The 72,089-nt window shown below is 41.5% G+C and overlaps 3 protein-coding genes across 4 annotated transcripts; 2 read left to right on the plus strand and 1 right to left on the minus strand.

Annotated features, from left to right (window-relative positions):
* Nucleotides 1-238: 238 nt before the first annotated feature.
* Nucleotides 239-36,872, minus strand: LOC128733978 (putative uncharacterized protein DDB_G0282129). 2 transcript variants are annotated; one of them, XM_053827912.1, is made up of 4 exons: nt 36,583-36,872; nt 11,254-11,403; nt 10,030-10,640; nt 239-1,793 (listed from the first exon to the last, which is right to left on the minus strand). In XM_053827912.1, exons 1-4 carry the CDS (start codon nt 36,681-36,683, stop codon nt 1,453-1,455), a joined length of 1,203 nt encoding a protein of 400 aa, XP_053683887.1. In that variant the 5' UTR covers nt 36,684-36,872; the 3' UTR covers nt 239-1,452. The 2 variants fall into 2 exon arrangements, with proteins under 2 accessions (XP_053683887.1, XP_053683888.1); XM_053827913.1 differs by lacking the exon at nt 36,583-36,872 and adding an exon at nt 21,635-22,516.
* Nucleotides 36,873-41,841: 4,969 nt separating this feature from the next.
* On the plus strand, nt 41,842-54,387 carry LOC128733773 (cytoplasmic aconitate hydratase-like). Its single transcript, XM_053827557.1, has 4 exons — nt 41,842-41,914; nt 42,089-42,160; nt 51,522-51,611; nt 51,682-54,387. The coding sequence occupies exons 2-4, from the start codon at nt 42,154-42,156 to the stop codon at nt 54,288-54,290; spliced, it is 2,706 nt and encodes a 901-aa protein (XP_053683532.1). The 5' UTR covers nt 41,842-41,914; nt 42,089-42,153; the 3' UTR covers nt 54,291-54,387.
* Nucleotides 54,388-68,623: 14,236 nt separating this feature from the next.
* LOC128737322 (uncharacterized protein CG1161) lies at nt 68,624-70,115 on the plus strand. Its single transcript, XM_053831939.1, has 4 exons — nt 68,624-68,809; nt 68,903-69,139; nt 69,224-69,349; nt 69,844-70,115. Exons 1-4 carry the CDS (start codon nt 68,747-68,749, stop codon nt 69,997-69,999), a joined length of 582 nt encoding a protein of 193 aa, XP_053687914.1. The 5' UTR covers nt 68,624-68,746; the 3' UTR covers nt 70,000-70,115.
* Nucleotides 70,116-72,089: the final 1,974 nt, after the last annotated feature.

A 72,089-nucleotide genomic window follows, 5' to 3' on the forward strand; every position in this document is an offset into this window, starting at 1 on the left:
TGCAATTTTCAACCGCGAAAACTATTTCTATTAACTAAATACAGTTTTTCCCGAAAAATAAACTGGAAAAAATTGAACGTGAAAATTTCGGACGTCCATTCACAGTCATGGGTTGCTTCGATTTCGCTTGACAATAACCTCATTTTTTTTATTTTCCTCAGCAAAATAACTTCCTGGGAACAGAATAAACAGTCGTCAAACATTGAAAAGGAATATTTAAAAGGCTTTTTTTTTCAAATCGTTTTATTTGGTTTTGTTTCGCACTTTATATATAGACTATGATTTTTAAATCAACACCACATTTTCTGCTTAGCCTAACTCAATCTTAAATAATGCTGGCATTTGTTTTGGTTTCCTTCTTCTGCTTTTCCAACTAGAGATAATAAACCTTTGAAGATATACGCACTTTTAAGGTTGTAACTACTAGTTACGTTTCGTTTATTTTGTGTTGTTTGTAAGGACGTCCACATCCACTCGGTCCGACACGACGTTATGTACAGACTACCTTAAATCTACTAACTTTACCAACTATTATACAAGTTTACCACCTATCAGAAGAGCTTATCAAAGTTTTGTTTTCATCTTTGTTTTTTTTTGTCGTGGCGAAACCTCCGTTTTCCCGTTTTTTGTTACATGTAAATGTTTTGCTAAGCTTTTTACTTTTACACTAAATTTACTGGTTCAAGGCGCATTCATCTCCTGTTTTATGTTTTCGTATAACTGTTTTTTTGTTTGTTTTCGAAATCGGATTGAGTTCCGGTATAAATCGGCGTCCGGCAGCTTATGGGTTTTTAGTAAATATATGTTGTGTCTAGCCCACACACCCAATCGCCCAGCGGGCGTGTTGTTGGCGTTCTATCTCTAACATACAAGATCCAAAACTATATTTTTAAAAGCAAGCACTCTTGTAACTTACAAAAAGCCCTAAGATAAATATTTCTCAAGAGATTGCATTGCTAAACACAATTTACTCACAATCGGAATGTATTTTCATGCGAAACCATACAGCAGCGACTATGTATGGTGAGGGACTTCTTCAACTGCTGCGCTCTTTTCGGTATGTGAATGATTTTATGTTTAGATTTTCCAAAAAAAAAAACATGTTATTTGTGCTGGCTTTAAAACAGTGCTAAAATGGTAACTAGACGGTCCCAGTGACGAACGTCACTGACCGGGAAGTACAATCTAAAAAGAAAAATAACCGCTTTACTGGCACTAAAAGAGGAAGGGACGTAAAATAATGGTTTTGTTTAAAAACCTAATACTAAAACTAAAACTATATCTGAACTGTGGCTACCACACGCAATCCATATAATACAAAGTAGAAACGAAGTTTCTTCCGCGCCACACTCGAGATACGACCTAGACCTAAAAAACCATTGGCACCCGGCTGTTGCTGCTGCTGCTGCTGCTGCTGCCCCTATTGCTACTGGCCCCGCCTAGTAAAGGGCATCATTTCTCCTTCAGCAGTTGGTTGAGGAAATCTATCTCGCCCTGCAGCTGCTTGATGGCGTTGTTCTGGTTCTTGACGATCTTACGGCAGGCGAACAGTTCCTTCAGCGTTTGCTCGTACTTTTCCTTGTAGTTGATCGCCCCGTTCAGCGCCGCCGCCGCCGAGTGGTGACCGTTGCTGTGGCTGTGGTTGACCGCCGGTGTCACGGTAAGTTCGGCTTTCAGCGATGCGGGAATAACCGCGGCCGCCGCCTTGACGGCCTTCATCTGCTGCAGCTGCTTGTAGGCGGCCAGTTCCTTTTCCACCGCACTCTGCAGGCCCGACTCGTACTCGGAGGAATCTGTGCGAGGAGAGAGGAGGAAAAACCGAAAGGGAAAAAGATTAGTTAGTTAGGGTGTGTAATCTAAACTGCTGGTTGAATACATAATATCTCAACATAAACTAAAACGATAACGTTCTACACACTGATTCATTGAGAATAATTAACTCTTATTATCTTCAGTTTTGTTTTGATTCCAATATTTTACTCTCTTCAGCTGTTTAAATGCCACTTTTTGCTCTTTCTCTGTGCAGCAACAACAGGAAAACATTAAAACGGCAGCATTTTAAAACGGTTTTGCTTTTGTGTAGGTACCTATACGGTGTGTGTTTGGTTTTTACTTTACTCTAAGAAATTTTTTTTTTTGCTTTGCCATTAGATCAAAAGCCCCTGACCTCGAGAGGACGGGCTGCCTGCAGCCGTGCGCCACGAGTTTTAAAGAGAGAAAATGTGTGTGTTTGTTTGTGTGACTACGAGGCGGCGAGGAGAGAATAGAAGAATCTAACCCAAACTCGTACATCGACGACCGTGGCAATACAGCCAACCAACAATCATTTGAATAAGCGCCTGTTCGAATCGAATCGAACCGACGGGGAGCATGTATTTGACCAGTGTGAAAGAAAATCGCACGAAAAACAAGACGGACGGATTCACGTTTACACCGTAATTTCTACGTTCGGAGCAGTGTGCGAGGCGAGCAATCAAATCACCTAACGAGACGACCACCTGATGAATGTATGTAGGGTTGGTGGATAGATCGAATGAACAAAGTCGAAGTCGCAGCAACCGCGAGCAAGAGACAAACAAAAAGCATAAATAAATACATAGCTATGTATGACAGACAAAACCAGACCGATCAGGAAAATACTTGGCTGGTTGCTTGGGTTGCTTAGATGACGGTCGCCCTCGCAACATGTGGATGGATAATCACGATACGCACCAACCATCATCATATGTGCCTGACAACCACGTGTATTAGAAGAAGCCGACGACGACGTGAGTGTGTTTTGCTTTTGCTCCTACTGACACATAAACATGTTTTCATTGTTGCTGCTCGCCGATGCTGCTGCTCTACGAGAGGTTTTGCCGCATATTTATTATTATATTTTTCTATTCCTTTTACACAAAGTTGCTGCTCTCCATCCGGCCACCCGTCGAGCAAGTTCAATTCGAATTCGCGGTCTTGCAATGCATTGTTTGGTCCGACCTTGAATGGCACAGCATAACACGACACTGAGCGAGAGCGAGCAGCAGCAACGGCACAAGCGGCGGCTTGTTCCTCCTATTCATGAATGAAAGTGAATTTTAAAGCACGAAGAAAATCAGCATAGAGAGCAGCGCCGGATTCACGTGCCGCGCTATAGTTGTTCCGGCCGTTCCGGGTTGAGAAATTATGCGACTAGTTAGGTCTAGGACACAAAATAGGTGGATGACGTTGCATGCAGAACTTCTACATCGCTTTGAGCACGTGCCAGTTAGTGGTTCCGTCAGTAAAACGAGCTAGATTAACGTTCTAATTCGGTAGTTTGGCTACAAAAGGACGAGGGAAGAGGTCTAATTTGTGTCTAAAAAAGTATGAAGGTCTGTGCCTAGGGGAACGAACGAGTGGTTCCAAATGCGGGTACGATTCGACAATGCTTGGCAATTGGAAATTGTTCAGCAGTTTGTTACGCAAATTTAAAATTTACTGTATTGTAATAAATTCCCGAAAACATTTATGTAGTGTTCGGGTATCAACTCTTGAGTATTGCTTGAAGTAATATCATTATTTATTTTCATTCTCATGGTAACCATACCATATTCCTGGCCTACTCACATGCTTTGCCTACTACACTACAGTTAAATGAAGTTCAGTTTATATATCCTAAGAACTGTATCGAAAAGTAATTAGCAACTTTTAAAATGATTTTACTCAAAAATGGGTGAAGTAATTATGTGCGTGAAAGCAAAAGTTTGTTTAAATATCCAAAAAAAAAGTTGTGCAATCGATTTGTTTCGATTATTATTTTACTTTTCGCTATGCCTCGGACTGATCTTGAAATCAGAAAGAAATACTTAAAAAAAAGCACTGCGATAATTCAGTGAATCAATGTCAGGAACTCCGTAAAGACATACAAGAATCATAAGGTACCTAAGAAATCCGGAGAGTAACAATCTTGAGCCTAAATAAGGGCACGGTAACTATAAACGGATAATAGACAACGGCACCCAGTGCATCTATACGGACGACGAAACTTACGTCAAACAGGATTCAAAAACGCTTCCAGGGACGAAATTCTACATGAAATCGGCGGACGAGGTGGTGGACTATACCGACAGTACGATTACTTGTGGTCTGCGATGCGTATTTTCTTCACAAAGTGTGCAATAAATGCTCAAATTTACAAAGATGAATAATTGTAAAAAAAAATTGTGGCCCCTCTACAAACAGTATCAGTCTCCCCCTCTCTTTTGGCCGAATTTGGCATCTGTACATTGCGCTAAGCCTGTAGTACAGTGCCTTTCAAACAATAATATCTAATTTGTCGAGAAAAACATCAATCCACCAAAGCTCTGACCAATTTAACGTTACTGGTCGATTGTGAAGAGGACCTTCAGGAAGGAAGGAACGATTGTGAATAATGTAAGCCACGTTATTGTTTCAAGTCGAACTGATCTTCAATAACCCGAAAACAAAAATTGAAATAATAATCGTATTTCATTTTATTCACGAATAGATGTTGCTAAAGACTTTTCGATACACTCCTTATTCCCGCATAAGACAGTCGCTAATTTTCCTCGCTTTGAGAATTGCTACGTCACGCCGCATGCACAAATATCCATGCAGCCCTGTTTCCGTGCAAGACAACCGTTCCGAACAAATTCTTGCAGTATGGATATGGATGCAATCTGGCAAAAGGAATGGATGAACGCTCACTTTTCTATGACGTTTCACTTTCAGGACGTTAAATTGGACTAAATTCAATGTTTAAAGGTAAAATCGGTTGAAGAAAAGGGATGGTTTTGCACTCTGGCGTACTTCCCACAGCACAGATATCAAATTGATATAGGCTAAACGTCGTCAAGAATCTACGACCTATTGGGACGGGGAGGTTTAAGGTGAAGGTCGTCAGAGTCACGCATCTGTTTTTGCTGTTGAACGAGATCCGACAGTAATTCTACCACATAAAATGCTGTTTACGGTGAATATTATTATCAGTGAATTTTATAAGTATATTTTCGACACTACGACCGTTAATTTAATAGCGAAAATTATTGGTCAATTTCAAGCTCAACGTAAATATGGCATCACTCCACATATACTCCCGTTTCCTTGGTAACGTATCAACAACGACGGTCGCGGATTCGAAATTGCAATCGAAACGAAGTGAAGTTTTTCATATCAGTTCAAGTGAACAGTTTGGGCAAAATCATTATAATATCTTACCAACTAACTGTTCGGGTGGTTAAATTAAAGTTTTCTGTGTCTCAAGTTAAGTTTCGCGAGTGATGTGACGACTGGAACGGCCGAAAAAATTAATGAAAAATCATCGGCGAAAAAGTGAAAATATAGTGATGAATTTTAATTGGGCAGAAATCTCAGTACTTAATACAGTAGTGTAATTTATGTCCCAAAATGTAGTAGAACCTGTAGAAAGCAACGTTTAGTGCTTCGAGTTGCAAGATCTTATTTCGGCTAGCAGGTTAGATGAACTAAGTTTATTTTTGAGTGATCGTTTCCCGAGTCTATGGGAGCATATTGGTACACTAAAGAAGATAAGGGAAGGGTGATATTCGGTGCCATACTGACTGCCATAAATGGACTCTGACGACCTTGTTGTTAACTGTCGTCCCTGCCTGTGAAGGAAAGTAATCACGAAGAAAATGTACGGAAAAATTTGACATTGAGCACACCTGGAAATACCCTAGTGCTTCTGGTTGATGGCCGGCACTTTTCTGATGTCGCAGACGTGCGATCCTTCTGGGGACCAAACGTTGACTCGGACCACTAGCTCGTAGTAAGCAAGATCCGCGCCCGGTTGTCCAACGTATTCAAAGCGAAGCCAACGAGGAAGATACGACTGAACTTTCGGCGGTTATCAGCGGAAGGAGTTGCTGCAGAGTACTCTCGGAAGACTGATGAGCGGATTGGTGAACATCTCGGAGAAAACCTGAACGAACAGTGGAGGCACATCCACGACGCAATCAGTACTGCTGCAGCCACTTCCAGTGAGTGGTTTGACGCACAGTACCAGCGAGTGACTGACGAGAAGAATCGATCCAGAAGTCACTTTTTGGCTGCAACTGAGCAGAGCAGAGAGAGATACCGAGATGCTAGAGCTGCCGAAAAGATACTTCACCGTCGTAAGAAACGTCAGCACTGGGGATCGCGTTCTTGCGGAGGCGGAGAATTGTCAACTCCTGTTATGCGCAACGACAAGGAGGGGAACTTGATTACAATTTACCAAAAGGGCCATCGTCTCGAATGCAACAATTATCGAGGTATTACTCTCCTCAATTCTGCATACAAAATTCTCTCTCGCATCCTGTTTCTCAGACTGAGACCGTTGCAGGAAACCTTTGTTGGCGAATACCAGTGCGGTTTTCGAGAGGGACGCTCCACGACGCGACGGACCAAATGTTCACCTTGCGATAGATCCTCGATAAATTCCGGGAATTCAACTTCAGACAGACTAATCATTTGTTTATAGACTTCAAGGCGGCGTACGGTTCAGTTAAACGAAACGAGCTGTGGCAGATTATGCTTGAACATGGTTTTCCAACAAAACTGATTAGGCTGATGCGTGTTACCCTTGATGGTTCAAAATCAAGCGTCAGGATAGCGGGTGAGACCTCAGCTGCTTTCGTGGCGTTGGATGAACTGAAGCAAGGTGACGGACTATCGAACTTGCTGTTCAAAATTGCATTGGAGGGTGCTATTCGAAGGGCCGGCGTGTAGAGAAGCGGTACCATCGTCACGAAATCTCATATGCTCCTAGGGTTCGCGGACGACATCGATATCATCGGTGTTAAACGTAGAGCTGTGTAAGAAGCGTACACGAATCTTAAGGAGGAAGCTGCGAGGATAGGGCTTATCATAAATTCTACCAAAACAAAGTATATGGTGGCTGGTAGAGAGCGTGGCAGTCCTTCGGGTGTTGGAACTGCGGTGGTGATAGATGGAGATACTTTTGAAGTGGTCGACGAATTTGTTTACCTTGGTACGTTAGTAACATGTGACAACGATGTGAGCCGTGAGGTAAAAAGGCGGATAGCGGCTGCCAACAGGGCCTTCTGCGGATTACGTAGCCAGCTGAGGTCCCGTAGCCTACAACTCCGTACAAAACTCGCGTTCTATAAGACGCTAATTCTCCCGGTGGTACTCTACGACCACGAAGCGTGGACGTTGAAAGAGAGCGACCGACGAGCTCTTGTGTTTTCGAGCGTAAGATCCTTGACGGCATATGAGAAGAAGGAGTGTGGCGCAGGCGCGTGAATCATGAAATATACCAAGTGTACAAAGATGCGGATATTGTGAAGCGGCTAAAATACGGCAGGCTACAATGGGCTGGCCATGTAGTAAGGATGCCGGATGAGAGACCAGCGAAAACACTCCTGAATTCGGCATGGGAGTCTGAATGTGTGTTTCGCTATCACACCGGAACGCTCGCACGGTTTTTCATCAAACTTGGCACACCCGTTTGGAACGATAGTAGCTGTACAAGTGGCTGAACGACAAGCGGGGATTTCTGAAAGGGGGGAATAGGGTGGTCATTGACAAGGGGGAAGTTCAGAAACGTAAAAAGGCGTTGCCCCGCTTTAACCTTGCGGCTCCAGAGTCCCTCTGGTTACCATCAGGAATAGGAATAATCTGAGTGGAAAACGAATAACAAATATTCAATAAGTAGCAATCCAAAACTATCCGATGTCTAATGAAGCAGGTTACACTCGGCCTTTAACTTCAAGGAAAACGTAAATGCGCTGTTAGGTGAAGAAAGTCCGAATGTATGAGATGACTGACTTGATGCAGAATCAAGCAGCCAGCACGGAGCGATGGAAACGAAAATCGAATATGGAAGCAGTTCTTTGATGAGCACCTCAGTGACGATAAAACGGAAGGAGGCGGAACGGAAGTTAGCCTGGGAATGTCACAAACGATAGGAGCGTCTCGGAAAAATCTCGCGAGAAATCGGACCAGTTGAGACTCTATTAGGTACCGGGAAGAACCGATTCCAGACAAGATCTTAGGAATTTGGTAAAGAATCACTGCCAACAGCACTTTATCGGATAATTTACAAAATTTTAAAGCTGCTGGACGGATGGTAGAACTGGTTGACCTGCCAGTGGCAGAAGATTGATCAACGTTGTTTTGTCGTCTATCACCGACAGCAAGAAAATTTGAGGCGGTAGAGAAGGTGTCGCAACTACAGATCATATCCGGACTCCGACGAATCGTTCAGAAATGTCGAAAATACGAAATACCCACATATTTAATGATATTTAGATTTAAATATTGAATTGAAATCCTAGACGTAGACTAAGCGACACCATAAAAAAGATGTATTGCAGCATATTCTATCATGAAATTGAGAATTTTCACATGCTTTGCTTGAATGAGTTTGTTGGAACGTAAAAACTGTGGGAATGTAAATGTTTTGAAAACTGAATGGAATGGAAACTACTATATTTAACTGAGATTGGCTACAAATATGAATCTTTTGCAGACAGATCTTTTGTAACTAAAACTAACATAACAATATTGTCGTTATCCTTGAAAAACACCAAACATAAATAGCCGAAACGTCAGAGCAAACTGTATAAGCCTATTCTAATGTTCCGCAAAATAGATTGAAAAGTCCAACAAAAGCATAGTAAAAATTATGAATCTAACACTCGACAGGAAAAAGAAAACGAATTGTTTAATGCCAGTGGAAAATGTGCAGAATGTAGCAAATCTACATCGAAGTTTATTCTTTGTATTGATATTGGGATTTTTTCCTTCAGAAATTGGCAGGAAATCCACTGGTTTTAGCTCAAAATTGAAATTAAAATATTAGTAAATTACTGCTTTGGCTATTGCATTTTATCCATTTTACGAATCAACAACACATGCTTCCCGATTAATTCGATTCAAAATATTTTCTAGTCAAAGTCAAAATTTGCCAGGTAAGCAAATTTGAAAAGTTATATAGTAGATATGTTCCATTGCCAATAAAGGATTTGAAGTCAATTCGATTACGATTTAGTCATACTTCACACAGAAAAAAAGGCTGCTAATAATAGTGTACGAAAATTCCAATATAAAAGCAAAGTCGAGCAGGACTCAAACATACAACACCAGGGATCGGAAATGGGTTGCATTTTTCCAGCCAGTTAGCAACAAAAAAAAAAAAGGCTAGGCTACTTAATTAAAATGTTCTGGCTCGCTAGAAAGAGTCCACCGCCATCGAACCGACATCGATTCCAGAAACGCCATTTCATGGCGGCGATGGCGACGGTAACGGCTCAGGCAACCAACCAACCAACCAACCAGCCAGCAGTGAGTGCCCTTGGGAGAAAACCGAACAAAACAACTCGCCGAGCCACCGCCGCCAGCCGCGGCAACCAACGACTCGCGCTCGTCGCACGGCGCATTCCTTTCCGATGTGCTAATTCCCCCCCTTCGCAGCCACACTTCTTTCTCGCCACCATCATCCCCCTCGGCGTTTGTTCGGTACGACAGGCATCAGAGTGTACCATCGCAGCCGGGGCACAGAGCAGCACAGAATTGTAGACCGGACCCGGGCACCGGACACTCCTCTCTGTTCGTTTCCCCTTTTGCAACCCTTCCCCCTCGAGTAACCGATCGACCGACCGCTCGACCGGCCGACCGAGCTTGGCATCCGTGCTTGCATGGTGCGCAGTTTTGTCGACACGAAACGATGTTTGCGCGCACGCTGGCAAACTGGACACCGAAAATCGAGGCGAGTGATTGTATTGGTTGCTCATGTCCAACTTCTGACCCACGGCGAGCGGGTACCCAGGGTCGTGCGTCACACACAGCAACAAAAAAAGATGAGCTTCAGCACCCGACTTGAGACGCAATATGGATCTGCCAAGGTCTGCCCAAGGAGTCACCGCCGATTCGGAACTTTTATTGAAAATCATGGTGGATTTTCAGCTTCGCTTTGGTAAAATAATATTTCAATCGCTTGCTGTTAGGGAAACCAGCAGGATCGGAGAAACCCCATTCCCAACCAGGAGATATATGAGCACATGTGTGTAGTATCTTCCTTACCTCCTCCGTCCATGTCCACGTAGTTGATTCCGTACCCCCGTTCATCCTCGAGCTTTTCCTGTGCGGCAGCAGCTGCTAGTTTGCCGCTGCTGGTATTGTTGTTATTGTTGTTGCTGCTGATGTGGTTGTTGTTGTTGTTATTGTTGTTGTTTGAGTTGGGTTTTTGCTTCAGCGAGGCCAGCAGCGATCGTGTCTGCTGCTGGTTCGGTACCTGCTGTCGATGTTGGAGCTGTAGGGCTGCAGCAAACGCTTTCCGCTGTTGCTCTTTCAGCTGCTGGCGTTGAATCAGTCCGGCTAGCGCGCCGCTCACGGCAGCATGGTTGTTGCTGGTGCTGGTACTAAGGTTGAGGGCGGCGGGGAGTGATCTTCGCTGCTTGGCAACCGGCTGCTGTGCTGAAGGCGGCGACGACAGCGGTCGCTTCGTTGACATTGGCATGACGAGTGGTGACTCGCTGTCGTTGTTGTTGTTGTGGTGGTTGGGTGGCGAATTATTGCCACCGATACTACCACCACCACCACCAGCCAGCCCCAGTCCTATTCCGCTAATACTGTAGCGATTCTTTGGTTCTTTACTGGCTGGATACTGTGTCGGCACTGAACCTTTTTTCAGCCTGCCCGTCCATGAGCGAGTAGTCAGGTAGCAATTCGAGCGAGGACCACGTTTAGTTTGTTGTATCCGCAGCCGAACCGAGTCGAGTGAAACCCAAGGAGAGAAAAGAAACACAAGAAGAAGAAAATCGATTACATACCGAGCTATTTTTGGGTTTCCCCTAACGTGGCCCGTTGTCGCCCACATCGCTGTGCAGTGTGTACCGACCGGTCGGTCAGACTTATGGGTTGCCAGATGCTCTTGGGGTAGTATGGGATGAAAGAACCATGAATCGACAGGAAGTGTCATTTTCAAGTATTGAATTTTTCAAGTTGTGCCACTAGTGGCAGCCATTCCGCGAAACCCCGCCAGCAACAGCAATCGGTATCGAGCCGATCGCTGGCAAAGATTACGATATCTGGTAACACCTGCTCGGCACTGTCACTGGGGCTGTCGGTGATGACATACCGAGGGCTATCACGGACGGTTGGTAAAAGGGAAACCCATTACCGAGAGCTTGCTTGGCGAACAGCATATGTCCGACCGACCGACCGATCGCTCGCTAGGCAAGGCATACAGCAGCGTTGGTTGTGTGTCCATGCCAAGCCAAGCCAAGCCAGGCCAGGCTAACTTACCCTTGACTGAAAAGATTTGGATTGTTGAAATCGCTCGGCTGAAAGTGATCGGAGCAGATTCGAGAACTCTTGTACAGGTACTCGGGGCCATTTTCGGCATATTTCTTCCACAGTTCGGGCCGGTTGCAGAATTCGACCCACTGCTTGCACCTGGATTGGAAAGGAATAAAATAAAAAGAGAAAGAGAAGAAAAAAAAGTTGAATCAGTACACGGGAGTTACTTTCGTCCTCGGATATTTTTTTGTAGTTTCTCGGTGTGTATGAAAGGTACGCATTCCTTGCCGTCTTGCTGCTAATTGCACTTACGAACCGATTCCGTTCAAAATATCAGACTGCGTATTCGAGCATGGTGGTAGGTAGGAGATTGATAATTTCCGAGAGACCGAATATTTGCAAGAGCGCAAGCAGAAACGAATTATGCAATCTTTAGCTATCATCAAATCAGAAGTGGAACAACAGAGATTAGGTATCTAACAATAATTTTCGTTGAAAAAATCATCATAAAGATCGAATTTCATCCAATTGGGATGAAACCCCATTTAGCGTTTTTCGTTAGTCAGAGTTTTGTTCGGCGGGTTCGGCTGAAAGATCGAAGTAAGCTTTGTCAGACGGTTTGGTCGAACCTGTCATATTTTTACTACCTAGTCAAAATACAAGTTCTTTAAAAACAGTTATCTAAAATGATCGCAGCTCCAAGACTCGTTAAGGATAATTTTTACTGTGAAAGCGACCAGAAATTAAAGGCCAATGGAAGAAAATAACGCATTTCCCAAAAACACCTAACAAGCACAATGCAGAAATTTTAATTTCTACCCAACGGTACCAATCTTACTAAACCCTGTCCATAGTTTGTACTGCAGGAATTAGTTACAATTCTAAAGCCTTTGTACTGAACTGTAGTCACGCTTTATGCTTTATTTTCACACTCAAGACATGCCAGAACTCGATTTATTACGATTTATTGCATATGCTTAATTGAAGAGCAAGATTTTTTTTAATAACGTACCCCACTTTCTCTACAACATTTAATGTAAAACAATGGCATTTTTGTAACCCGGGAGCCTGCAATTCGGCCACTATATTTGCGGTAAGTTAATTAAAATTGCGTAAAAATAGTATCAGTTTCAACTTTGAATTCGGTCAATTTCCAATCTCTGAAGGATAAAATCTTTTAGGTTGTTCCTGTGTTAACGTAGGGCAAACAGTTTCCCATGAAAATGCCGGTAAATTGCCTTAGCATATTGACATATATATTACCAATAGATCTAGTAGTATAGTCCACACCTCCAGCTGATTTCCAGGAAAAAAAGGAAAAATGAGAAAAATTGCTCTTTCTGTCTTATTTTTCCTTTTTTGCTTTTTTTTTCCTGGAAGCAGAAGGTGACAAAAACTGGACAAACGGGATAGAAAAAAAGATAAAGAAAAAAAAAAACAATAAAAATTAGAGAAAGGAAGGAAAACCCATAAATAAAACGAAGAAATAAGGATAAACATGACAGAAAAAGAAATACAATAGGATGAAAATGTAGAGAAAACGAAATAGAAAAGGAAGAAAAGAAAACAGATAATACGGAAGCAGGAAAATGGAGAAATGAGAACAGAAAAAGAGGAAAAAATGACACAAAAAAGAAAAAATGAAGAGAAAAATATGAAACGGAAGAAAAGAGATATATGTACCGGAAAGGAAAATAAAACGCGACAGAAAAGGAGGAAAAGCAGGAAATAATAAAGGTTGGAACGGAAAGACGACAACGAAAAACGGGATAGAAAAGGAGTTAAAAAGCAAAAAAAAAGACGAAAACCGAGAAAGTGACAAAAAATTAAACAGGAGAAGAGGAAATCCGGCTTGAAATCGAGGAAGAACAGAAGAAGAAAGACGAAGAACAGAACAGCGGTAGGTTAGAAAAGGGAACTCAGCAAAAGGGCGACAAACGTCCTGTTACGTTACAGTTACAGAAAAGGAATAAAAAAAGAGAAAACAATACTTAATGTTCCAATTTTGTCGGCCCCATGTTGAATTTTGGGGTGACAAATGGGGAAACTGACAAAATCGGGAACAAAATTTTAACCCTCAATTGTTCAACCGAGAACTCAATGAACCGGGCACAGCACACTGGCCCAGAACCCTTTTTGGTACGCATTAGCCTTGAACGGAAAAGCCCAGTTTTATGTTTATGCATCCTTTGGAAGAGTTTCTTCTATCGTCCAGCGGAATTCGAATTTTGATTAATACCCCTAAAAGTGCAATAGAAAATTCATATTTCTTCAGTTTCAATATAACACATTGATGTGTTCTGCAAAGTTTTACAGCATATTTTATTACAAGAAATTTTGCTGCATACAGTAACCTTCTATCTCTTCAGCAAAGATAGAAAAATCCTATCTATACCTATAAAGAAGGATTTCTGTCTGTCTGTCTGTCCGTATGTTCCTTATAGAATCGAAAACTACTGAACCAATCGGCATGAAAATATGCATGTAGAGGTTTTTTGGGGCCAGGAAAGGTTTTAGTGATGGTTAGAAACCCCTCCCCCCACTAAGAGGGGGGGCTCCCATACAAATGAAACACAAATTTCTGCATAACTCGACAACTAATCAAGCAAATAGAACAAAATTTGGCATGTGGGTGTTTCCGGTGACAAGAATTTATTCTATGGTATATTGAGACCCCTCCCCTCTTTATTAGGGGAATTATAACTCCTCTCCTCTTTAAAAGGGGGGGCTTCCATTCAAATTTCCTCATAACTCGAGAACTAATCAAGCAAATGGAACCAAATTTGGCATGTGAAGGTTTTCGAGGGCAAGAATATTTTCTATAGTAAATTAGGACCCCTCCCCATTTTAAGAGGGGGGGCTCCTGTACCAAAGAAACACAATTTTCCTTATAACTCGAGAACTAATCAAGCAAATGGAACCAAATTTGACACGTGGGTGTTTTTGGAGACAAAAATTTTTTCTATGATGAACTGGGACCCCTCCTCACTTTAGGAGGGGGGGCTCCTATACAAATGAAATACAAATTTCTTCATAACTCGAGAGCTAATCAAGCAAATGAAACCAAATTTGGCACGTGAAGGTTTTCGAGGGCAAGAATATTTTCTATGGTGAATTAGGACCCCTCCCAACTTTAAGAGGGGGGCTTCTATACAAACGAAATACAAATTTCCTCATAACTCGAGAACTAATCAAGCAAATGGAACAAAATTTGGCACGTGGGTGTTTTTGGAGACAAAATTTTTTTCTATGATGAATTGGGACCCCTCCCCACTTTACGAAGGGGGACTCCTATACAAATGAAATGCAAATTTCCTCATAACTCGAGAACTAATCAAGCAAATGGAACCAAATTTGACACGTGGGTGTTTTTGGAGACAAAAATTTTTTCTATGATGAACTGGGACCCCTCCGCACTTTAGGAGGGGGGGCTCCTATACAAATGAAATACAAATTTCCTCATAACTCGAGAGCTAATCAAGCAAATGGAACAAAATTTGGCACGTGGGTGTTTTTGGAGACAAAATTTTTTTCTATGATGAATTGGGACCCCTCCCCACTTTACGAAGGGGGACTCCTATACAAATGAAATGCAAATTTCCTCATAACTCGAGAACTAATCAAGCAAATGGAACCAAATTTGACACGTGGGTGTTTTTGGAGACAAAAATTTTTTCTATGATGAACTGGGACCCCTCCGCACTTTAGGAGGGGGGGCTCCTATACAAATGAAATACAAATTTCCTCATAACTCGAGAGCTAATCAAGCAAATGAAACCAAATTTGGCATGTGAAAGTTTTCGAGGGCAAGAATATTTTCTATGGTGAATTAGGACCCCTCCCAACTTTAAGAGGGGATGCTTCTACACAATTAAAATACAAATTTCCTCATAATTCGAGAACTAATCAAGCAAATGGAACCATATTTGGCATGTGGGTGTTTCTGGAAGCAACCATTTTTTCTATGATGAATTAGGACCCCTTACCGTTTTAAGAGGAGGGGCTCTCATACAAACGAAATACAAATTTCCTCATAACTCTAGAACTAATCAAGCAAATGGAACCAAATTTGACATGTAAGTGGTTTTGGACGCAAGATTTTTTTCTATGGTGAATTGAGACCCCTCTCTTCTTTAGAAAGCGAGTTATGGCTCATCTCCCCTTCAAGAGGGTGGTCTTCCATACAAATGAAATGCAAATTTCCTCTTATCTCGAGAACTATTCAATCAAATGGAACCAAATTTGGCATGTGGGAGTTTTAGATGGCAGAAATTTTTTCTATGGTGAATTACGACCCCTTCCCCTTTTAAGAGGGGAGCTCCCATACAAATGAAATTCAAATTTCCTTATAACTTGAGAACTAATCAAGCAAATGGAACCAAATTTGGCATGTGGGAGATTTTGGAGTCTTGAATTCATTTTACGATAGTTAGAGACCTCTCACCCCTGTGGTAGGGGGATATGGACTCTCATACAAATAAAACAGAAATTTTTGCGAAACTCAAAAACTAATCGAACTCGAGAAATTCGAGACTCTTCCATAAAACACTAGTCAATACAAGACCACAAAAACTATCTATAGTAACACTAGATCATTCAGGACGAGACGGTCGCGAGTGTTGCCGGTGACCCGCCGTCGGAAGCGCCGCCCACTGGGGGGCTTGCAAAACTCGAGATTGTGACAAAGATCATCCGAGATTCATGATTTATGTACAACACAGTTTAATTTGTGGCAATACGAAGTTTGTCGGGTCAGCTAGTTTCTCATAAATGAAAAATCGTTAAAATCAGTTTTACTATTTTAGCTGATTTTGTAGTTGTTGTATGACTTTTTCATGTTTTACAAAGTTGTACAAATAGTAAAAAATACACAACATTGCTGAATATAGTATACCTCTATCTTTGCTTGTTTAGAAACTATAGAACTTTTACTACAAAAATACCCTAATTTTGACCCCGAATTACTCGCAAGAAGGCATCATTTTATTTAAAAACTCTCCTCAGAGAATCAGAATACTTTCAAGCAGGTTGAAAAGTATTATAAATCATGTTTAAAAGCACAAAAGTTAAACAAAATTTATAGACAGTCAAAATCGGGATAAAAAGCTGATAAAATTGGGGGTAGACAAAATCGAGAGATGACAAAATCGGAACATTACTGTATACAAACTGAAATAAAAAAAACGTAACAGAATATGAGAAAAAACGTGGAAAAGAAGTAAACGGGGAGAAAAAGAGGGAAAACGAGACAAGGGAATACGAAAACAAGAGAGACCAGAAAGGAAAAGAAGAATAGCGATAGAGAAGATAGAGAACCGATGTCGGAAACGAACGGAGACCATGGGAAAAAGACGTCAAACGAGATAAAAAATGAGAAAGATGGAACAAAATACGAGAAAATACGGGGCAGAAACGAAAAAAGAAAATACGGTTTAAAGTAAATAATAAAACGATAGAGAAAAAGACGAAAAACGGAATATAAAAAGGAAAAACCAGAGAGGATAAGGAAAATGGGAGCCAATACCAAACGCTAAAAGAAGTCACGACAAACACGAACAACAAAAAGGAAGGAAGATAAATAGAGCTAGAAAAGACGAAAATTGGAAACGAAAATAGAAGAAAAGGGAAAAGGAAAGACGAAAAACGGGAAACAAACACAAAAAAACGAGTGAAGGATGTGAGAAAAAACAGGACTGAATATAAGGAAAAAATGGAATAGAAATAGAATAGAAAAAATAGAACAATGAAACGGGAAAGGAAACATAGGACAGAAAAAAGCAAACCGAGCGAAAAAGAGCAAACAAAATGGAGCAAAGTGAGAGCAAAAATAATAGAAACACAACAGGAAAGGAGTAAAAACGGAACTAAAAATAGAAAAAAACGGGACTAAAACGGTAAAAGTGTGAGAGTCTAAGACAGAAATTGTCAATTCTAATTTCAAGCAAACTTAGTGTTTAATGCCGTGTCAATAACTGGTTTGAAGTAAACCTTCAAGTTCAAATTAGCCAAGGCATTGGTTTCAAAATGTCATTGGTTTTCAACTCAAAGATGTATTAAAAAGTTTCAAGGTCAAATTGTTCATTATAATTTCGGAATTTTAATCAAGTAAAGCTGCCGTATTTGGATTTTTTTGTATCACACTTGAGTACCCCTAACGTGGCGTAGCCGTGATTGCAACAAGACGGTGCAACATGCCATCGCATCGCACCTGCCAAACGTACGGTGAACGAATAATGTATAACTTATAACAATTTCCTTCATAAAAAAACCATATCTTCGAATATCGGCTAGGCGGTGCTGCTAGATAGAGTCAGTAGGATCATTGCACTAGCCCCGTGATTGTCCTGGACTCCAACAGCCGGCTGGGAAGTCGATAAAGAAGGGTCGACAGCGTTTTTTTGTTATTCTAGCATAACTGGAAATTTTGCTAAAAATCTATTTCAAATAAGTATTCCTATCTCAATAACCAAGCATCATAGAGTGATTTTTTTTATGAAAATGCGAGTAAATTCTTTACCTATCCAGAAAAAACATTATTGGAAAAAGTTTTCCACAAATTTTTTTTTTAAGGAAAAGTTGGAAAAATTGCGTTATAACTCTTTGAAGATTTTTAACATATTTTTGCTGCTTCGCCGAATCAAAAATCAGCCTTTAAAGGTAAAGATTATCAGAGTCCAGTTGCTTTTTTACTGATTTCAGTATTTGCTTGTTGCCACGTTTTGTTGAGAATAGAGTTGCTAGTAGTAGGTGGTAATAATCTATGAACAATTATGAAACGTAGAATCGCGTATCTATTTTTGCTGTGGAACTTGATCCGACAGTAATTCTATCACATAAAATGTTGTTAACGGTGAATTTTATTATCAGTGAATTTTATAAGTATATTATCGACACTACGACCTTTAATAGCGAAAATAATTGGTCAATTTCAAGCTCAAATGTTTACGTTGGCATCACTTCATATAAACGTCCGTTCCCTTGGCAACGTACAACAAACAACGACGGTCGCGAATTCGGAATTGCAATCGAAACGAAGTGAAGTTTTTCCTATCAATTCAAGTGAACAATTCGGGCAAAATAATTGTAATATCGCTCTAAATAACTGTTCGGGTGGTAAATTAAAGTTTTTTGTGCCTCAAATTAAGTTTCGCGAGTGATTTGACGACTGAAACGGCTGAAAAAATTAATGAAAATGAATGAAAAAATTTTTTCGCGACGGCGAAATAGTGAAAATATAGTGATGAATATTAATTGATCACTAATCTCAGTATTTGGTGCAATTAATGACCGAAAAAGTAACAGAACTTATAGAATGCAATGTTTAGCGCTTCGAGTTGCAAGATCTTATTACGGCTAGCAGGTTAGTTGAATTAATTTTATATTTTTATGATGGTTTCCGAGTCCATGGGAGCATGTTGGAACGCTGAAGAAGGGAAGGGAAGGGTGATATTCGGTATCATGCTGACTGCCATAAATGGACTCTGACGACCTTGTCGTTAGTGACCACAAATTTTACGATAGCGTTCCTGACTTATGGACAAAATCCATGAACCGCCGGTAATGTACCGTTATTAATCGTTAGCTATCTCGAAATTTTTAAATATTGTGTTGTTTTCATCAATACATCTATAAGCTGTACTCGTATGCAAACTATCATTGAGAACTTTTGGCCTAATGATATACGATAATTTTGAAAAATTCTCCTGGTCTCGTGATCTTCGTGATAAGCCGCATACGATTGACGTCTTGAAATGCAAAATGTGATCAAAAATCGGACTTCCCAGTTGTGAAGTTTCAACTAATCACGTTCTTGCGTTTGCGGTGCAAAAAATGAGACAAAACAAAGATGCTTCAATTGCCGTGAGGCTTATTTTTTACAACAATTCTTCAATTCCATCGTTTGCGTGACTCAGCCTTCGTTGCTGGGGTTCCTACGAAAATCTTCTGATGAAAGCTTTTGTATTTCAGAGACAATATAGCTCGTATGAAGGGCAAATTTTGGCAAATCCATTCGCTTCCCATCGTCAAAAAACAAGAATGCACCATCACACTGCTTCCATCAAAATTCTACACCGCCTCACCAGGCGAAAGCTTCACAGGCTTGGTGAGGACAATTTTCCGGATTTTATTTTTTCGGAAGAGTGACCTGCTTTTCAGATTTGAGTTCTTCGGATTTCTGTGCATAGGGTTACACGCTAGGCAAACTAGGAGGCACCAAAGGATTGACTGTGGACACTTTCATGTAACGTTTGGAGAAGATTTGGGATGGAATGTCTCAGGATATCCTGCCTGCCAGCTGTGCTATGCTGAGACCTTTTTTAAAAAATCAAAACTTTTGAATCACTAGACCGATTTTAAAAATTTTGATAGCGAATGAACTGTATGATGGCAAGCTTTTAAGACAAACTATAAACTCAATGAGTTTTCTTTGAAAAATATTGAATTGAAACCCAAACTTTTGCATAATTTCAAAATCATGTAAATTTGGTGTTTTCATGTTGTGATTTAGAAGATAAAATTTTTTGAAAAAATAGTCTCGATTATTTTTAGGACCACCCTAACTCATTAGGGGATGTCCTAAACGTAAAATAAAAAATGCTGATCTGAGATATAATTAATGAGGATCTGAAATCTTTTGAAATATTTCCAAAAGGAACATACCAAAACCAGAGCATGAAATTTGAAAAGGGCGCAGGTGACCCGGTTGATCAATTCAGGGTTGATATTTTAGTAACCTAAGTGAATATCATAACTTGCTCAAATCTTGTTTGAGCATCGCATCGCTATAGTAGAAAGCTTAATTCCCAATTGAACCACAGTCACCGAACTATCTATACGTCTCCCTTGTGTCGTGTGTCCAATCAGCAGCTGATAAAATTTACCCCCAAAAAGAAGACTAAGCAAGAATGTATAATCTAACCACGTCACAAACCTGTGCGTTTGGTTTTGTTTGCCGACCCGAGGAATGTAATTCCAAATCGTGACCTTGTTTGTAGGTACATTAGAATGGCAGACTTCGGAATGTCGCCAGGCACTGGTGCACTGGTGAAACCTTTGCAGGGAACGACATGGTCGACATGGTTGCGGTAAACGCACTTCCGCCGCAGAAACCGGATAGCGATAGGGGAAAACTTCTTTCTAACTCGACCCAATGTTGGAATGAAATGATCGCTTTCGGCATCGGCACCAAACGGGACCACGTGATTCGAGTCGCACTTGGGAAGTACAGTTTCCGACAGGGGGAACCGACTACCGAGCCTTGAGAATTTCGTAATCGCTGCCAAACGAACAAAAAAAAAATCCAACATGACGTGATGGCGTGCGGCGACAATGGCGGCGTCCACGACTACTGCTACGGAGATGGGCGCAACCCGTATCATGACATGCTACATTATGGCTGAGGCTGCCGCCGCCGCTCCGAGTAGTACTCTATTATCGTAGCAACTTGGCACACTGCGTCCGACCGACCGACCGACCGACTCTTCTTCGTTGCTGGCGTTGTTGTTGTTGTTTTTTTCTCGTCGTGGACTCGGTCGTAGTAGTCTCGTCGGGTTTTGTGGGGTTGGTTGCTACTCAGCGCAGCACACTCAACTGGCTGATGGTGATTGTGTGGAAGTTGTGGATGGGAATGTAGTAGGCACTGCCACTTGGAGAGCGACAAGGCGAACCAGCCGTGCTGCTCGTGCGGTGCTGTGGGGCGGTGTGCCAGCGCGCGGGTAGCGGGGTTGGTGTGTGGTTCACCAGAGTCGTCGGGCTAGCCAATGCGCACCAGAGCGTCAGCGTTCGATAGGGGACAGGACTGCGGAAGGCACCGGGTGAGGGTTTTGGCGAGGGTGGTGTGCGGTGTGCGGGGGGTATCGGTCAGGCAGGGCAGCGAAGAGGGTCTCGCGACGGTGGTTTGTGAACGATCATCGCTGCCCGCCATCGCCACCGACCGCGCGTTTCGCATCAACTGAACCACCACCAAAGTGGATGGAAAAAACCGAAATTGTGTGTGCGCCACCACCAGGGCAGGGCCAGCCAAACCAGCACAAAGACTGCTGGTGCCCGTTGGCGACCGAACAACGATCCGAAATAAGCCAGTTGTTACCCAGAGCGACGCAGTTGGCTTTCTTTGGCAGGCATTTTTTTTGTGCTCCCATCCTGCCTGCCTGGCAGATGGTCCTTTATTTGCCTTCCTTTTCGGCTCTTTGTTCTACGTTCCTACAATGGGTCGGATCATTCCCTCCGAGCTGGAAAAGCCTACCTACACGGGTGGGGATCTTCGAAAAAATTTTACAAACTGGTTCCTGTTTGAAATAAGGACGCACCGAAAAACTAAGCAACCCGTGCTACCTACTGCGGGTATGGAATGTCAAATGTCAAATGTCATACATAGTTTACTTACATATCAGGATCTCGAGGAAATCGAAAATACGATCTGGTGTTGGTCTGATTCAGCAATTGCCTATTACGGCAACCCATTACCAGACAATGACTTCCGGACATCTTTCCCATCGTGCTGCCTACTTTTTATTGTTATTTCGTAAGCACTTTAGCAACTAACTACCAATCGGTCTAACAGGATATTGGGAAAAACCAGCTCAAACTCCAAGGAATTTACGATGACACAGTTCTAGGTTCACACAATCGCTCTTCCTAATCTTTGTCGTCCGTCCACGACCAGCACACCACACTGACACACACTGAACCGTATGGCACACAAAATGTTGATGATATTCTTTCTTCTCGGCCGGACCAATCGAGAGGTAATTTTTTCTACTGCGGCTGTTCCGTATGCTACCGACCGACCGACCGACCGACCCAACTCACACACTGCCGACACTCACGTCGTCGTAGGCCCCGTGGGATATAGCTTCGCACAAAACCTACACCAATCGGGTACCTAAAGCAGAACTGCCTGCCTGACTGACTGACTGATACCGAACGACGGGGCCACCACCGTCAGCAGCGTTGCTGGCTGAGATGTGCGCGAATCAAGGACCTTTCGGGGTGTGTAGATAGACTGGTGTATATGCGCGCGCGGATTGGCACTCGTTGCTTAAATGCGTCTTTACTCGACCTGCTGCTGACACGGACTGAACCGCCGCTCGCTGTGGGGACCGAAAAGGCTGATGGAATGGAAGTGCATTTGGCGCTGGCTTACTAGGCAGGCTGGCTTACTGCTGTTGTTGGCTGGCTGGCTGGCTGGGTAGGCTGGCAGCTGGTAGGTAGTTCGACTCGATCCGCCGTGTGATGAGTCCAACCGGAGCGGAAGAGAGACCCACAGTAGAGTAAAGATGCGATGCACTCCGAACTGAGCGAGCCGCGACGGAAAGAGAAAAAGAGCGTAGAACGAACCTGCGGGAATGTGCTGAAAGTGAATTACGATGGCCAAGAAATGGCAAATACGGCGACAACTGAAAAACCCAACCAGCACGGGCATGGGCACCCTGCGCGAGGTATGACTCTGCCTGCCTAGGTTAGGCAGTCCGAGTTGATTAAACTTGCTTGCCGTTCAAGCAAGTGACTGATATGTGTTGTCGCGCACAAATTGTGGCTTTTCGAGTGCACAGCAGAGATAACACAACACGACACGAGAGAGAAAAATGCGGTACACAAAACAATCGTGCGGTTTCTTGTGTTTGTATACGTGGGAATGTTTGAGAGGGCTACCATCTCGGAGCCGCAGCCCGTTTGTGATAAGCCAAAGTGGTTTACCGCAGTTTTGCTTACCAGCCAGCAGCAGAGCGGTGGAAAAGATTTTTATCAATCACACCATTGACTGACAGAATGGTCCAGTTAATAAGCGCAGAGCGCAGGATTTTATGGGAAGTAATAGGAACCAATGTTGACAAAATATATGCTGTTATTGTTTACTAAACAACTGCTTTGTTGCCGAAACGCAAAAATACGAACGTGGTGTGCTAGATCGTCGCAACAAAAATCTCAAAATCAAGCGTTGAATCAATACTAGAGCTAGATGACACATGGAAAGTTTAAAGTAGAAAATTGACAACTTTTTTAAAGTCTTGTTTGCTTTACCTGCATCGATTCTAAGTTCTGAAATTGTCACAGTAATACAGTAAAAGAGCATACAGTGTCTAATCTACGTTGGTTTTTTTTTGTAGGTAAACAACTATATAAAATTTAGAATATAGATCACACTAGGTATAGAGAATCAGAACAAAACCATAATTAAAAAGGTTCAAAACACCATGCTAAGCAGGAAGATTACCCGTTGTTGGCCACGGTCGTTTTGTCCTGATAAGATTATATAGATGATCGTGCGAATGATTGCAAAAAAAAATCAGTACAAATACTAACAGTAGGCCAGTCACCACAGCATGGCTTACCTGACTCTGTCCCATGGTGTATTTTTTCGTCGGTAGCAAACGACCTAGGCAATGCTCATCCGTGAAAGAAGTCCGATACCTGCATTATTTACTAGGGAACTTCAAGGCCACTTCAGATCAACGGAGCACGATCTTTGTAACAAATTCATAGCGCAATTTAACTATTCTTTAAACTAGATTTAAATAACTATATAATTAGAGACACAATACTTGATAAAATCTACTTAGACCAAACAACTTCCGTTGGCAAGGAAACTTGGTGCACCAGGGCTGGCTTGGGACGTTTACATTTTACGAACAAAATTTGACATTTAATGTCGGTTCTGTCAACCAAAAGGAACCAAGCACCAATTTTCCAAAAATTAATGTGAAGGTCGTAAGGATCCAGTTGCAGTTTTTAGTGATTTCAGTACTTTCACAACGAAAACAGAGTTGCTAGTATGTAGTAGGTAATAATCTGTTATGAACAATTATGAAACGTAGAATCGCGTATCTATTTTTGCTGTTGAACGAGATCCGACAGTAATTCTATCACATAAAATGCTGTTTACGGTGAATTTGATTGTCAGTGAATTTTATAAGTATATTTTCGACACTCTACGATCGTTAATTAAATAGCGAAAATTATTGGTCAATTTCGTGCTCAACGTAAATATGACATCACCCCACATTTACACCCGTTTCCTTGGTAACGTATAACAACGACTGTCGCGGGTTCTGAATTGCAATCGAAACGAAATAAAGTTTTTCATATCAATTCAAGTGAACAGTTTGGGCAAAATCATTATAATATCTTACCAAATAACTGTTCGGGTGGTAAATTAAAGTTTTCTGCGTCTCAAGTTAAGTTCCGCGAGTGATGTGACGACTGGAACGGCCGAAAAAAAATTAATGAAAAATCGAAGGCGAAAAAGTGAAAATTTAGTGATATATTTTAATTGGGCACAAACCTCAGTATTTAGTGTAATTTATTCCCCAAAAACTAATAGAACCTATAGAATGCAATGTTTAGTGCTTCAAGTTGCAAGATATTGGACAAAGAACAGAGGTTCTAGAACATCAATTCTGTGAAACAGGAAAATCAAATTACATCCAACCAGTGCAAGCTAAAGACAAACCATAGCAGCTGTATCCTAAGCTTTCCCAGATTTTTCTGTTTTGGACAGCTCTTTAAACAGTCGTCCTCGGAATCTGAAGAGTAATGCAGTTCAACGACTGTTTTAAAGTTTCAGTATCTTTGGCTCGAGCAGCACGTTCCTCACAATCATGTGGAAGATTTGTGCCTTGCCCATCTTGCCCGTGTCATCATTTACCTGATGAGGACGGGAAGGAAAACAGGAGGAATAGGAAGGGGTGGATGAGGAATTTGGGCAAACACAAACATATACATACCAAGAGATTTTTGTGCCCCCGAGGGGATACTGCAATCCTTGGTAGTTAACTTATCAAAAGTACACGCCCTGGGGGGTATACTCATGATAAATAAGAGCTTACAGCTCAATACCGCTTTCGGTAAGAAACATCAAAATGTTTCGTAATTTTACTTTCCTAAAATCCGATTCATTTAAGACGTAGGATCCAAAGATCCTTTGACGCAATTGTGCTACTGCAGGACATTTGCAAATTAGGTGATATGGTGCAAAGATTGCAGCTTGAAAAACGGTGCAGTAACTACCCAACGAATAAGATTCCTCCAATTCCAGCTCACGGCAGTAAACACCAGCACCAGCGCGACCTTCGTACAAGGAACCATCGGTATAACAGACGACATAGTCGGAAATTTTCCTTTCCATGTAGTCTGACATCCACTCCTCTCTAGGAGGAAAGTCACTTGAGAAAGTCCTATACGGGAAAGTACGCATGAGCGTTACGTCGCTAGGAGCAAGGGCAAACTTATCCTCAGCAACAGTTTGCGACCACAATCGAGTATGACCAGTGGAATCGTCCACAGCTTTGTCTGGACAGTCACAACTTCCCCTCTCTGCCACCATACAAGACAACCATACGCCAGTATTGGTCTGACAACGACCGTATATAACCAGTGTATGTACTTGGGTTTAAGCCCCCAAGAGTTGCCAATTGCTCGTCTACATTGCCCAAAGGCCATGCACGATTTTTTAATTCGGAAATCAATATTTGTGGACCAGTCAAGCTTGGAGTTGAGAATCAACCCTACGTACTTTACTTCGTTCACAACATCAACATCCGAATCGTAAAAGCGCAGAGCGCGAGCTCCATTGGTATTTCAACGTCTTGAAAAAAAGACGATAGATGTTTTGCTCGGATTTACCGAAAGTGCAGTTTCTCGGCACCACGTTTCCACGACGCGTAGTGCCTGCTGCATTAAGTCAAATAATGTGCTTATGCACTTTCCAACTACTAGGATGAGATAGTCATCCGCAAAACCATATGACGGATAGCCTAGACCATTGAGTTTCCTCAGTAGGCCATCCGCCACAAGGTTCCATAAAAGAGGCGAGAGAAGGTGGCGACCTTGTGGACATCCACAAACACTTTGCTTCCAAATGCTTGCTTGCCGTAAGGACGAAAAAAGCAATCGGTTACTAAGCATTTGTTCTATCCACTTTATGATTATTGAAGCCACATTATGATAACGAGCAGCCTCCAAAATGGAAGCGAAAGATACGTTATCAAACGCGCCTTCAATATCCAAAAAAGTTCCTAAGCAAAATTCCTTTTGTGAAAAAGCAACCTTAATTTTATCCACCACATCATCTAATCTAATCTAATCTCACACTAACGCAGCCAATTCTGGAAGGCATCCTGGAAAATGACGATTACTTGAATCAATCATTTTTCTTGTCAACGGCCAGGCCAACTGCGCAGCATGTACCGCAGAGAGAATTCCAAGGAATCAAGTGGAACTAGAAAAAATACCTAATTCCATCAAACTCCTTGAAATCAAGGGAAGGAAGAAAGCGTGGACCTCCCGTACCAAACGCTTCCCATATACATAGATAATGATTTATTTACAGTCGTTGGGAGTATCTTTGCTAATAAGGGTTAAGTGATACTCCGGACCCCCAGGGATGAACTAATGGCATTTAGACCAGAAGCCAGGCTGCAATTGGCCAAGGATATAGCGCCTTATTTCGCTCTCTGAAAATAGATTAGTTTACCAAAAAATTAGTATAAATCATATAATACTTGAAATTAAAGTCGTGTGGTTTAATGGTTGCCTAAAACTACATTTGTAAGGTTAGGAACTGAAAACCGCACGACCCCGCACCTCCTAGCTTGGCTACTCAATTATACAAATTGAAGTATTTCCAGGTATGGCCACGTGGAGGCGCTAGGTAGGGGCTTGGGATGGCTAGAGCTATGTTGGGCGCTTCTTCCTAGTTGCCTTCCCCATTTCATACCCCTTAATTTTATCCACCACATCATGTAATAAAGTGGTTGTAGACTGAATGAGGAGGAACTTTTACTAAGCTTGTTTCGCGGATGTGGTGATCAACAATCCGCTCAAGTAATTTAAGCAAGAAAGACGTTAGACTGATTGGTCTAAAACTTTTTGCTTGCTCGTATGTACTTGATGTGTTTGAAGTACTTGAATCCTTTCTGCAGTAGAATAGGGTATATTCCATCTGGTCCAGGAGATTTGTATGGAGAGAAGCTGTTCACGGCCCACTCAATCGCTTCAGTTGTGACAAGTCTCCGAGCAAAAGCCCATGAGTCTAAGCCACCTAAAACGATTTCTCGATCGTTTCGAACTTCAGCTTCCACACAGCCCGGAAAGTGACTATAAAACAGACATTCCAGGATTTCATTGTCATTCGAACAGTATTCACTGTTCGAACTTCGAATGTTATTAACCTGATAATCTTTCGATGTTGACAGTATTTTATTAAGTCGACTTGCTTGAACCCAACTGAACTGTAAACCACATTCTTTCAGTTTCATTCAGCCAAAATGAATTGGGTATATATAGCAGAGTTAAAAACTAATAATTTCGATAATACATACTATATCTTTCACGGATATCGATAGCTTTAGGGCATTGAAGACACCTGTTTGTGATATCTGAGCGATAAAATTATGTATTAGGCTCGGTATAAATAGATAAATAGATGTGTCATTTAAAGAAATAAAAACAAGGCGGCTTCCTGAAGAGGAAATGCGAAGCTGAAGTTTTGGGTGCATTTAAAGGTTTTTGCAAAGACAAACTGAGCGGCTACATACATTATTGGGCCCTAGTTTTGGAGATTTGTAAACATGAAACGCTAGGAGGACGGTTTCCCCAAGCGTATTTCTGAAATATTTCTCGTAAATTCGGAAACACACCTGCAACAGGTGATACGTTGCTAGCTAAGAGATTGGAGCCACTGCCTTCGCAGTGTCTGAAGATGAAGTTTTTGAGGCTATTTGTAAACTGAAGCAATCCTCCTATAGCCCTGGCCCGGTTGGCTTTAATATTCAATTTCTCTATGAAGCCAGTAGTTTTCCAGTCGATGGTAGCAGTCTTTCATATTCCCGGTTTCCAAGAGGGGCGACAAGCGTAATGTAGAAAATAATCGAGGAAGTCGTTCTTTCACGTGAAAAACTATATATCCTCACAGCATGGATTTTCTTCCGGTAGATCAGATTCTACAAATTTGATCGATTTTATTTCTTCGTTTATACTGATCTGAAGGCAGCATTTGACCGAGTTGGGCGTGGTATTCTGTTAGCTGAGCTTGATAAATTGAAATGGCTAGCCTCCGGAGTGCCTCAGGGTAGCACTAGTGGACCTTTACCGTTTTCACTGTTTATCAATGGCATTATTCCAACTACTATCACCTCGATCATTCCAAGCAAAATGGACTGCCTGAGACCGCAAGAGCTGATCAAAATGTTTGCGGACCCGTCAATTGTAGCTATAAGATGATTAACATCCTCAAATAGTCAGTTATTAGTTTCTCCCATAAAAAACCTACATTGATTTATGACTACATCTGTGGCCAGCATCTGTATCATAGCAGTGTTGTAACCGATTTCGGCGTCGTGCTACATGATCAGTTAACTTTCCAACAGTTCTACGAAGCGATAATTAGCTAAGCTAATCGCCACCTCGAACTCATCATAAGAATTGGAAGAGTTTCGGGATCCGACTACATTGCGAAAACTTTACTCGTCACTGGTGCAATCAACGCTCGAATTAATTTGTGGTGGCATCCAGGGACACATCGTCCGGAGTGCATGTCGCACATTATCGTGGAGAAATCTGGAATTTTTCTACCGCTTTTTGGTTTGAACTTCCACTTCTGGTACGTGCCGGAAGCGTTAGCACTCCGTACACTCATTTTTAGAGTTTTTTAGGCAATAGAACTCACAGCTAATTGATTTTATACAGAAAAACCATTGCAGGGTGGTCACAGAACTTCTTGAAAAAAAATCCCGACTTTTTCCCGATCGGATTCAAGTTTTTCCCGACAGAAACTTCCTTCATTTTTCCGTTATAAAATAAAGGTAACATATGCTGTGTATATTGCAGTTTGCAGAGCAGAGCTAAGGGTCGAAACTATCACTCTACTATGAGTCTATGGAGTGCACTCGTCGATTCTGCCACGAAACAGAAGTGGTTCAAATAATGTAGTAGCCGAAAATCAGGTATCTTTATGGATAGCCTGGGCACGACTGGCTCGCAAGCCCACTAACTGTGCATCCAAATTAGTTTAAGAGTGCAGCACAACTAAGGGAACTTTCCCGCCAAAACAAAGTTTCATTATTCAGGGTGCCTGGACACTGCAGAAACGAGAGTAATAAGCTTGTTGACAGCCTAGCCAAACAAGGATCAGCTCAGACAGCAGTCCGTCAATGATACGCCAAGCTGAGGAGGGCTGTTAAGAAGTCTTGTAAGCAGGACTAGAGAGCCAGAGTCAAATATCTAGCTGATGAATGACGACGTTACTTTTTACAGCCTTCCGCTAGTGACAAGTTTTCGCAGGCTTCTGTCGTGCTCTGCAAAATATTTCAATTTTCGGCGTTTTCCTGGCAAAGCACAGAAGACGAATCGATTAGTCGAATGTTATCTTCGCCAAGTTTTGTGTGGCTTTTGCAATGCTTTGATGCTTTGCTCTGCCGGCGAGTGAGCATCAGTTTGGTTTCATCTTTCTTTTCCTGCCGAAGCTCTACCGAATGCATGCTCTCAAGGTCACGGGACAAATCGTTCCAGTCCATATAATTGCCTAACGCATATTCTCTTTGGGACACGGAGTAAATAGCCTCGTGTCTCCAGCGTGCGAAGAAAATATTAGCTCTGCTAGTCGTTTTCCGCCTTCTGCGCAAGATGAGTGGTCGTAAGAGTAAACAGTATTTAGGCATCGTTCGGAGGGAGAGGAAACGGTTGAACAGAAAACGAAAGCAATTGGATCGTTGTGAGAAGCAGATTACTCTGCCTCTGTATGCACAAGATGAGCAAAATGAAGCCTGGGCAAACCCATCTTTGTTAGCTCAGATGATGCATCAGCTTTTTAGCAATGTAATAGCAATAAGGAAACTGCAACTTTTCCGATGGACTGGATGCAGGGCATATTGGTCAAAATCACTAAGAAACTAACTAAATGCGGTAACTGGCGTAGCATCACGTTGCTTTGCATTACTCTCAAAGTACTCTGTAAGGTAATCCTCAACCGGATCCGAGAGAAAATCGACGCTGCTCTCCGGCAATAACAAACTAGATTCCCTGCCAATCGATATAAATTCTGACCTGTTTTCTTCTGGTACTTGTTGGTTTCGAGAAAGTATTCGACCGAAACATGAAAACATCTGGGGCGTACTAAGGCGTAGATGAGTTCCTGATAAAGTAGTATATCTCATTGTTTTAGTGCAAATTGCCTCCTGTCGGTCCCTATATGTGTTACTGCAGGAGTGACATAAGGCTACATATGTACTGTCACCGCAACTGCTCCTCGTTGTGATGGACGAGATTTTAATTAGAACCATTGACAGTTAACCAGACCGAGGTTTACCGTGGAGTCTTTTGACTTTGCCGCCCAGTTAGCTTCGAGGTACGATGCTGGTTCAACAAGTCAGTCGTCGTATGTTCGAATCTTGGCTAGGCGGTGCTTGCTAGATAGAGTCAGTAGGATTGTTACACTGGCCCCGTAATTTTCCTGTACTCTAACAGCCGGCTGCGAAGTCTATTGATATAGAAGGGTAATGTCTAAAGACCGTACCGTACCGTACCGATCCTAATACGAATTTTCAATTTAAACGTGAAATTCGTTCGATTGCCTGCAAGACGTGGTCCGTGTCGGTGGAGGCAACTGCAGGTCTTCGTTCTGCATCATTCAGGATTCGTGGTCTCACACTTGGATTTCCAATTAGGAACTCTATCGTCAATATCGCCACATAGAAACAGAGATTCGGAAGCGTAAGTGGAGAAGGATCTGATATATTTTGAGAAGAGGGGCAAACGAAATCGGCAGGAAGACACTCAATAGGAGAACAGAGGAAGCAGATCTACAAGCTACTGACGGCGTGGTCTTGCCTACTGTATTCAGATTATTATTGGAACCTAACCTGGCGACATGTGGCAGATGGCAGAAAACCATGGCAGATAACCGTCCACCAACCAGACTTGATACCTTTGTTCTGCCGAACCGCAAGCCAATGGACATGAACACATCAGTAATTAAGTCATCAGCAACCAGGTAAAAACGGGGAATATTACAATAATTCAAAATACTGGACGCAGTGGATCAGCCCCGCAACAGAAGAAGAAAGCTCTATTTATTACTAACCGTCTCCTCTCAGTTGGTCTCGTGATACGATACTGATCAAATAAGCCAGTCGTCGTATGATCGAATCTATCAAATTTGCTACACAGTAACAGTTGGCCACAAAGCATATCAAACACAACATTAGGAGGCCAAATCACTGACGAACTGACATGACACTGGCATTTCACTAATGACACATAAGATCTCACAAGCAAACGATCACTTGCTTGTAACCAGGTAGGCACAGTTGTTGTACTTTGCACATTTGCTTTTTGCTACCCGTTTTTTGATTTCAAACATCTCTCGTAAAAAAATCTACAGATCAAAGCTGACTACTTTAAGGTAAAAATATAAAGCACTTAACTTATACAAATTGTTATTCAATAAAAATTGTTATACGTGCGGAAAGAAGTATTAAAAAATTTTTAATCCAGTCCAGTATTTTGAATTATTGTTATATTCCCCGTTTTTATCTTGTTGCTCATGACTTAATTTCTGATGTGTTCATCCGTTGGCTTGTGGTTCGGCAGAACAAAGGGATCAAGTCCAGCGACGTTCCTTGAGACCAACTGGAAGGCTGTACCCTCCACACACCACTATTACGAAAAAGCTGATACAGAGAGTGCCATGCGGTCACAATTACAGACGGGTTTCAGTTCGTCTTTGCAGGTGGAGGAAATTCCTGGTACGAAGATTTCGTTTGAGGTCTAAAGATTCATGTGTTTCAGAATTGTAGGGGTTTCGACATGTCTGCCAGATTCTATCAAGGTATTCAACTTGATCATCTTTACGTAAATTCATGAATTCCCGATTTATAGCAATTTTCATCAAATTCCCGACTTTTTCCCGCATTTTTCCCGACAGGTTCCAATTCCCGACTTTTTCCCGCATTTCCCGCTTTTCCCGAGTCTGTAGCCACCCTGCCATTGGACCATGACCAATAATTTTTTGTTTGTGCCACGACTTTAAAAGTCAATTTCAAGGGAGGGGATGAAATTTTAAAGATAATTTAGAATGACATTATCCAAAAATTACATTAAAATGAAGCAAAAATAATACAAAAATTATATCAAAATAAAATGAAAATATTGTAAAAAGAACACTCTTCAAAAGCTCCAGGATTTTGCGAGTCATTGACGGGTTTGGAGAGATAAACCGTTTCGACTGTCTAGCAATAGAAGTGCCATTCCAATTTGATTCCACTTTCTTACATTCCCATATTTTTAGCTACATTTTTAAAGCAAAAGCCGCAGATGGGCTCCTGTGCTACAAATTGATGAGATTTGATCAGAGTCCTAACGAATCGTTTCCATCGATTCCACAGTTAGTACAAATTGACTTGGTTACCGCAATATAATTTTTGGAGTGATTGAATACATTCCCAGACATGTTTTGATGTGCATGTCGCCGACTTTAGAGCGTTTAGCGCTTCTTGGCTGTCGGCTCCCACTTTATTGCCCATTTTAGACCATCTGTGTAGAAAACAATCGAGCCTGAGCGAAGATCGGGATCATCATCAGTCGCCTGCGCTAAAATACACGAAATATTCGATTGAAATTGTATTTTTTGCCATCCTGTCATCATAAATGATAGTTTATAGAATACTAAAATGACCTGCAAGATCAGCTTCAAAGAGGTTAATAGACCTTTTGATCCTCATAGCATTGTTTTCAGCTTCTAATTGTATAAACTTATGCAATGATGGAAGCATATTAAGGTAAAGCATGCCTTCTCGATGGTCTGCTTCTTACTGCGTCTGATTTGGCAGTGTCTGAAAGTTTCAAGTGTTTCCTTCAATCTTATGTTATTTAATGTAAATTTTTTTCCCTTCTCGTAAATGGTATGATGAGTAGTGTTGATAGCATTAATATTAGGGCCCTGCCTACCACACCATCATGAAATCAAATTTAGTGCAATTTACATTCGGTCAGCGATGATAGAATTAAATTTTCCACGAACTATTACGACTGTATCATTTGCGAAGCCAATTATTTCGAAGTCTAAGACTGTCAACTTTTGAAGAAGATCATCAACCATTAAAGACCACAGTAAAGGTGATATTACGCCTCCTCGTGGGCACCCTTTTATTACTGCTCTAACGGTTAGAGTTGAGCGTCCAAGGTTGGCTGCCATCTCTCTCTTTTTAATAACATTTCGCTAATCCAGCGGATAATGGATATATCGAAACCACATTCGTCATAGCCGTAATCATTGAATTATGAGATGAATTATCAAATGCGCCGTCTATGTCAAGGAAGACAGCTAGTGAATTTTGTTTTTTTTTTGTTCGACAGACTTCGCAGCCAGCTATTAGAGTACAAAACAATTGTGGGGCTAGCGCGATCTTGTTAACTCTGACAGCTTTCCGTACCTTCAGTCCAAGGCCAGTCTCGTACCTCGAAATAAACTAGTAGTTCTGATTGTTTTAAATGGTTGGTTTCAATTATTATTATGATGCAATGAACGCAAACTATGCCATTTCAATACAGATTTTTTCCCAAATTCGAAATATAATTTCCTTCATTGGTTTTCTAAGACAAGTTTTATTTTGCTTAGGTTTGAAAGGGACTAAGTGAATGGAATAAAAACACACTTTTACTGCAAACGCAACACGTGCATCCAGCTTCTTCCGGGTGCTGGTTAGCCCTCACATCAAAAGCCATTCCCTCGAAGCCCATTTCAGACACGCACAACATGACGAAATCCTTCCAGTTCTAGAGAGCGTACATCCTGTAGCATCGTCAGCGATGATCCCTAATTCCTGCCAAGTTCCCCCATTTTTTTTTCTTTCTGTTTTTCAAACCCCTTCGGTTTCTGTGCGACGTACAGCAACCGGCCAGTGCCGCCCTACCTACCCCGGAGTACACAACAAGCGAAACCCGAGAGACAAAAATCAATTTCAACTTTCCTTCCCCCTTCTCCCTATACCTGACGGGCCGCATTTCACCCCGAACCGAACGGTACATTCCAGTTCGCTAGCACCGCTTGGCACACAGCATACGAAAGAACGCGGTGCCCAAACTTTGAGCACTGTCCCTTTTTTCGTCTCTCAGTTCCTACCCTCGTTTCGTCAACTCTGGCCACCGACAGAGCTACTGCCTGTTAGGTGTACGTACCTACATCCGCGTGTCTTCATGCACGCTTGCTTCGTTTCCGTTCGCCCCGGTCCAACCAAGCTGGCGATAACATTGGTCCCTGCCAGTGGGAAGTGGAAAGAAAGGGGATGGTAGAGGGGATTTCTGAGTTCTATACTTACACAGCATCATCCTTGGGAAAGCAGTACAGACTGCATGTAGGGCTCCGACTGTTCAAGCATCCGATGACCGAGCAGTAAGATGGAGGCATCTTTCCTGGATATTTTCGCCTCTGCTCTCGGTGTGTGCGTTTGTAGCTCCAAGATCAAATTTCCTACAGAAAAATCGCACGGATGTTGTGAAAGATTTCTACCTCCTACACTTCCACTGGGAGGTCATATTCCACGAACCACTCGGAAAACTGATGACTCAAGTTTTTCACTGACACTAGCCGCACCACCACACTGACTGGCACCGAATCGTTACCGAGGAGGTAGAAAAAAAATTGACGGAAAGAAAATCGGAACGCCACGAACTCAAGACTAACTGTCCTCGATTCTTCCCTCCGCGGTCTTCGCGTAATGCTACAAGCTCTGGCACTGTGGCAGCTGCCGTTCGATGGCTTCTTTCCCTTTGGCGTCTTTCACTTAGTTCTCTTCGAATTCTTGCACCTCACACTCGCTCGCTAAACTAAAAACTGCCGACCGACCGAACCGACTGCCTGCGACTTGAACTGAGGAATCAGTTCCACGAAAAGAGGTCCACTTCACTCTCGAGATTTCCTTCTCTTTTCTTTTCGCCAGAAGACGAGTGCCAATGTGGAAAATTTTTTCACGCTTTCTAGGTCGAACCAGCTTTTCACCGAAAATCCGTCGTTTTGCAACCGTATTCTGAAGGATGCCGATTTTGTACGTTAAATATCGTTACCTTATTGGAAGATCGGAATAGTTTGCTCACTATTTTTGCCACATTTAGCACGATCGTTCAGGCAATTTTCCACCGAAATGAAACATATCTGATTATCTGCCACTAAAGATCCACACGCCAAGAGTTTCACGGGACTTTTAAAGATCTTTCCTTTTGCCCTCTTTTTCTTGTTTATTATGTCAAAAACTCTCTCCTCTCCTGCTGGCTTTTCGCTCTCGCACATCGTGTGATGTGCTTTTATTCTTCAAGATATCTAATCCCAGTAGGTATTGCTTGGGCTTCAACATTTTGAACATTTTTCGTTTACTTTGAAGAAATGTACTTAATAAACGTCAATAATTCAGTGATTTTCTTGGTGATTTTAATTCTTTGGTAAACGTAACACACGCAATTCTAGTTCTGCTTGTTAGAAAAAGGTGAAATAGCAAACAAAATATGTTTTTCGTTTGTTCGTACCTTTTAGATGTTCAATATTGACATCCTCTTCATCCCATCCGATTCCACCTCTTTTGGGTGGGTTTAGTACAGAAAAGCAGCACCGGTGGCGGCCAGCAGACCAAAACAAATTGATGACCGGCGAGAGAAAACACTAAAACAGGGATGCGCGGATAATCTGCTGAGAGCGCGGACTAACGGGACATGGGAAAATTGAAGCTGCCAGGGTGAGTTGGTTAATGTTTGTTTTGAAAAGTTTTGTTCATTTCTGTTGATCCGTTTTATTTCAATTTAATTAGTTAATAAGCGCTTTTTTCGCGTGGTCTTAAAAAATGGTTATATTTGAAGGGTGAAAGTAACAAAGCAAAAATAGAATATGCACAGTCCAGCTAATATTTTGCGAAAATATGTAAATGCCACAAACTATTTTCAATCGCCATCAAGTAAACAAACATACGGGAAAGAGTTGGTCACACAAAATACCACTCGACCTTACTTTTTCACCGCCTTCTGCACACAATCTCACGTTATGCCTATCTTTCTCTCACACTCTCTCTCTCCCTTCTGAAGTGAAAAAGCTCTCATACAGCATCAGCAAATTTTGCACGAATAAAAAATCATGAAAGTGAGATTGTTTTTATTCGATTACTCTTCGTTCGATCTTTCGCAATAAAGCAAAGCATACGTGACGTCACACTTTTGCGCCGGTTCAGCATGGCCATTTGATGGAAAATTTAGCAAAAAAAAACAAAATCAAAACAAACCCTCTTTATAAAGCCCATCACTGTACAGAATGAGAATGTTACACGTCAGTAAAATTACGAGGAACTAAGTACTTACGTGTCATGATCTTTGGGAAAGCGATGAAACGAAAGATTGTGAATGTTGGGGCCTTCAACTTTATTGTTGCAACCAGCCACTTGGCACTTTCCACAAACCATTTCGGAATCACATCGGGGGTTTTTACACTAGCGAAACGGTACTTTGAGCGACGACCTGCAGCGGAAAAACGCGGCGAACAAATTGCTACTTCATTGGTACAATAATGTAAGTTAAATAAGTTTCAAATGTGAAGGCACTTATTTCCTGGCGTATTTTTTACGCAGATCAGCAGTTCAACATCGGTGTACTCACTGCGAACTTTCGCTGTCACGTTCTCGGTTCTCGAGTGCGAGCGAAAGCTTTCGATGGCTTATCTTTTAGTACAGAGCTGATTGAAACATTGAAAGCTTTGTGAAACGTCAAATCTAGAGATAGCTTACAGTAGAGTGGTAGGAAATATTATGCAGATATTTGAAATCCTTTTAAAGGCGCAATGCGCCCACTTCATGAATTTATTGTTTTGATTTGACGAAAACAAACTTTTTGAAAACATATCAAATTGGCGTGAATTCTAAACGTCCGGATTGTAGAAGAGGAAATTGGCTCGGAAGTTACGACTTAAACTATCTATTTTGGGTGCTGAAGAGAGGTAAATTACTTATGAGTTAACTTAAAGTTAAAAGTTAACTTGGACATTTCTGCCGAATTATCACCGCTAGCTCCCACACTGGCTCCGTACGCTGCGTATTCCTTCACTTTTGGTTTGGCTTCTAACTCAGGTCTAAGGTGTGACTAAATAGCGGCCAACAAAGTGTTGAATTCTTTCTTATCTCGGCTTTGATTCCGAGTAGATACCACTTCCGATTAGGGCTGTCGGTATTGGGTGCTTTTTATGAAAACCGGTATTTCGGTATTCGCGTAGAAAATACCGGTAATACCGGTATAATACCGGTATTGGTAGATTATTCGAAATCAACAGGGTTGTTGATGTTTTTCAATAAATTACTTCATTTTCAAACTTTAGCTACAGTATTGTTGCTTAGGAAAGTAAAATTTAAGCAGATAGGATACGCTGAGCGATTTATTTCCCCTGCTAAAACTGATATTGTTGCCACCTCTTTTAACAATTGAAAAAACTTCCGCTTTCATCGAAGTCTGCCGAATGGCTCCATGTGCATCAAGATTTTGTCTTTCATTTCTTCAAATTTATAATAGAGAAATCCGCATTTAACTATTTTCAAAAACCCCGGTCTTGTAGCTTCTAGCATAATAAATGCCCCGGTCTTCTACATTCTCTCCACAAATTTTTCCTCCATCTCTTCAGCATTAATACCAAATTGTTTTTCTACGACTTGTACAATCTTCTATCAAACTTAGTTCCAATAAGGAAGGAAGAGACTAGAAAATACCAAGATATTAGAAAATACCGGAAATATCGGTTTTTTGCCTTTCCAAAACCGGTATTTCGGTATCCAAAAATTGGTCGGTATTACCGGTACTACCGGTTAGACAGCCCTACTTCCGATGCAGTTTTCCCTTAGCCGACAGTTTCTTCCGCTTTAGAGGTAGGCATCTTTAAACGTAGAACCGGATGATCTCGATGGTTTTGTTGGAGGACCTTCAGAATAGAGCTTTGGATCTAGACAATGACTACCAAATTTTAGGTTCTGCTTATTAGTGAATTATATCAATTCGGTACATCTATGGATCTAAATGCTAAATCCATGTCGCTTTAATCCTCCTCCATGCCATTCGCGGATTCATCGTTGGAAGATCCCATATTGTTAAATATGCTTTTTGTAATCAGATGATTTTTACAGGCCAATATAGCTGCCTGTAGGTAACAATATTCGGCCAGAAGAACGTCTTTATGGCTTTCACTCAGTGGTATACATGCTAACTCCTCAACCAGCCGAAAACTAGAAACTACGACATACAGAATGTTGTGGAATATCTTCTTACATTCCTTTAAGTCTGCTTCGGGTTCAACGAAAGCGTCAGTATGTGTCAGCTGGGCCTAGTTTTTTAATGACCCACCGGTTCGGAGTCCCATCCACCGGGAAACCCGAGCAGTTAATAAGGGCTTCTTCACCTACTTCTTTCAGGTAAAATTTGGAAACGTTTTTCATTCTGTATCGCTTTTGATTTACTACCGCTTTTAGTGTCCGGTAATCCACGTTCACAAGCTTTTGTTTTTTCGGATCTGATGCTTTTGTAGCCGATGTTCCTAGATCTCTTCCGGCAAGTTGAATTACTTCTGCCAGAGCAAGAATTTTGTGTTTCTTTCGTTCCAGTCTTCATTCTCATTTAATGCTAACGATACAACCGGTAGAACCCAGTAAACCATTTGGTTTGTATATCTCGATTGCAACTGAGGTATACGAAATCATATCTGAACGAAAAAGTTATATTTCACGCCATATAAGAACATATATGTACCAAAGCGGAGGCGAAATACGTGCGAAAATTTTGACAACTATTTGTAATTCTATTTTGCGCAGTTTTTATAACGCAACTAAATACTCCTAAATATATGATTAAGATATAATCAAATATTGCAATTGTCTATCCTGCTTTATAATTCACAGTCATGAATTGTATATGAAGACACGCACGACTGCAAAGCAACTTATTGTTCACTTCGATTTGACATACTCTAATCATTATACAATTCCAATGTGAAATTGACATGGAAACGATTTAATGTGAACTTTCTATTACGATTTTGTGTTATCTGGGAATTCAGCAGGCATTTCTTTCTTTTGCTGCTTAAGAAAGTGATGAACCAAATTCCATTTTTTGACGTAGGACTACGTCTTTGTTTACCCGCGACAATGATCCCAATCATGACGCATTCATCCAAAATAATGGCAGTTCAAAAGCAACTGTTTAAAGAGCCATTTTGGATGCTACAATTTTATAGGTGAAATAAAATCAATAAAAAGCTCGTCGAATGCCAAGGCCGGTTTCTATCTACCGTTACATTGCATACTCAATGCAAGTCGGATCAGTGGAACAAGGGTTTTGGCAGTTTTGCTGTAGGTCCAATGTTTAGTCTGATGTTTAGCCAAAGATAAATCCCCAAAGGCGTTCATCAATCCTTATATTTGACAAAAATGGTTTCTATTTCATTTTTTTAATTTATCGCGAACTTTTTTTAAGCGACCAAAATATAGACGAGTAGCTTATCTGCAGTTTCCTGCTGCACGAAAATTCTAAATAAAATGCTTTTATGTCATTAGTATCCAACATTATATCCAACTCCGGCTGAGTATAGCTTGAAGCATAAACAGTAAAGTTGTTCATCTAGGCGTAAAACCGCCGTTGATCGCTTCATAAGCTTTTGGAATTTTTATCACCATACTTTGCGGAGCTGCTTGATGGAAAATTTTGCATTGCCCAGGGATTACAGTCGACCTGATAGACCTCGAAACGCCATTTTCACTCCTATTCTGTATTTCGAACGGATTGGTATTTCGATCGAAAGTGCATGGTATTCTTCATTCCGACAACAAAATCAAATGGGCAAAACAACTTCGAAGTTGAACGAAATAAAGATCCGTTCGAAATACAGAATAAAGGTGTTTATTTGTAATAGCTAAATCTTCACATTTTGGATCCACTTGACATTTTGCCTTCCTCTGGAAACTTCGGATGAACTTTCTTGTTGTACAAGTTGATAACCAGATCCACGTAGCCGTGGTCATCATAGCACGAGACTGGCGTATACGCACGGATCATCAGCTCTTCGTTAATTGTTATCGACAGATGAATATGCTGCCCGACCGGTAGCCCCAGGATGCGATCATTCGAAGGAAGACCAAACCGAAAGCGGCGAGTGTCATGGGGAATTTTCTCTTTCTCTACCAGCGGGAGTATATGTTTTTCTTGGGAATCCAACAGTGTGCGGGGCTGGGACGATTTCGTTGAACTACTCTGGCTGGCTTTTGGTTTTGGCCTTGAGGGCACCGGCGACCACCACCAGCATGTCGATCGCAATCGGAACGACTTTCAAGTCGAACAGGTTGCATTTCGATACTTTATCGCTGGAATGATCTATCCGAAAACTCCTCCTCAAAATCCCGTAAAACACTTGGCGATTTGGCTTGAATCCGCCACCGTGTTTCGCACACCACAGTCAACCAGAAAGCCATGCAGGATCGATTCACACAAACGTCGCCCGTAGAAAGTTTCTTAATTTTAATTGAGGATTTTTAAAAACAAATGTGTAATTTATTACTAATTGCTCACCTCGTTGTTCAGTAAACAACGTAAAATTCATACAAATGACTTTATGGAAAAACATACATGTAATCGGGCTACTGAGTTTTCTGCGCGAATGGAATTATAAGTTTCTGGCAGAGTAAAAGAAACAAATAGCGTTTGAGAGCTTTGAGTGCCATGTGAATATGTGAGAAATGCGAGGGACGAGATTCACTCACTTCAAATGAAACTGGTCCCTGAGATTTTATGCTTTTTGTTCTACACGTGGTGTCTGTATAGTTTGTGGTTATAATCTTAGATTATAGCTTGGTTCGACCCATGCACCTTCCAGCATTGGAACAAAAGGTAGGAGTCACAACGACTACTTGTTAGGCGTAGCTACTAATAAATCCCCCCCCCCCCTCCATCTCACCTTGCCGCTCTTTCCACCCCATTCTAAAACATTTTCATTACTTTCCCCTGCCGTCCCTTCATCTATTGTAAAAGAACAGTTGACCGTTTCAAGGTCAAGACTAAAAACACGCGGTTAGTCTAGAAAAAGTTACTAGTGCTGAAAAACAATTTTTAACATACTCCAAGATAACACGAAATATCTCCGATATCCACTGGTCAGCTGAGTATTACCGCGGAATACGGGAGAAAAACTAAGTAGTAAATTTTTCCGTCGAATGCAATTGTAATTGGCTTCATCTATAAAATGATTTGTATTGTAGAAATTATGGCTGTTTAAATTTAATCAAAATTTTGCCTGTCCCAATCATTTTGTCTAACCCAACTTCCCCTGTACATTCGAGGAAATACCATTCGAGAAAGCAATTTTGGGCAATTTGTTTGCACATTTTTCCATGTTTCAGCATATTTATTGGATCTTGATTGGATCAAAGTTTTCTCATTTTGTTATGCAAACTACGCAACCATACCAATATTTTGGCAGCACTGAGTTTGACAGTCTCGCAAGCTTTCCTTCTTCTTCGCGGTTTTTGTTTAAGCTTATTTTTTATGTTTGGTGGGTTGGTGGGTTTGGTTTAGCTTAACATTAGCTCAGTTTCTCAGGTGGCTCGGTGTGGATTGGATGTGTTTGCTCGCGGTCGTTTGCGGTTGCAGTTTCTAGTGTGCGCAAGAAAAGGTAGACATTTCTGTATAGGATAGTGTTTGTTGTTGATGTTGAATCATTTTTTTTCTCTGTGGATTGCATCGGTATCCAACCATAACAAAGTACTGCGTAGTGTGATTGTGTTATTTTTTTTTTATTGCCGGGAACGGAACTATCGGAAGCTAATTTCTTTTTCTCCCATCGTAGGCTGTACCCCGATAGTTGTGGTTACGTGGTTACGAGGTTACGAAAGCAATTGTGAGAAAGACAGCATGGCTGGTAAGTGGCGCTGCTCTTATTTTAAAACTCCGATTAGAATAATAATTGTCCATTCACTGCTTCTGCGGTTTGCGTGTTATTTTGGCTGATAAGCCGTGCACCTTTCGTCCGGTGATAAGTACTAAATCGTCCTCTATACTTCAGGAACTAAGCATATCAACTTGTACTTTTTTTTCTCGCTGAAGTGATTATACGAAAAAAGGTGATCCGACCGGTTAGGTCCAAAAAAGTCATTCGATCGCGGACGCTAAAGAAGTCACCGCACGAGTTAGGTACTGTTGCTGCTGTTGCACACTCACACATCGTTGCGTGGAAAACGGTACGAACGTCGATCGATGACTTTGACTTCTTGACCGTACGTGCGCTGGAATTAATCAAAATTTGATGGTTCCTTTAATTAGACGATGCAGTTGCGTAATCAACCGTCGGAACGTTGTGCACAATATTGGAAACAGTTTGCCAAAAAAAACGAGCGGCAGCAAATAGAGATAACAAATTCGCATTACATGATGAGCTAGTAGAGGCTCTTTAGCAAACTTAATACGACGACAACCGTTGCGTTTTGCTCCATTGAGACCAGACCAAATGATTAGATGATCAAATTTCGTTTGATATCTTGTGCGAGTATCAATTTGCAGTCGAGTTGTCGGGGAGAATCACACAGGTGGTGCTTCTACCTACAGGTAGTTTGACTTTGCGCTGACGGCCAACTACCTGTTGTAATGCGAAGTAGGTCTAGTCGAGTTACTATTACAGACCAGACTAGTAAAACTGTTACAATGTAGAACTTTCTTGTGTACCAACCAACATGTGCGATTGTGGGTGGAGTGGGAAGGGGGTAAGCTATACCTACTAGCTAGCAACCGACTGGGTTTCTATGTATTAATAATAAACACCGAATGCATCGTTGCTAACAAGATAATACCGTTATTGTACTATATATTGTCCATATCGTCCCACACAATATGAAATTAGGTTTTATACCCATATCGTGTATATACAAGTGGTTCAGCCTTATATTAGTCAGGTTGATTTCTTGAATGTCGCTTTTATGGGGTTTGCAAAATAGGTAAATGTTGAATCACAAAATGATGCATAATTTAGAAGTCACTAATCTATTTTTTATTTTTTACTTGGAACCAGAAACGTTATTTTTGCTATAACATTCCAGAATAACATTTTCCGTTGATCATTTAGAAGTTCACTTGGAGAAGTATATGCTGATGAGACGATGCCAACTAAGAGAAAACTTAAAATTCATGATGGGCGCAAGCTTTTGCTTGCGATATTTATATGTATGGTTCATCGACGAGAATGGAAGGCGCAGGTATCGTTGGTCTACGCCAAATCGAGAGTTGCTCCCTTAAAATCCCGGACAGTACCAGATTGGACAAACAGTAGAAGACTGGATTTCCAAGGATGTATATTCTTGCAAGTCAAACAATGAAAGTCGTTCAAGAAGAAATGAAAATTCCAGTGACTAAAGATCTATTTCTGGAGCGATTCTAAAGTATTGTGGCATTGGATCCCATCGCGACTAAACGTGACCGATTTAGCTACAAAATCTTTTAAGTTCGGTTGTACGCAAAATTGGCTCAGAGGTCCAGAATTTCATGCTTGATTTCAACGAGGAACCGATTGAAATATCCTCCATTTGAACTAGTGACGTTCCAAGTTAAGTTGGTTGCCGATGATTGTTTCGATTCACTGTACTGTACAGTTTTTGAAAAGGCAATGATAGACTTATCCGACATTACGAGATCTTCAGATTATATTCGTTTGATCCGATCTACTGCACTATTTGAAAATAGGAAATATCTGGTCGTTATCAAGACATGGGAAGCCCCAACGATGGATAATCACTTTGCAAGATATAACTGATGCTCACAATGCATTGTACCTGAAAGTATAGTCAGGGACATTCGGCGAAAAAATAAGCAGTTCGAAACAGACAAGTATGCGAGGTCATGTGCAAGATAATAGCAAATCATGCAAAGTTAACAATCCTGTGATTGAATATTGGAAGAAGTATACTTTATGTAAGGTGCCGAGAGTTCAGTTTCACAAACTGTAAATATTCCTCCTGAAAGGACGGATCCATTCGTCATTTACCAAAACGGAGATCGATTATTTTGATCCTTTTTGTGTGAAGGTTGGCCGACGTATAGAGAAAAGGTGGGTGGTGCTATTTACCTGCCTGACTTACAGGGACGTACACCTCGAAGTTGTTCCATCACTTGACACCAGCTGCTATATAATGGCTATTTGTTTCATGGCTTTTCGGAGTTGACCGCAGTGTATCATGACCGACGATGGTACTAACTTAACTGAAAAAGCTGGTAAGAACTCTGGACCAGTCGCAGATTAAGGATTATTTAAGCTTACGACGCGTTGAGTGAAAACTCATTCTACCTGGTGCTCCCCATCTTGGAGGTGCGCTGGGAGCGTTTGGTTCGCTCCGTAAAGTGTACTCTTCGTGCAATGCTACGAGAAAGTTATCCAACGGATTTAGTGCTGCGAACTGTTGTGTGAGGGTGATAAATGTCTTAGACCAGCGGTTCCCACATGGGGGTTCACCAAAAGTTTTAGGGGGTTCGCGAAAAATTTGGCAGTAGTGGCCGACAATTTGATTTGATGTGTAAGATGAGATGAGAGATGTCAAACCAGTGCAAGAAGGATACGAATTAGTTTGGAGTCATTGTTGCATTCACCGGCAGAATTTCAGATGAAATATTGAGGATGATCGTTAAGCGGAGACATGCGAAAGTCAACATTGAGCGGGCGTCAGCCAGAGTGTGCTACCTTAGCCATCAACGATGTGGAACTGGAGAAAAATTCGCGAAGGGCCTGTTTATTGATTTCAAAAAGTAAATTTTGAAAGCAAATGGGGCACATTTTTAATTGTAACCATTGATAGTAAGTCGAATTGTAGAATTGTAATTGAATCGAATTGTACCCTGAAACCCTTTGACGATGCAGCAATGATAGGACTCTGACTTGACCGACATACTGTCCCAGCTGCGATTTGATATAAAGAACCAGCTTGACTGCTCCGATAGGTCCAAGGGAGCGTGTCTAACAATCAACGTTGCTAATCGACACCAATAATTTCTCCAATTTTGCAATAGCTGTACAATCAGTTTAGCAGGGGGAAGTTTACCAAGTCTATAAACACATGGTTGGGTGGTACCTTTGTGGGCTTTCGAAATGTTTGACGCTCAAATGAAAGCCTCCTTCGCTGATGTCACTAGTGCTAAATACAAACAGGAACTCGGAAGCATAGATAAAAGTAGATCGAGCATGTGTACCTTGAAAAGAGGAGCGAATGAATTCTCTTGTGACAGCTCACTCGATGAAGAATTTGTATGAGATGTAAGCAGTTGCTTAAATTTAAGTAAGAAACAGTACGCTCTTTGTTGCGAGGAAGCACAGCAAAAAAGCAAAGTCGGCTTAAACCGTCATTAGACATTACCCTTCTTTATCGACAGACTTCGCAGCCGGCTGTTTAGAGTACAGGAAAATTACGGGGCCAGTGTAACGATCCTACTGACTCTATCAAGCAAGCACCGTCTAGCCGAGATTCGAACATGCGACGACTGGCTTGTTAGACCAGCATCGTACCTCGAAGCTAAGTAGGCGGTAGACGGAAGCACAGCACTAGCAACAACAATAAAAATAAATATGAAAATACCTGCTAGTTGGGTTTTTATGGAGTTTATCATAAAAATTGGTCGAACATTTGAATAGGGACGGTCCAAATTTTTACCATCCAACAGAACTTCTAGAAATGTCAAGAGTACAACGTGCCCAGGTATTACATTTTTATTGACTTCAAAGCAGCATACGATACAGTCGACAGAGACCTGCTATAAGAGCAAATACACAAACATGGTTTTCCGCATAAACCATCGCGATTGATCAGAGCTACATTGGATTGAGTGATGCATTTCGTGCGCATCTTGGGGGCACTCTCGAGTCACTCCGAGATGCAGCGAAGGTTGAGTGAGAGAAGTGCCGGCTTATCCTGTGTTGCCACCGGCAAATAGGAAAAATCACCGTTCTGTCAGCTAAATGGTTTATTCCATAACGAGCTTTAAAGCTGTAAATTTATATCAGTTTCAATGCGGAACACGTGTTATCCAAAAGGGCTTACAATTTTAGTGACTTTCTTTGTCCTACGGTGCTCCTAACCTCACTTGCTAGGTCTGCCTACTCCGTGCAGCCGCGTATTAATAATGTTGGAACCTGGTCCGAATAACAAAATCAGTAATAATATTTAACTATTAATAATGTTGAAAATTATAAGAAAATTAATTAGCACTTATCCAGAGATGACAATCTATTAACGGACTGAATGCAAATGATCTTGTCATTATGACTGTGTGCTGATCCCGGTCCCAGTTCTCATTTTACCAGCGTGCCCTTTGGTAACATACGACGCTAGCGTATTGGTCGTAACGCCTGCCGTAACATCCTGTGTGCTTTTCAACATCACGTTTGATGGTGTGATCCAAAGATCGGGTATCGAAATGAGAAGCATAATTTTTAGCAAAGGTAGTCCACTCCTAGGCTTCGCAGATGACTTTGATTCGATAGCCAGGAACTTTGCGACGGCGGAGGCAATCTACGCCAGACTGTGAGCGGAGTTTAAAAGGATTGGGTCAAAATTAAATGATTCGAATGATGCCGAACGACTGTGCGAAGAACAACAGCTATCTACAGCAACCCCACCGGCACCAGCAACAGAGGGACCCTACGTGCAAGATAGCCTGACCAAATCGAAAGCGACTTGCAACGGCGAAACTAAGCGACCTCTGGATGATCAAGATTGATGATGATTCAAGAAGGAATTCTTGATAACCTGTTTTGGTCAATGTTCTTCAGCAAAATGTTACACATTAAGTCATATAAATTGGATTTTTCTCAGGGGGTTCATTTTTTTTTGTAAAATATCGGTAAAGGGTTCGCAGACAAAAAAAAGTTGGGAACCGCTGTCATAGACAGTCGACCGCTGACACCACGAAATGATTCAATCCAGTTTGATCATCAGTTTGAAGAACAAGAATTGAATTGTCGTGGAGCTTACAAACATTCTCAGATTTATGCTGGCCGCGTTTGGCGTAGATGGGTGGTTGAGTATCAGCCCGAGTTAATCAGAAGTCGTAAATTGTCTGACAATAGGAAGCACTATGAATACGGCGTCGACGATCTGGTAATGTTGATGGCCGAGTTTTTGCACCGTGGAAACTGACCAAACGAGTAAATAAAAAAGTATATTATGGACCAGATAAAAAAAAGTAGGGCAGTATCCGCCAAAACAGCAAAATCGACATCAAGACCAGTGAGTAAAGTTGTGCTGCTGCAAGCCGCATCGGTTAAAAAGATCGTGCTCTGTTAATCTGAAATAGTGGCCTTGAAGTTCCCAAGCAAATACCGGACCAATCGGGCTTCTTCCGCAGCATTGCCGAGAACGTTTGCTACCAAGGAAAAGCTGCTACAATAGTCATTGTGGTAATAATTTTACGAGATTGGATGAAGAAATCCTCCAGGCGGTGAATCAACCAGTTTCGAGCTCTGGGATGTTCTACGTCATTTGAAAAGCAACACCGTACCAGGTTTGAACGATCTGCATGCTGAGCTATTAAACCGGTTACGAAATCAACTCCCACCATTGCTACTATATTACATAGATAGTTTTCCAAGGGTCACCGATAAAATCTTTGTTGTGAAACGAATCCTCGATGAGCGATGGAGAAAGAAAGCGTCAATTGGCTTGCAGCAGGCGTTCAATACCTTTAATGTAGCGAACCTCGGCCCATCCTGCTTGATATAATCCAGCTTTTTACGAGCCATAATGGCGGACGCGGTCGTAATATTTAAACAGCATTTTTGACATTTCCCCAATACATCGCACGTTTTCTTTCCGTACATTCCTTTATTTTACCGTGAACACGCGGAAATAAAACGTGCGATGTATTAGGGAAATGTCAAAAATGCTGTTCAAATATTACGAACGCGTCCGCCATTATGGCTCGTAAAAAACTGGATAGGAGTGTCTCATGCCTTAATTAACAGAATTATACAGTGAGTCCTATCTGGTGGAGAGGACGTCTGTACACTGGCACCAACAATTGCCAACGATGCCCTCTGAGTTAATTCTTGAGTTGAACTTTTAACATGATTGTCGCCTAAGGATGCTTTGTTTTAACATATGAAGATGTTATTTTTCGATATAGTTCGGGTCAGGCAAGAAAAAAACAGTACCTCGTACCTAAACCTAAGCGATAGAGAAAATCCGGTCGGGTCAGGCAAAAGTAAGAGTTCCTCGTTACGAACGACAATTTCCTAAGCAACGAACAAAGTTCTGTTGGGTCAGGAATAAAAAAAGGCCTCAAGTGAGGAGCCTAAGCGACGGAAAATTCCGATCGGGTCAGGCAAAACGACGCGTTCATATCCAGTTGAAATCAAATCATTTAAAAAAGGTGTTGCATGGCAACAAGAAAAACATGTTTTCATCGAATAAATATAATGTAGCAACAATGCAGCTGGTTGCATAGCAACAAGAGGAATATGTTTAGGCTGCTATTCAACAAAAAGAACAACCTAGAAAAAAACGCACTTCATTAATTTACAAAATAGTTCCTTAAATCCACCAGATTAATTAATCATTTTCACAGAAATTTATGACCAAATCCTCAAGATTCCACCGTTCGAGTGCGACAACGTTCCCATGTTGGAACTTGGGCAGAAATGAGTCGACTACAAAAAGCAGTTTGAGTATATCGCTAAAGCATTGAGCAAGAAAAAGAAGAAAAAGCTTAACAATATTTTCTTGGCTGTGACTGGACGACAAATACAGACGGTATACAAGAGCGATCCCGGCGGATATCGACAATCCTGAAAATGATGAAGACGACTTCAACCACATCATCCGTAAGCTTGACGATTGCTTTGCTCCAAAGCGTCATGATACATTCGAAAGACATTCATTTCGGAATGAAAAGCCAGCCGCAGGTGAAACATTGGACAGATTCCTTCTACGCGCCAAAATTATAGTTGATAAGTGTAATTTCGGAACTACGGAAAGAGCAAGTAAGGCTGCCGCCATGATCGACAAAATAGTAATGCTTTCCCCACTAGAACTCCGTAGAAAGATTCTGGAAAAACCTACCATCAACTTAGACGAACTCACAAAACTAGTCAACACCCATCTATCCATTCAACATCAGGGGTGACATTGCGATTCTCGTTTCGAGTGATTTTGGTTCGTTTTGCCCATTCGTTTAACGAGGTCGAAACGAACCAAAATCACTCGAAACGAGAATCGCAATGTCACCCCAGATTCGTGAACTTGGTCAACATACAGTTACTACAGATAACACCCTGTGTAACAATCGTGATCCTAGGTTCATAAATAAAATATCCAGTGAAAACAGCTTGCACCAGTCACAGTTTCGCATTACAGGTGATCATGGCAGATGTGGTTATAAAATGTACAAGTCAGGAGAACAATGCCCGGCTAGGAATGTTGAGTGAATGAAAGCATCCCACCGGTAGCTCAGCACGTCCGGCGCATTCCCATTGCTCTCCGACAGCAGGTGCAAGACCAACTTAATAGACTTCTGAAGTTGAGAATAATTAAAAAGGTAGATGGACCAAGCCCGTGGGTATCTCCCGTGGTAGTTGTTATTGAAGAGATCACAGACCCTTCACAGCAATTTTTAAGCTAACATCACAACCTCTTGGGCGCATAGAGAGGTGGGTGCTCAGACTACAACCCTTCAAATTCCGAATAATTTATAAGCCCGGCAAAGAGAACATAGCAGATTCGTTGTCTCGGCTTTCTTTACCAACCGATAGTAAAGACGTAGATGATTGTGATGATCAGATCTACATCAATGCTATCACCGAACCAGTAGCCATTGATGTATCAGAGATAAAAAATGCCTTGGATACTGATCCTGAACTACTGTTAGTTAAAGATGCGTTGGAAACAGCTGATTGGAACAATGAAACAATTAGGAGTAGAGCAAAGAAGTACACGCCATTTCAAAACGATCTCAGTCTGCTTGAGGGGTACGTCATACGTGGATGTAGAATTGGTATTCCCCAAAGTTTGCGAGCAAGGATGCTACAGGCTACAGCTTGCACACGAAGGCCATCCTGGAGAGACATTAATGATATCTCGGTTACGTGATCGAGTATGGTGGCCTGGAATGGATGAGGCAAAAAGAACAGTGAAAAATTGTGAAGGATGTCGGCTAGTAAGTAAGCCTTCAGCCCCCGAACCAGTGCTCCGTCATACAATGCCGAGAGAACCTTGGATAGATGTCGCAATGGACCACTTGGGCCACTGTCGTCAAACGAATACATGCCAGTAATCGTGGATTACTACAGCCGTTATAAAGAAGTGTGCATAATGAGGAAAGTCACGTCAGAGGAAACAATTAAACGCGTAGAACCCATTTTTATTCGGCAAGGTTATCCTAGGACGATAACTTTGGACAATGGTCGTCAATTCATCAGCACAGAGTTTAAAGATTATTGTCGGTCGAGAAATATTAATTCCATATTGACCTCAAGCTAATGGAGAAGTCGAGAGACAAAGCCGTTCGCTTCTAAAACGACTTAAATGTATAACAAAATCCCACACACCGTTACCGGCAAGGCTCCCTCCGTGTTACTATAAGGTAGGATCATTCGTTTTAAGCTTCCATCAATTAGTGACATCGAATCAGTGCCCCAAGTGACCTCAGATATTCAAGATAGAGACACTATTTCGAAATAAAGGGGAAAGGAAAGAGAAGATTTGAGGCGCCAAGCACAGGTGTCTACCATCCAAAAAGGAGATCGTGTGTTGTTACAAAACATTATTTCAACCGGAAAGCTAACTTCAACATTTGGAAGAACTGTGTACAACGTTTTAGATAAAATTGGAAACAGGGTGAAGATTCTTGATCCTATATCTGGGAGAATACTAGAAAGGAACACAGCTCATCTTAAGAAAATTGACAGCTTGGCATCTAATCCTGTGACTGAATTTCCGTTTAATCACGATGAAAATAGTACAATAAGCAACCCAGGATCAAGTGAACAATCCGAACCGTTACAACCAGTTTTGCACAGTCAAAATCGGTGCATCGATGGCCTATAACAGAAAATTTTGGTTAGAAATAAAATGAAAATTAAATATTGCAGTGTTTTTATCTTAAAGTGCATTACGGCTACTTAGATTGTTTATGAACAGCCTCATCTGGTTTTAGTTTTTTTTTTACTCCGACAATTTTAATTAGTTATATAATAGAGCATTCTGCCAGTGTTTCAGTTAACAGAAAATAATTTTCTTCTGCTTAATTTTCAGGTCCCAACCCATTTCAAAGCTTGCAGAAAGAGCTAAATGTCGATGGCCAAACATTCCACTATTTCGATATTGCCTCGTTCGAGGAATTTAGTAAGTATCCCGACCCCAAACCACTCTGTTCCTAGTAGATTCATTAAAAAAAATCTCTTCTGCCCCGCAGAGGAACTGCCGTACAGCATCCGCGTCCTGTTGGAATCGGCCGTTCGCAACTGCGACAATTTCCAGGTGTTGGAAAAGGACGTACGCGGTATCCTGAGCTGGAAGGCAACCAAGAGCGTCAAGACGGACGCCGAGCTGGAGATCCCGTTCAAGCCGGCGCGGGTGATTCTGCAGGATTTCACCGGCGTGCCGGCGGTGGTGGACTTTGCGGCGATGCGTGATGCCGTTCTGAAGCTTGGCGGCGACCCGGATAAGATCAACCCCATCTGTCCGTCCGATCTGGTGATTGACCATTCCGTGCAGGTGGATTTCGCTCGGACGCCCGATGCGCTGAACAAGAATCAGGATCTGGAGTTTGAGCGAAACAAGGAACGGTTTACGTTTTTGAAGTGGGGAGCCAAAGCGTTTAACAATATGTTGATAATTCCACCCGGTTCGGGCATTGTTCATCAGGTAAACTTGGAGTATTTGGCTCGTGTGGTGTTTCAGGATGACAGTAAATCCAAGGATGGCGTGAAGATGCTGTATCCGGATAGCGTTGTCGGCACCGATTCTCACACTACTATGATCAACGGGTTGGGAGTTGTTGGTTGGGGTGTTGGAGGCATTGAAGCGGAAGCTGTCATGTTGGGACAGGCCATATCTATGTTGCTTCCGGAGGTCATTGGGTACAAGTTGACGGGTAAACTGAATCCGCTGGCAACATCTACGGATTTGGTCCTGACTATCACGAAGCACCTGCGACAGATCGGCGTTGTTGGCAAGTTTGTTGAATTCTTCGGACCTGGTGTCAGCGAGTTGTCCATTGCCGATCGTGCCACGATCAGTAACATGTGTCCGGAGTATGGAGCAACCGTCGGTTACTTCCCAATCGATCAAAACGCACTGGATTATCTGCGTCAAACGAACCGTGCAGAAGATAAAGTTCAGGTTATTGAGGCTTATCTGAAGGCAACCAATCAGTTGCGTAATTTTAGTGACGCATCGCAGGATCCGATCTACACCCAGACCGTGCAGTTGGATTTGGCTACCGTAGTCACGTCGGTTTCGGGACCTAAACGTCCCCATGATCGGGTGTCTGTTAGCGAGATGCAGAAGGACTTCCGTGACTGCTTGACAGCCAAAGTTGGCTTCAAGGGTTTTGCCATTCCGGAAGATGAATTGAAAGCAGAGGGGCATTTTAGTTGGGCTGATGGAAAGAGTTACGCTCTTCGTCACGGTTCCGTCGTGATAGCTGCAATTACATCCTGCACAAACACCAGCAACCCTTCGGTAATGCTTGGAGCCGGATTGCTGGCAAAAAAAGCGGTTGCAGCTGGTTTGAAGGTTGCTCCGTACATTAAGACGTCGCTATCACCGGGAAGCGGAGTTGTTACGTACTATTTGAAGGAATCGGGTGTTGTTCCGGCACTTGAGGAATTGGGTTTCCACGTCGTCGGGTACGGTTGTATGACTTGCATCGGTAACTCCGGTCCATTGGACGACAACATCGCTAACACCATCGAGAAGAACAACCTGGTCTGTTGTGGAGTACTTTCTGGCAATCGAAACTTCGAAGGTCGCATTCATCCAAATACCCGTGCCAACTATCTGGCCAGTCCCCTGCTGGTCATTGCGTACGCCTTAGCCGGAACGGTGGATATCGATTTTGAGAAAGAGCCAATAGGAACTAAAGCCGATGGCAGTAAAGTGTTTTTGCGGGATATTTGGCCAACACGTCTGGAAATTCAAGCCGTCGAAAAACAGTTCGTCATTCCAGCGATGTTCCGCGATGTGTACTCGAAGGTTGAGCTTGGATCGGACTCCTGGCAGGGTTTGAATGCTCCAACTGGAAAACTTTATCCGTGGGACGAAGCATCTACTTACATCAAACATCCACCATTCTTCGAGAGTATGACGCGTGACCTGCCTAAGATGTGCAACATCGTTAACGCCCGTGCCTTGCTCAACCTAGGAGATTCCGTTACTACCGATCACATTTCACCGGCCGGTTCGATTGCTCGTAACAGTCCTGCTGCACGCTATCTCGCCTCCCGTGGACTGACCCCACGCGAGTTCAATTCGTACGGATCGCGGCGAGGAAACGATGCCGTTATGGCACGAGGCACCTTTGCCAATATTCGTCTGGTGAACAAACTGGTCAGCGGTCCGGGACCGCGTACGCTTCACATTCCAAGCGGTGAAGAGATGGACGTCTTCGATTGTGCCGAACGTTACACCCAGGAAGGTACTCCGTTGATTGCCATCGTCGGTAAAGACTACGGCAGCGGATCGAGCCGGGATTGGGCTGCGAAGGGACCGTACTTGCTGGGTATTAAGGCCGTTATTGCCGAATCGTACGAGCGTATTCACCGGTCCAATCTGGTCGGTATGGGTATCATTCCACTGCAGTATCTCGAGGGGCAAAATGCGGACACGATCGGTCTGACCGGACAGGAGCAGTTTAACATTGCGCTGCCGGATAATGTGAAACCGCACGATAAAATTACCGTCGAAACGGACGGTGGACTCAAGTTCCAGGTGGTGGTACGCTTCGATACAGAGGTAGATCTGGAGTATTTCCGCAACGGTGGCATTCTCAATTATATGATTAGGAAGATGATTTCCTAAGGCGGTTTGGTGGTGATGGTTGAAGCACAAAGTGCTGCATTATACTTTTGAATGTACTCTTTTTATCGAACAAATTGGTTTGCATGCAATGAATAAAGCCGAGTTTATTTAGTATGATTTTTGTGCTTATTTCACTCGGGATCACAACATAGTCAGGATGTATAGGACTACGTCTTACGGCAATATAGGGCGCAATTCCAACAAATCTAAAAATGCGAGCGTCACGAAAAAATAAAAGATTTTGATCGCTGATAACTCTGTTAATTCTGAACGGTTTTCAATGGTTTGTATACCAATCGATTGATAAAAGATGTAGTAATTGTATGATAATTAATAAAACCACGTAAAACTTTGAACGAAAAGGTTTGGGGTCAACTTTTACCATCCATTTTCAGTGGCATAATTCAGGCACAAACGACAGACAATTAGACACATAAAAATATGACGGAAATAACATGAAAGTGCGATGCAAAGACGCCAAAACACCGACAAAAAGAACAAAAACATGACAAAATAGTGTCAAAAAGGCGATGAAATATGCTTCAAAAAGTGATAAAGCGACTACAAAAAAAACGGCGAAACGGCGACAAAAGTCGGAAATGACAAAAATAAAGAAAAGACGCCAAAAAAGTCGACAAAAACAGCCCAAAGCAAGAACAAAAATACGACAGCGATGATAACAAGACGACGAACACGAAAAAAAGACAACAAAAAGATAACAAGACGATGAAAAAGCGTTGGAAAATGAATATGATCACGAAAAAAGCCAAAACAGCGACAAAATACATGACTAAATACGGCAAGGCAAACAAAAAATACGACAAACAACGTTTAAAAGTGTCGAAATAAAAAATGACAATGAAAACGACAAAATGATCGGGATTTTCCGGATTGGGCGGGGATAACTGTGGACATAACTTGTTGTTACTGTACTGTCACCGCCACATGAAAATTGTCGTAAAATAACCGGTTCAAGAATCTTCGAAACAAGATGTCCGAAGAATCGAAAACTCTCCCCTCCGGGAAAATAGAAGACTCCAAACTTCCCATACATTGCGCTTTGATTTCACAGTAGAATATATAAAGAATAAATAAATATAAGGAACGTCCTCACCCGATTTCGAATCTGGTACTCAGGTTACATTGCCAATTGAAGTCAGTTTGAATCGGCCATGCTCTTAAATATTTCCAGAATACTATGGATAAAACGACGAATCTCGATTCAGTGGGTAATATTGACAGGTATTCAGTTCTTCTGGAAGTTCACGACGGCACATTCTCCGAGAAATATCGGAAACAGATCCTCAAAGTGTTAGTTCCAGCTTCCAGATAGCAACTTCGAGTATGGAGAAGGTATTTCAATATAACTATCTCTTCTGTCCGGTTTCGCATAAGCCGCAGAATATTCGGAAGTTTTACGGAAGCATAGACATTCACATCGAAATTCACTTGAATTTAATATTTCTCAAACACGACACTATCAAACTTGTTTTCTAAAATATCTTCTTAAAACGCTACAAGAGAGAGAAAATTCAGCCGCAAATTTTTTTTCAAAAATCTATGGAAAACGTGACAGTAAATTTTTTCGCGTCCATCCGCACGCGCAGTTTGCTTCGATCTCCCCAACCTCGCCAGAAGTCACGAATTACCCAAAACTGGTTAAAGTGACTACCTATAAACTAAACTAAACACTAAACAAAAAATACAACAAAAAACGTTTAAAAGTATCGAAATAAAAAATTACGAAAACGACAAAATCCAACGAGAAAGCGAGAAAAATGCCAAAAGCAGATAAAAAACGACGAAAATACGTTGAAATGGTGGCATAAAGGCCACGAAAAGACGACAAATGCGAATGGAATAAATCAAAGAAATGCCAAAAAGAAAAGGCGAAAAAGTATCGAAAAGACGACAATAAGATTTCGAAATGACTGTGTAGAAAAGTCGACGGAGAGAGGATAAAAGACGGTAAAACAGAGACGAAAAGCAACATGACAAAAACAATTAAAAAACTGACAAAACACGCAAAAATGTTGACGAAAAGACTTTTTCAAATTTGACTAGTGGAAGTAATAAAAAAAACATTTTTTTTTGTATTTAAAAAAAATTTGGAATTAGACGATAGTTTATAAGTAAACCTCGTTTCTTCTTAGCTTGCTTTAGACAACACAGTGAATAGATACACCATGGTCATCGGACGATACGCATAAGTTCACCCCATCGGCAGGCAACCATGTTTTCGCTGCCAACATCTCGAGCGTGCGAAAATGAGATAGCATGTCAGCACAGCGTTTCACTCAACTGCCAGCAGTCTGATTTGGGCCCGCTGTCAAATTTTGAGCCCAGGACATGTTGTCACTGACGTTCACTGCAGCTCGTTACAGAGATGTCGATGGGTTGCATAAGTTTCATATGGGAGCTGTCAAAAGCTCGGTCAAAATGAAGAGCTCTATAGATCATTTTGCGATGACGTCATTTTGCCGTCAAATGACACCACTTGGTGGTTTGTTTACATGTTTTTTGTCACATCCAGCGTTTTCGATTTGAAATTTCGTGAAGGATTACTGCAACAGGTGCTATAAAATGCATGTAAGGTGCTTTCTCTTAAATAAAAACTATAATTTTTTATCATTATCTGCCGGACAAAGATAGAAAACTCAATTCAAACTTTAACACCATGTAAACAAACCACCAAGTGCTGTCAAAAAAGTGTGGTTAGGAGCTCCCGTGTAATGATCTATTAGAATGATAGAAGCGAGGGAGAGAAATTCTGACATCATGTCAATCAATCAGCTTGGTTGATATCTGTCAAACAGCAAGTCGTACTATTTTTGATTTTTATTCGTTTTTTCATCAAATATTGACTTAATTGAAATAAAAAAAGAACTGTTGGATTCAGGAAACGACAGGCTATCAAATGAGGCCAAAAAACACTATTTTGGAAAAATTAAAATACCCAATTGAGTGTTTTTTAATCCAGTCAAATCCAGCAGGGCGAGTAAACTTTATCGAAACAATGTTAGTACCTATCTAGTAAGCAGTAGGTACGTGTTTACAGGATGGGAAAACAGAAATCAAAACGCTGCCGTACAACGCATTTCTATGACGAAGACAGATTGCAGTAGTGCATTGAGACCATAAAACGCGGCGAAAAAACTATTTACAGTGCCTGTAAGGCTTTCGGGATTCCAGAATCTACTGCGCGGTTTCGTCTAAGTGACCAATGGAGCCACAAAACGACAAAAGGTCCTCCCACAGTGCTTCAGAAATCAAAAGAAAAAATTACGTGGTTGAAGCAGATGGAACGAAAGGGGTTTCTGGTGGGCAAACAGACTCTTATGTTCAAGGTTAAAAAGTTTCTCGACACTAATCCGCGTCCAAATCCATTTACGGATAATCGCCCAGGTAACTGTGATAAGCATATCGCTCTTAGCGCCATAGATCTAAAGCTTGACCCAAGTAACCAAGAGTTCGAATAATGGTGTCTAACAAGGGTTAAACAGCTTTATGTATATCAATCTATAACTTTCTAAGCAGCGTCACTTTTAAGTAATTAACCGAACTTTCAAGCTGTCTTGGGTTCACTGCATAGAACGCTAAGCAGCTTCGAAATAAACTGTCAAAAACTAAGAAAAAACAAATTTAGCAGCACTTTTATGTTCTATTTTTATACTTCTACCTAACTTCTATATTCGTTGCATTTGCCTGCTGTTGGGTTTGAACCCGGGTGCTCCGCGTTGTAAACCTATACCGATCCACTGCGTCACCTTTGTCGTATACAAGCGATGTGAATTTTGCCAATGAGTTGTTAAGTAAAAGTTCGATTTAGAACTTGCAGCAGCTTTATGCAGCGCGAGTTAATTATAGAACATAAAGTTTGGAACCAGGCAATTAACTGTAGTAGTGAGATACCGACAGCATATGCTACACAACACAATAATGAAGAGCATTACATTCTAATTTATATTTGTAACTAGCTGACCCGACAAACTTCGTATTGCCACAAATCAACCTGTGTTGTACATAAATCATGAATCTCAGATGATCTTTGTCACTATCTCGAGTTTTGCAAGCCCCCCAGTGGGCGGCGCTTCCGACGGCGGGTCACCGGCAACACTCGCGACCGGCTCGTCCTGAACGATCTAGTGTTACTATAGATAGTTTTTGTGGTCTTGTTATTGATTAATGTTTTATGGAAGAGTCTCGAATTTCTCGAGTTGGATTAGTTTTTGAGTTTCGCAAAAATTTCTGTTTTATTTGTATGAGAGTCCATATCCCCCTACCACAGGGGTGAGAGGTCTCTAACTTTCATAAAATAAATTCAAGACTCAAAAATCTCCTACATGCTAAATTTGGTTCCATTTGCTTGATTAGTACTCAAATTATAAGGAAATTTGTATTTCATTTGTATGGCAGCCCACCCTCTTAAAAGGGAAAGGGGTCGTAATACACCACAGAAAAAAAATTCTGCCATCTAAAACTCTCACATGCCAAATTTGGTTCCATTCGCTTGATTAGTTCTAAAGTTATGAGCAAATTTGTTTTTCGTTTGAATGGGAGCCCCCCCCCCTCCTAAAAAGGTAAGAAGTCCTAATTCATCATGGGAAAAATGGTTGCCTCCAAAAACACCCACATGCCAAATATGGTTCCATTTGCTTGATTAGTTCTCGAATTATGAGGAAATTTGTATTTCATTTGTGTAGAAGCCCCCCCTCTTGAAGTGTGGAAGGATCCTAATTCACCGTAGAAAATATTTTTGCCTCCAAAAACCTCCACATGCCGAATTTGGTTCTATTTGCTTGATTAGTTCTCGAGTTATGGGGAAATTTGTATTTCATTTGTATTGGAGCCCCCCCTCCTAATGTGGGAAGAGGTCCTAATTCATCACAGAAAAAATTCTTGCCTCCAAAAACACCTACACGCCAAATTTGGTTCCATTTGCTGGATTAGTTCTCGAGTTATGAGGAAATTTGTATTTCGTTTGTATAGGACCCCCCCTCCTAAAGTGGGGAGGGGTCCCAATTCATCATTGAAAAAAAATTGTCTCCAAAAACACACATATGCCAAATTTGGTTCAATTCGCTTGATTAGTTCTCGAGTTATGAGGAAATTTGTATTTCATTTGTACAGGAGCCCCTCCTCTTAAAGTTGGGAGGGGTCCTAATTCACCATAGAAAATTTTCTTGCTCTCGAAAACCTTCACATGCCAAATTTGGTTGCATTTGCTTGATTAGTTCTCGAGTTATGAGGAAATTTGTATGGAAGCCCCCCCTCTTAAAGGGGAGAGGAGTTATAATTCCTCTTATAAAGAGGGGAGGGGTCTCAATTCACCATAGAATAAATTCTCGTCACCAAAAAAAACACCCACATGCCAAATGTTGTTCTATTTGCTTGATTAGTTCTCGAGTTAGGAGGAAATTTGTATTTCCTTTGTACAGGAGCCCCCCCTCTTAGAGTGGGGAGGGGTCCTAATTCACCGTAGAAAATTTTCCTGCCTTCGAAAACCTTCACATGCCAAAGTTGGTTCCATTTGCTTGATTAGTTCTCGAGTTATGAGGAAATTTGTATGGAAGCCCCCCCTCTTAAAGGGGAGAGGAGTTACAATTCCCCTTATAAAGAGGGAGGGGTCTCAATTTACCATAGAATAAATTCTTGTCACCGAAAACACCCACATGCCAAATTTGGTTCTATTTGCTTGATTAGTTCTCGAGTTATGAGGAAATTTGTATTTCATTTGTATAGGAGCCCCCCCTCCTAAAGTGGGGAGAGGTTCTTATTCATCATAGAAAAAATTCTTGCCTCCGAAAACAGCTACATGCCAAATTTGGTTCCATTTGCTGGATTAGCTCTCGAGTTATGAGGAAATTTGTATTTCGTTTGTATAGGAGCCCCCCCCCACTTAAAGTGGGGAGGGGTCCCAATTCATCATAGAAAAAAAATTTTGTCTCCAAAAACACACACATGCCAAATTTGGTTCCATTTGCTTGATTAGTTCTCGAGTTATGAGGAAATTGGTATTTCATTTGTACAGGAGCCCCCCCTCTTAAAGTGAGGAGGGGTCCTAATTCAACATAGAAAATTTTCTTGCCCTCGAAAACTTTCACATGCCAAATTTGGTTCCATTTGCTTGATTAGTTCTCGAGTTATGAGGAAATTTGTATGGAAACCCCCCCTCTTAAAGGGGAGAGGAGTTATAATTCCCCTTATAAAGAGGGTAGGGGTCTCAAATTACCCTAGAATAAATTCTTGTCACCGAAAACACCCACATGCCAAATTTGGTTCTATTTGTTTGATTAGTTCTCGAGTTATGCAGAAATTTGTGTTTCATTTATATGGGAGCCCCCCCTCTTAGTGGGGGGAGGGGTCTCTAACCATCACTAAAACCTTTCCTGGCCCCAAAAACCTCTACATGCAAATTTTCACGCCGATTGGTTCAATAGTTTTTGATTCTATAAGGAACACAGGACAGACAGACAGACAGACAGACAGACAGACAGACAGACAGAAATCCTTCTTTATAGGTATAGATTAGAAATGTGCGAGGATTAAATTTATTCAAGTGAAATAAAAATTAATCTCCAATAGTTTCAGGTTCTGCTGGTTTGATCACCAGAAATATAAACAAAAAAGCAACACGCAGAACTTGTTAGCAACTAAAGTTACTTCAGAACTTCATGTAGCATCCTAATAGCTTTGAAGTATCTATGAAGTACTCGCAGCACTTCTTAAAGCATTTAGTTCCACATATACTTGATATACACTACTAATCAGCGTGAAAGTTCCACGGAACTGAATCTGAACTAATTATGAACTTTCGAGTTCGCGTGTCAAGTAATATTCGAACTTTTGGTTGCTTGGGGAGTGTTTCAGGACGGAAGTGGTTCACCAGATATCTGGCGAGGCATGAAAACACCACTCTCCAAATTCCAGAAACAGTCACTGCAGCTAGCTCTAAAGTATCAGGGTTAGATATACGTGGAAGGTTCGCCAATGCATCAGATTATCTTTCCAATCCTGGTTTATTGAATGTAATGAAAGATCCTGGAAGGATATACAATGGAGATGAAACTTTTTTTTCTTACATCCACAAACCAAAGCTGTATTGGCTACTCCGGGCAACAAGAACGTATTTGAAATAGAGCACGCCGATGGTCATAGAAATGTAACGGTTATGTTTACATTTGGCACTGACGGAACAGTTATCCCCCCGAGCTTCAGCGTATTCGACCGGAAATTCTGTAACAGTTCCCTGGTGAGTGGGGCGTAGGCAAAAGCCCGAACGGGTGGATGAATACTGAAAATTTTATGTTGTACATACGAAAAATATTTTACCCCTTCCTGCTGAAAAAGAAGGTAGAATTCCCGGTAATCTACTTCATCGATGGACATTCGTCCTACACCGCAGTCGAAGTAGCAGATTTATGTCTGGATTTGGGAATTATTCTTGTGGCGCTGTATCCAAATACGACGAGAATTACGCAGCCAGCAGACGTGGCAATATTTAAGCCATTGAAAAACGCATGGCGGACAGTTGTGACTAACTGGCGATTTAAAAATGGCGGAGAAACTTTATCATTGAAATATTTCCCCGCAGTACTTCGGAACGCCATGGATGAAGGAATCCGCGTGTCTAACATCATCAATGGCTTCCGTATCTGTGGCTTGTACCCATTTGGCCCAGATAACGTGGACTACACGAAATGCTTAGCGCGTCCGCCGATCCAGAATCAAGAAGTGTTAAATAATCCATCGTTGGTGGGGAATGAAACATTTCTCAGAACAGATCTGCCATATGACGATCAGCACGTACTGTCCGCAAATGAAAGCACCGTTGCCTATGAGGAATATGCCCTAATACCAATAAGCACGCTCAGGGAAGCTCTGACGATATTGGAGAAGATGGTGTCGAAAGGATAAAATCCAAAGAACAGCTGAATGATGCCGAAGAAATCATACGCTTATTGTATAGCAAACTCTTGGAACCGCAATTATCGCTTCTGGAATCAAGTAAAGTAGTTGACTGTAATCAACTAGGTAGGTTTGCTCGATTCTAATAAACTGACTGATTCTACTGTTGCACCGTCTGCAGATACTCGAGAGCCGGATGTACCGAATAACCGAATTATAGGTGATATTGCTGCCGATGGTAACAATAACAGTGCTAAAGCTGGGGAGTGCTCTCATGCTGAAAAAGGTGCATTAGAAGTTTCTACAAATGTAGAAAGCTCCACTGAGGAGGAAGCACAGCCTTTACCAGTTAATCCGTGTTGATTAATGCGTGAATATTATACTAATTGATTGATAAAATCGTGAATTATAAGTAGCATTAATAATTTGATCAATCATTAGGTGATATTTAAACGGAAATTAGCTGCTACAGCTAAACTGACCCACAATTGTGTGTGACCCATGATTGTGGACTAACTGTATAAAGTACTAATTATGAACATTTCTTTTCAACCAAAGCAATGATAAATGCATTTTCGCGGTCATTAAATGCGCTGGAAATAGACGTTTGTAAGCGATTTATAAATGCCACTATTATAGGAACAGCTTCCACTATTGTAGGAACATTACCACAACTATAGGGCCGCAGACTGATGTTAGAAAAAAAGAAATTTCGTATATCTTATCAAATTGAACTAGGGTTTATTTCTAATTCCCGTCGTAGTAAGGAAAGCCAGTGGAATTTTCATCATTTCTTAGGTGGATTTAATGAATACCACAAAAGTTCTTGCGCTGATTTGACTCAAACACATTTACCTTCCGATCCGTGAACTTTGAATTCACTAAAAAGCGATTAGTAAAGCATTTTATTGAAATTACGCAACTGACTTTATTTCTAAAATTCGTCGTACCGTTTTAAAATCAGTCCATTGAAATTTTTCATCGTCCGAACTAAAAGCACAATAATGTTTACGAAGCTAGCGCACATGTATTTGTGTAGGACGGCATGACAGCTCCACTGAGGAGGAAGCACAGCCTTTACCAGTTAATCCGTGTTGATTAATGCGTGAATATTATACTAATTGATTGATAAAATCGTGAATTATAAGTAGCATTAATAATTTGATCAATCATTAGGTGATATTTAAACGGAAATTAGCTGCTACAGCTAAACTGACCCACAATTGTGTGTGACCCATGATTGTGGACTAACTGTATAAAGTACTAATTATGAACATTTCTTTTCAACCAAAGCAATGATAAATGCATTTTCGCGGTCATTAAATGCGCTGGAAATAGACGTTTGTAAGCGATTTATAAATGCCACTATTATAGGAACAGCTTCCACTATTGTAGGAACATTACCACAACTATAGGGCCGCAGACTGATGTTAGAAAAAAAGAAATTTCGTATATCTTATCAAATTGAACTAGGGTTTATTTCTAATTCCCGTCGTAGTAAGGAAAGCCAGTGGAATTTTCATCATTTCTTAGGTGGATTTAATGAATACCACAAAAGTTCTTGCGCTGATTTGACTCAAACACATTTACCTTCCGATCCGTGAACTTTGAATTCACTAAAAAGCGATTAGTAAAGCATTTTATTGAAATTACGCAACTGACTTTATTTCTAAAATTCGTCGTACCGTTTTAAAATCAGTCCATTGAAATTTTTCATCGTCCGAACTAAAAGCACAATAATGTTTACGAAGCTAGCGCACATGTATTTGTGTAGGACGGCATGACAGATGTTATTCTGCAACATTTCTGCTGGCTATGCAAGTTTTCCTGCCTGCAAAATAACGACAATGCGTTGCGTGAGTTATTTTCATTTTATGAATGACGGAAATTGAAACGATTAGTCGACATTGACTTCGTCGTCACACGAAAAAACGTACGAAATTTGGCTGCTAGGAATTCTTTAATGAAAAAAAGCATTTAGAACTCAGCTCTTTTTGATTGATCGCGTATGATAGTCAACCAACTAAAATATTAGGGAATAACTAATTTTGTATTATGTGTCATAAAAATCGTTGATATTTTTAATAATTTGTGTTGGATAGGACGGGAATAGGCAATTACGACGAAGCAGCAACATACCCTATATCATTTCGATATGATATCAAAGCTGACATATTGGCGCACTATATAGTCGAAATATTTTTTTTTTTAAACCGATGAATTGAACCTTTAGGTTGATTTTTAATACTAAGCTGCACCATAACTCCTCTATTACTGGAGCATCTACCCTAGTTAAAGACATTCAAAGAACGTCAAAAACACGACTCGCAACAAAAAAACGATGAAAAAACAGCGACGACTAAAAGTGACTTAGAAATCATCAAAAAGACGACAATGACACCGAAAAACGCCAGAGAAACGATCAAAACGATAATCAAAATGTCAAAAACAACGAAAAGATTATAAATAGATGTAGAAAAGCAGATGTAGAGACGATTAAACGGTAACCAAACAGCGATAAGAAATGATGAAACAGACTTACAGCAAAATCAAATGGAAGTGTCCAAATTATGTACAGCTGCTGATGGGGTCGAAATTACGTTGGTTACCCTTCAATTGGGGACAAAAACACAATAAAAGACAACAAAAAATAAAAACAAATCGCTGGAAATAGACAAAATAAAAGACATTGTAAAGTTGCCAGAAAGGTAGATGTTTAAAAGAGCGAACCGCCAAACCACAGAACTGGAAAAATACGAGGGACAATAAAAGTTGAAAGAGGGAAGAACATAGATGATAGGAGAATGATGGAATGTCAATAACAAAAGTTGAGACAAATAAATAACAAAAGTGTCCTTCATTAAAGTCAAATCTCAAATGCAGATGAAATGGTTTAATTGAATGAAGTACCTACTAATTGTTGGAGACGTGGACATCCCTACATCGTTACTGTCGGAGACGTCGACATTCGTAACATCGTTACGGCCAAGCTCTCTGGTCACAGTGACAGCTGTCATCAGTTGATGCTCGCTAGTGCTGAATATATATTAGTACTCCAGTTCCGTTTTACGAATAATGAGACACATTTGTACCACGTCAACGTCTAATAAAATTAAGTTTTAATTTGTTAATGTACGGGTCGTGTTTTATATTCTTATCGGTCACCTCCGAACGCGAACGTAACAGTGGCGACGAGTAGTGAAACGCGGAATTTACTCATCAGTCCAAATTCCCTCACCCACGTGGACAATTAAGCGGGTTCATCAGGACATAACCCCAAACAGCAGCAGCAACAACCGGGAGTTAGTCAGCAGCAAGGCCTATTTCACAAGCAACAGTAGGTCAAAAGCATCCCACAATGCAGCATAATGGTGCAGTTCCACCCGGACAGCCATCTACAGATGCACCATTTGCCCAGTTCTTCCAGCAAATGATGCAGCAACAGCAGATCTTCATGCAACAGCAGCAGCAGCAGCTAATGCACCAGCAGCAGGAATTCTTCAGAAAGGTTATGTCATCCATAACTGTCCAGGTCCCATCAAATCCGGAAATAATTCTCAATTCACTGGCGAATAACATGAAGGAATTCCACTACTGTCCAGAGCACAACAACAATACCCTGGAACATTTTTCGGAAGACAGCCAACGGTTGATGTGTTCAAAACGGGACACGGCAATGATAGAATCAACACCGACGTCAACAGTTCAGTATATCGGTCGGAAACAGCAGTTCTCAAATCGTCCGTCAAAACCTTCAGTAAATTCTGGCAGCAGTGCCGAAAACATACCAGCTACGCCTTGTTGGTATTGCGGCGCAATGCACTTCGTCAAAGATTGCAGCTACAAAAGTCACGAATGCGAAGAATGCGGTATCATCGGGCACCGTGAAGGTTATTGTTCTAGTGTAAAACAAAATCGGAAAGCAACTCACCGTAAACGCCAGCAGCCAGAGAGGTACGAGACAAAAGCAGTAAATCTATCATTGAATGCAGCAAACAATAGGCGCCGGTACGTACAGTCGCAGCTCAACGGTGTGGAAGTGCAGCTTCAGTTGGACACTGGGTCCGACATCAGTATTGTTTCAAAACAAACGTGGGAGAGAATAGGCAGACCACCAACATCACCTGCTAGAAAAAAAGTAACGACAGCAACAGGAGATCCCTTGCCGTTCCTGTTCAAATTTGAGTGTGATATCTGCATTAATAATATTCATCAGCAAGGACAGTTTTATGTTGTGAAGAAACAAATTCATCTTCTTGGCAATGATTTACTCGATGCGTTCTCGTTATGGACAGAACCAATCAGTGAATATTGCAACAACATTGTTAGCCAAACACGGCATACTCAACAGTTCTACCCCAGAAAAAAAGTCACCAGCAGAAATCATATCCAGAACCAGTTTGGAAAAGCTTCGTCCATCATTAATAATCGAAAAAGTGACACTGGAGTAAATCGTCAGTACAGTAGAGGTGATTATGTGTACACTAAAATTTTTATCAAAAATCAATGGCACTGGACATCAGGCAAAATTTTGGAACGTGTTGGTCATGTAATGTATGTTTTGGTAAACGATCGCAAGCTGGTACGGTCTCACATAAATCAAATTCGAGATTGTAACACACACAGTAAGCCAGTATCAAAGAAACTTAAGCAGCTACCGCTCAGTATCCTGCTAGATGTTTGGAATACCAGCATTCCCGCTAGTGTCAATTCGTCAGCACAGTCAACATCAGTAAGCTTGCAGTCATCAAAAGCGCATGCAGAGGCACCGGTTGTTCCAGCGTTATCAACATGATCTTCGTCATCAAGTTCGTCATCCGACTTCATGTCTGCAACCGAAAATGAATCAGCTGTTCAGGTTCCTCGCCGCTCTTCCCGTACACGAAGGGCTTCGCAACGGTTCAACCCTTACCAGCTGAATTAGAGGGGAGATGTTGGAGACGTGGACATCCCTACATCGTTACTGTCGGAGACGTCGACATTCGTAACATCGTTACGGCCAAGCTCTCTGGTCACAGTGACAGCTGTCATCAGTTGATGCTCGCTAGTGCTGAATATATATTAGTACTCCAGTTCCGTTTTACGAATAATGAGACACATTTGTACCACGTCAACGTCTAATAAAATTAAGTTTTAATTTGTTAATGTACGGGTCGTGTTTTATATTCTTATCGGTCACCTCCGAACGCGAACCGTAACACTAATTTTCTCCGAATAAAACCAAGGACAATACCTATGAAAATAATGTGATAAAAAGTGATCACACATTTTGGGCGAATTTCACTTTTCTAAAGTATAACCCTTTTTTGGTAGTAAAAGTACGGATTTTCCTCAGTAAAGTTGGGCAACGCTGCTAGGATGTGCTGAAAGCAAACCGACACCCTCACTTCGAAAGATTGGATGGATTATACTGATCTAATTGTTCAAAACTGATGTCTTGATTGGTCGTGCGGTTGAATGCATTTTGCTGCGGATTGCCCACTTCGTGAATATCAGTGTCGAGAGCGCAAGAAGAAGTGCCACAAAGAAGGATATTGTGCCTATTTTTCGTCCGGCAACAACAGAAAAAGAAGTACGGTGGGAAAAATAAGAATGTGAAGATAGTGTCAGTGAAGAATCTCTGTCAGCCGAGGACAAGGTTCTAGTTCACTTACAGATTGACTCAGCGGCGGATATTAGGATCATCTCCCTCGAATGTTGGTAGCAAATCGAAAAACCTCAAGGAATAGTACCCTCTTGGAACGCCAAATCTGGTTCTGGAGGATCGCTTGATCCTAGCTAGCAAATTTACCTACTGTAATTTAGGCTTAATGTAATTGATTCTTTAGGCTTTAAAGGTCCTAAAAGTTATTGTCAATTGCAAGGAAAATTGTACCATCCAAAGTGCGATATCGCTCATAAAAGTGCTATTTTACATTAAATCGCTTCGGTATCTTCGGCGCATTTATTGCTTGGAAGATAACGAAAAAGTGCGCCGAAAATACTGAAACGATTTAATGCAAAATAGCACTTTTATGAGCGATATCGCACTTTGGATGGTACAATTTTCCTTGCAATTGACAATATTATTCATAAGAAAATCTGAGAAAAAAGGGTCTTCCAATTTATGCATGCACAAACACAAATATCAATGACGATACCACTGGCTGGCAGCTCTGGTAGGCAATGAACCATCAGGCATCCAGCGGTAATGATTGTTCATCAAAATGCAACTTTGATGTTGGTTACTGCCGTTACTGCAAATCAACCTTCAGAGTTTTGGTTACAGATTACAATACAGTGATTTATATTAAATTTCTTTTTGATAAGCTTAAAGTTGTTTAAAAACTTGTTATTTAATCCATTATGAAAACTTCAGACGGCAAAAGAGTTATTTCAAATTTTCTGGCATCTCTGAATATGTCAACAACAAAGCAACGTCAAACCGTCAGAGAAAGGAAGAAGAAAAACGATAATCTTTTTCGCTAGTCGCAGTTAATTTGTACAGCAAAATCTTCATCATTCCGTAGTTAAATTTTTTCCAATTGTAAATTGTAAATAAGTGCTTAATGTTCAAACGGATAGTGCTTGCACTAGCGCTTGTTGCAGTGCTGCATGTTGTTGGGTCACAGGTGAGTAGCATAGCATAATGAATAAGATGAATCAACCCAACACCCACTTTCTTATATTTCACCCTTCGAACGACAACTCACTGCCGTACGCAGGCACAATCCTACGAGGATAAGCGCTGTAAATGCATCTGTCCGAGCATCAAATCGGTGAAAAACAACACCGAAGATGACTCGGACCGGATGCTGATCATTGACAACGTTCCGCCGAACAAGTGCGACTGCGACGGGGTAATTCTGCCCCGAATAGCGGATAAGGTGAAAGGCAAAGAGCAGGAGTTTTGCCCTCGCTGTGATTGCAAGTACGAAAACAGAAATACCACCATCATTAAGGTAAGGTGCTTTATCGGTAAACCCACCTAAGATAACAGTGTTTGATTTTGTTTCCATCTCGCATGGTGCTCAATCTTATTGCAGGTGGTAGTCATCATTGTAATCTGGATAATTTCTCTCCTGGTGATCTACATGCTGTTCCTGATGTGTCTGGATCCGTTGTTGAACAAGCGAGTGAAGGCCAACTACCAGGAGCACACCAATGAAGATGTGAATATCTACAGTGATAATAACAATATCAATCATAATAGTCTTAGTATTAATAATTTCTTTAAGAATCGTGATTCACACTCGTTTAGTAGCCATAGCAATAGGCACAATTTTACTGTTCAATCTATTGATTGCACTGACAGCGACAGTGATAGCGTGGAATACTTTCCCGGCAGTAGAGACCACGAACGGGTTTCTTTGCTGAAAGTTTAACTACAAATCGTTCTATTTTTAATTGCTTGATTTACTCTTAAACGTTTGTGTTCTTCTAAGTAGGAACACAACACAAATCGAAAGGCTGAATAAGTAATAAACGAGACTTTTGTTCGTTGTAATTATCACTATTTTAGTTATTTGTTCCACTGCACCTGTTTTGTTACTTTTTCAGTTCAATGTTATTCACTAGTAGATTCCATTCACGAAAGGAAAGTATTCTTACTCGTACGTGACTTTTAATCTATGCCGTTTGTCTCTCGTTTGTTTGTGATTTTCAGGAGGACACTTCGGTTGCCGTTGGAAACCACAGCCAGGATATGCAGGTGCGAGATGGAAACGTGCTGAATCGGGTTGGCCACTCGCAGGATAAGTGGAAGAGACAGGTTCGTGAGCAGCGACGCAACATCTACGATCGCCACACGATGCTAAACTAGAGAAGCAGCCTTAGTGGGTGTGCATATAGTATAATCGAATATTTATACTTATTATTTTCTGAATTGTAGATTACCATTGGTTGACGTAAAAATAATTGCAATATAATATTCTTACAATTGACAAAATAGTAGCGTTTTTCTCGGCAACAGTTGGACCGCTTGAACAAGCCAGAAGAAAGTATGCGAAAGTTTTTTTTTCCCAAAATCAACATAGCAAAATTATCTTCCTATTATTTGTTTCGAGGTATATGATAGTTTTGAAAATTGCTGTTCGGTTTTAATTGGCCGACTCAGTTGGCAATAATAGCCGCAGTAAACACTTGACTTTATGCGCAAATCCTAGTCTGAGCTGTTTTGTTGAACCATAAGCTGAGAAGCAATAATATTTCCTATTCCGAATATGAGCAAATCAGCCTCCCAATTAATTTAGACAATACCATTATTATGCGGTTAAAAGACACGTCGTTGAAAAGGACACACAGCAACTTAATGGCTTAGATATTATCAACGACAGACCATTCGTTTCATTGAATCGAACGCCGCTTTGAAATTCACCATTACACCCTCAGCTCATGTAGGATTATAATACAGGCCTGAGAGTCTATTATCACTCGCCACAGTTTTCGTCAGCCTGTTGAAAATTATCCTCTCCAGTAGTTTCCCCATAGTGTATCCAGCAGGCATATGTATCTATACGAGGCTGCATCTCCTGGCGGTTTTGCTGGCTTTGGTAACAACTCTAGCTTCTGAACTTTCCATTTATCCGGGAAAAGACCATCTTCACGACCACCCTCGTAGGGTTTCTATTCAAATTCGCAGCTACTCCATTGTGCCAATTGGCTCTGCTTCTAAGTGCACCTGTCGAGACGTGAACCGATCCAGAGATAGCGACCAACATAACATCCATCCTTTCACGGCCACTCTCGCAGGGTTTCTGCCCAAGCCTTGTCCATCTATCGTTCTCGGCCGTGTCCCAGTCTTGTTGGCACTTGAGTCCCTCACCGGCTTCCGAAGTCCTCCAGCGCTTTTTCATCCGAAACACTCGTTATCTTCCGCAAGTATAATGACAATGCAATGGGCAGCATTCCAGCGATAACGCATTCTGCCTCCGACGATATTGTTCTGTACTCACTGGCGACTTTCACGACATCAAGCTCAGAGATCACTTGCTGACTAGCTAGTCACTAGCATTTTAGCGGTCAAAATTGTGTCGCGTGTGACTTACATAATACCAAAGGTGGACTAGTCGAGCAAAATGACACTCGACGTGACTTTTTATAGCAACCTTCGCTTTATAGTGAGTAATTTGTAGCTTTAGCCCCGTAGCCAGCTCTCAATCTTTCGAACCGCCTCTGTCACCAGCTTTTCCACCTATTCCAGTGACTCGCCGGACACCGATAACACGTTGTCGTCCGCAAAGCTGACGATCATCGCAGCTCCGGGTAGCTTCAAAGTCAGTAGACCATTGTACGTCCCGTTCCAGAGCGTAGGCCCGAGGATGGAGCCTTGTGGAACTTCCGACGTGATGATCATTGTCTTACGCTCCTTGGTGATCCCGTAAATAAGCACCCGGCACTTAAAGTAACTCATCAGAAATCTGCATATTCCGGGGTCTGCATTCTATACAGCGACTCGGCAATGACCTCCCAGCTGGCCCTGTTAAAGACATTTTTAACGTCGATCGTTACAACGGTGCAAAAACGATCTCCTCTTCGTTTCAGTCTGAACCGCTTCGCGATCTCTCGACTACTGTCCGGGTAGCATCCACCGTGGACTTCCTTTTCCCGAACTGCGTGTTCGACAGACCGTGTTCATCTTCCATGTACCTCGTCAGTCTGTTCAAGATAATCTTCTCCAGGAGGTTTCCGCCTGTATTCAGAAGAAATATTGGCCTATATAACAGCACTAGCTTCAGGGACTTCCATTGGTCTGGGAAGTTTAGGCATTTTTGCTACACTGTCCAGGACACGTGTGGACATGCTTCTATTGCAGCCTTCAGGATCACGTTAGGTATTCCATCCGGATCGGGCGCCTTCTTGATTTTTAGCCCGTTTAGACCGTCAGCATTGTCCCTTCTACACTTTACGGTG

Source organism: Sabethes cyaneus, chromosome 2 (assembly GCF_943734655.1).
Source record: "Sabethes cyaneus chromosome 2, idSabCyanKW18_F2, whole genome shotgun sequence".
Lineage (NCBI taxonomy): Eukaryota > Metazoa > Arthropoda > Insecta > Diptera > Culicidae > Sabethes > Sabethes cyaneus.

Bases quoted from the DNA above. Each gene is read 5' to 3' on its own strand.
- LOC128737322 (XM_053831939.1), top strand. From the start codon at position 68,747: ATGTTCAAACGGATAGTGCTTGCACTAGCGCTTGTTGCAGTGCTGCAT. The intron at 68,810-68,902 runs GTGAGTAGCATA...TGCCGTACGCAG, and splicing joins TGCATGTTGTTGGGTCACAG to GCACAATCCTACGAGGATAA. The intron at 69,350-69,843 runs GTGAATATCTAC...TGTGATTTTCAG, and splicing joins AGGAGCACACCAATGAAGAT to GAGGACACTTCGGTTGCCGT.
- LOC128733978 (XM_053827913.1), bottom strand. From the start codon at position 21,744: ATGGGAAAGATGTCCGGAAGTCATTGTCTGGTAATGGGTTGCCGTAAT. The intron at 11,404-21,634 runs GTAAGTAAACTA...TTTCCAATCCAG, and splicing joins TTTCCTCGAGATCCTGATAT to GTGCAAGCAGTGGGTCGAAT. The intron at 10,641-11,253 runs GTAAGTTAGCCT...ATGGACGGGCAG, and splicing joins CCAAATCTTTTCAGTCAAGG to GCTGAAAAAAGGTTCAGTGC.
- LOC128733773 (XM_053827557.1), top strand. The intron at 51,612-51,681 runs GTAAGTATCCCG...TCTGCCCCGCAG, and splicing joins TGCCTCGTTCGAGGAATTTA to AGGAACTGCCGTACAGCATC.